General features: G+C 41.1%; 2 protein-coding genes across 3 annotated transcripts; both read right to left on the bottom strand.

Annotated features, from left to right (window-relative positions):
- Positions 1–23,098: 23,098 nt before the first annotated feature.
- LOC117517449 (long-chain specific acyl-CoA dehydrogenase, mitochondrial-like) lies at positions 23,099–56,924 on the bottom strand. 2 transcript variants are annotated; one of them, XM_034178470.1, is made up of 11 exons: positions 56,775–56,924; positions 48,445–48,624; positions 48,217–48,354; positions 44,681–44,845; positions 44,531–44,597; positions 44,276–44,440; positions 40,501–40,602; positions 26,867–26,980; positions 26,086–26,213; positions 23,485–23,571; positions 23,099–23,385 (listed from the first exon to the last, which is right to left on the bottom strand). In XM_034178470.1, exons 1-11 carry the CDS (start codon positions 56,858–56,860, stop codon positions 23,292–23,294), a joined length of 1,326 nt encoding a protein of 441 aa, XP_034034361.1. In that variant the 5' UTR covers positions 56,861–56,924; the 3' UTR covers positions 23,099–23,291. The 2 variants fall into 2 exon arrangements, with proteins under 2 accessions (XP_034034361.1, XP_034034371.1); XM_034178480.1 differs by lacking the exon at positions 56,775–56,924 and adding an exon at positions 56,041–56,497.
- Positions 56,925–60,972: 4,048 nt separating this feature from the next.
- mylz3 (myosin, light polypeptide 3, skeletal muscle) lies at positions 60,973–66,569 on the bottom strand. Its single transcript, XM_034178459.1, has 6 exons — positions 66,433–66,569; positions 65,939–65,966; positions 63,033–63,176; positions 62,782–62,952; positions 62,580–62,657; positions 60,973–61,155 (listed from the first exon to the last, which is right to left on the bottom strand). Exons 1-6 carry the CDS (start codon positions 66,433–66,435, stop codon positions 61,127–61,129), a joined length of 453 nt encoding a protein of 150 aa, XP_034034350.1. The 5' UTR covers positions 66,436–66,569; the 3' UTR covers positions 60,973–61,126.
- Positions 66,570–72,089: the final 5,520 nt, after the last annotated feature.

Here is a 72,089-nt window from a genome sequence, read left to right as displayed (position 1 = left end):
CTGTGCCAAGGAGGGAATCTCTTTAGGGTCAGTGACCCTATGGCCTTGTTTAGAGAAGTGTTTCATAAATGTTAAAAAATTCATATATTTGCAGTTTAGTTGAATAATAAATTGAATTTTGTCTCTTATTTGTTTTTGTCTATAAGCACATGCAATATCAATATCAGTGCTTAGATGACAGTAGCTTCTGGGAAAGGTGCAAGTTGCAATAAACTGTGATGCCAAGCGCTAAGGATACATGCTATCCAGACACAGCAGATGAAACTTTTTTTTTTTACTACTGAGCAAACATCATTGTTAGACTTTTTTAGGTTCAATGATTCCACGGCGTGTAGATGTTATGGCGTCACTGACCCCATGACCTTGGCGGAGGTTTGCACTCTCTGAGTGCTTCTAGTTTAAAGTGCATTCCAAGACTTAACATGACATATAAATATACATGAATATATAAACACATACATTTGATCAAAAATAGAATAATTACCAATAAATGTGTTTAAAAGGGATGTATTTAAAAAAAAATGAAATGCATTTTTCTTAATAACTTAATAACAAAAGTCATCAGGAGATAATATCTTGAAGATCAATGATATCTTTGAATATCTTGCTGACCTTGAAATTGACTCCAACGTCACCGTAATCAACTGGTGTCAAGGATCATCCACGTACACGTTTATGCTAAATATGAATTAAATTAGTCCATTGGACCTTGAGATATCATGCTACTAAGCGAAAGGGGATGGATATGCTGATCGCTATCTATCTATCTATCTATCTATCTATATATATATATATATATATATATACGAGGGCTGTCAATAAAGTAACGGTCCTTTTTATTTTTTTCAAAAACTATATGGATTTCATTCATATGTTTTTACGTCAGACATGCTTGAACCCTCGTGAGCATGCGTGAGTTTTTCCACGCCTGTCGGTGACGTCATTCGCCTGTGAGCACTCCTTGTGGGAGGAGTCGTCCAGCCCCTCGTCGGAATTCCTTTGTCTGAGAAGTTGCTGAGAGACTGGCGCGTTGTTTGATCAAAATTTTTTCTAAACCTGTGAGACACATCGAAGTGGACACGGTTCGAAAAATTAAGCTGGTTTTCAGTGAAAATTTTAACAGCTGATGAGAGATTTTGAGGTGATTCTGTCGCTTTAAGGACTTTTCACGGTGCGAAACGTCGCGCAGCGCTCTCAGCCGCCGTCATCAGCCTGTTCAAGCTGAAAACCTCCACATTTCAGGCTCTATTGATCCAGGACGTTGTGAGAGAACAGAGAAGTTTCAGAAGAAGTCGGTTTCAGCATATTATCCGGATATTCCACTGTTAAAGGAGATTTTTTTAATGAAAGACGTGCGGACGGATCCGCGCGTCGGGACGCAGCCGACGCGGTGCGGCGGCACAGGAAAAACACCTCTGTGTTGATAACCATTTGTAAAATCCAGGCGGCTTTTGATGGCTTTCAGTGGAGTGAGTATATGAGAAATTGTTTAACAGGCAGGACATGTTCCAACTTGTCCTTAAGGCTTTCAACAGAGGTGTTTTTCCTGTGGCGGAGCGTCGCGGCGGCTGCGTCCCGACGCGCGGACCCGTCCGCACGTCTTTCATTAAAAAAATCTCCTTTAACAGTGGAATATCCGGATAAAATGCTGAAACCGACTTCTTCTGAAACTTCTCTGTTCTCTCACGACGTCCTGGATCAATAGAGCCTGAAATGTGGAGGTTTTCAGCTTGAAAAGGCTGATGACGCCGCCTGAGAGCGCTGTGCGACGTCTCGCACCGTGAAAAGTCCTTAAAGCGACAGAATCACCTCAAAATCTCTCACCAGCCGTTAAAATTTTCACTGAAAACCAGCTTAATTTTTCGAACCGTGTCCACTTCGATGTGTCTCACAGGTTTAGAAAAATTTTGATCAAACAAAGCGCCAGTCTCTCAGCAACTTCTCAGACAAAGGAATTCCGACGAGGGGCTGGACGACTCCTCCCACAAGGAGTGCTCACAGGCGAATGACGTCACCGACAGGCGTGGAAAAACTCACGCATGCTCACGAGGGTTCAAGCATGTCTGACGTAAAAACATATGAATGAAATCCATATAGTTTTTGAAAAAATAAAAAGGACCGTAACTTTATTGACAGCCCTCGTATATATATATATATATATATATATATATATATAGTAAGTCGCTTCGGCTGCTCCCTTGTTTGCACTCGGGGTCGCCACAGCAAATCCAAGGTGGATCTGCATGTTGAATTGGCACAGGTTTTACGCCGGATGCCCTTCCTGACGCAACTCCACATTACATGGAGAAATGTGGCAGGGGTGGGATTTGAACCTGGAACCTTCTGCACTGAAACCCATATATATATATATATAGTTGTGGATCTGCATAAAACGTTTGAATTTATTACCTTAAGCGTTTGATTGGTGTAGTAACAAAGAACGGAAAGGGAACGTTAGACTTTGGTTCTCTAAAGGTTAGGCTATAACCAAACCAAAAGCTACCACTTAAAAACGTTCCCTTTGGTTACAGTAAAAACCAAACAAAGGCTAACGTTCCTTGAACTTTTAGGGAACCACCCATATGAAACGTTAGCCAGTAGTTACACTGCTACCACCCCACAACGTTATGCTTAGTTGTTTTTCAGTTGTTTTGAAAACCAGTGCTGACAGTTTTTGTTTCCTTGATTTTTACACTAGGCTAGCCTAGCGTGACATTTTTCATTAATTTCTTATTATTCATTAATTGCTCATTATTATTGCACCAAAGTGCAAAGAGTAAAATACAAAATGTATGATATTTGTTTTAAATTCAGTGAAATGGAGACAAGCTACACGAACATGGGTCTACAAAGAATGCAATGCCATACAAAGTTAATTATGTTGTTTCATTCCAAATAGGCCCATTTATTGTGTGTGTGTGTGTGTGTGTGTGTGTGTGTGTGTGTGTGTGTGTGTGTGTGTGTGTGTGTGTGTGTGTGTGTGTGTGTGTGTGTGTGTGTGTGTGTGTGTGTGTGTGTGTGTGTGTGTGTGTGTGTGGTAGGCAGGAGTGCCTGATAATGCAAGTTTGGCTGCTAAGATTCTACATATTAAATGGCTGATTAGCTGGCCGCTGCATTTTATCTTCTGCAAACATGTTTAAAGACAACGTTATTGGTGCTGGATTTGGTGGACCCCTTGCAACAGTATTTTCCCCTGATGATTTGGTATGCATTCTCCTTTTTCTCTTGGCTATGAAAAACTGTGAACATACCACTGTATTAGTGCAGCCTTCATTCATTGTTTCTCCATTCATTGTTTTTATATCACATTAATTTAACCAAAGCTGAAATAGAAAGAGTAAAGTACGCTACAGTAAAATAAGTATACATGTTGAAAGTTGTATGAAGTCAAGTAGACTGCAATAAAAAGTAAAATGTGGATGTCTCAATAAGTAGCCTATTCCAAACTGAGTTTTAAATTCACACAAAAATAACTAGACCATGAGCCATTATGCCTACTTGCCATTCAGAGGTAAATGGCTGGGCTATTAAGGCCAGTTATGTATGCATTCTGGCTTTTGGGAACTGGTTTGACCAGTTTTTGTTTTTGTAACAGACAAAGCAGCTACAGCAACACTTTGCAAGTCCAATAGATTGCCTTGCCGGCTGATTGGCCACCAGGTTGCCTGACGTGATGGGGTGTGTGGCTGTGAAGACATGGATAATTGGGCTGATCGCAATGAACAGAATCAATTGCCTTCGGACGCAGAGAGCACCTTTTGGATTCTGCTTGACGACAAGACCTGGAATTCACTCTTGAAAAGGTAACATTCATTTTTGTTGACTACTTAAAGGTGCACTGTGTAGGATGGTGGCCAGAGTAGGTATACTATGGCAACTATGCACATTGAAACTGTGCTGCCTATTGCCAAATTTGATCTTTTCATGAACATTTACTAAATAATAAAGTAATATTTACTAGTATTTACTAGTATGCCTGTGTTGTGAACTCACAACACAGGCTGTGATGATTGAGGAGCCACAGACACAAACAAATGTTTCCTTGATGGTCCTGCATGATTTTTAGGTTTTTAACTTGACTTTTTACCCTTTTTTTTTATACCTTGACTTGATTGTGAATGTTTTTGATGCTGTGTACTGTAGAGAATTGAATAACAACTGCATTATATAAACACCTGACACTGTCTTTGGAAATTCAATTTGTAAGATATATAGGGCTCTTTTTCTATGCTAATTTTGCCTTTTTTATTAACAGATGAGTTTCACTGTGGTTGAGTTTATGGATAGCGCAATGGCAGTGGTGCCATCCACATGGCTGGAGACGACTGCTCAAGTAAGGGGTTTATAGTTTGTTTGTTTTTTCTCTTTTCATTTTAGTGTTTTTTCACCACACTGATTTCACATATGATTTTCTTTTTTCTTTTCTTTTTTTTTTTGACCAAACAGGGGGGCTTACAGTGCTCGTGGACAAACGTGAACGTCCGTAAGCGGGTGATGAACCTTGCTGCACCCAACATCAGCTGGGCGAAACATCCTATTAGGAAAGTATGGCACACAACAGGTGAGCTATGCACTATATTGAAAAGATTCAAAAGTTTTTCTATGCATGCAAATACAGCTTTGTTATTCTACTTGCTCAAAAATTATCTCCTTACACAGATAACTACGAGCTGGCAGACAAGAAATGTCTGCAATACATGGAGAATTCATGCCCAGAGACTGATGATGGCACAGCCAATAACGGAAAAAGAGTGCGCAGGCGTCCCCGGACATATTCCTCCAGTGAGGGTAAGGCCTCTTCAGTACAGACTGAATTATGTACACAATTCAATATTTGTTTCCCTGTTGGTACAAATTATGATCTTTCTTTGCAGATGAGTCGCCTCCACAGCCAAGGAAGCAGGCCAGGACTGTGGGTCCATGTGAAAGCCCAGTGGGTAAGTTTGTCAAATCATCTTACGTAGCTTGGTGCCAACATCTTTGCAGAATAACCCAATGCATGTTATCTGACTAATCTAATTGGTTCTTCATTTTCTTTTCAGATCTACACATGCCTCCACCACCATCATCTAAGCTTTTTTCCAGTTGTGTGATGTATTAGCATGGGTTTCTGTTTTGAAATTACATTCATAAGAATCCCACCATAAAATAAATGACATTTGTGTCATCTTTCTATTCAGATGTGCCAAGGCCTCACAGCCGTGTAGCCGCCAGTCCCTCAACCCATGCACCCAGCCGTCGCACGTTGGAAGACTCATATATTGAGGAACAAACATCATCCCAGGCAGCTGAGGGTATATTTGCTTTGAATTTTATATTTACTATCTCAATCAATCAATCAATCAATTTTATTTATATAGCGCCAAATCACAACAAACAGTTGCCCCAAGGATTACAAGTTCCTAACCAAGAAAGCAAACACTAACAATTTTCTTTTCAAAAACTTCAGGAATGACCCATGGCGAAGAGGAGGGGGCTTCAGGCATGGCTGTCCTAGTAAAGCGTAAGTACTTCATACACACTTGATGCTCACACAGGAAAAGTGTATTGGGTATAAAACTACAATGAATTTCATCTCAATTCTACCTTTAGTCATGGAGGAAACGAAGAGGCTCCTATTGAGAACAACAGATGATTCAAAAAGAAGTAAGTACTATACGAGGTCTGTCAATAAAGTATAGGTCCTTTTTATTTTTTTCAAAAACTATATGGATTTCATTCATATGTTTTTACGTCAGACATGCTTGAACCCTCGTGCGCATGCGTGAGTTTGACGTCATTCGCCTGTGAGCACTCCTTGTGGGAGGAGTCGTCCAGCCCCTCGTCGGAATTCCTTTGTCTGAGAAGTTGCTGAGAGACTGGCACTTTGTTTGATCAAAATTTTTTCTAAACCTGTGAGACACATCGAAGTGGACACGGTTCGAAAAATTAAGGTGGTTTTCAGTGAAAATTTTAACGTTTGATGAGAGATTTTGAGGTGATACTGTCGCTTTAAGGAAGTCGGTTTCAGCATTTTATCCGGATATTCCACTGTTAAAGGAGATTTTTTTTTTAATGAAAGACGTGCGGGCGGATTGCAGCATCGGCTCGCAGCCGCCGCGATGCTCCGCCACAGGAAAAACACCTCCATTGGAAGCCTTAAGGACAAGTTGGAACATGTCCAGCTGTTAAACAATTTCTCATATACTCACTCCACTGAAAGCCATCAAAAGCCGCCTGGATTTTACAAATGGTTATCAACACGGAGGTGTTTTTCCTGTGCCGCCGCACCGCGCCGGCTGCGTCCCGACGCGCGGACCCGTCCGCACGTCTTTCATTAAAAAAATCTCCTTTAACAGTGGAATATCCGGATAAAATGCTGAAACCGACTTCTTCTGAAACTTCTCTGTTCTCTCACGACGTCCTGGATCAATAGAGCCTGAAATGTGGAGGTTTTCAGCTTGAAACAGGCTGACAATGGCGCCTGAGAGCGCTGCGCGACGTCTCGCACCGTGGGAAGTCCTTAAAGCGACAGTATCACCTCAAAATCTCTCATCAGCCGTTAAAATTTTCACTGAAAACCAGCTTAATTTTTCGAACCGTGTCCACTTCGATGTGTCTCACAGGTTTAGAAAAAATTTTGATCAAACAAAGCGCCAGTCTCTCAGCAACTTCTCAGACAAAGGAATTCCGACGAGGGGCTGAATGACTCCTCCCACAAGGAGTGCTCACAGGCGAATGACGTCACCGACAGGCGTGGAAAAACTCACGCATGCGCACGAGGGTTCAAGCATGTCTGACGTAAAAACATATGAATGAAATCCATATAGTTTTTGAAAAAAATAAAAAGGACCGTTACTTTATTGACAGCCCTCGTATACACACATTTTCACATATCACAAGTATATTAAGTTCAAAAACTAATATGAATTCTATCACAAATTCACCTAGCAATGGAAGAGCACATGGGGCGTATGACAAGGAGGATGGAGGCTATTGAAAGGAGGATGGAGGCTATTGAAAGGAGGATGGAGGCTATGGAGAGGAGGATGGAGGGTATGGAGAAGAAGTCCGAGACATTGGAGGCTGCTGTGGTCTCAAACCCGCCTCAGCCTCCTCTGCAGGAAGAGGTGCTGTTGGGTCAATGCAGCACAGTGGAGGAGCTGGAGGAGCTAGACAGGAGTCTGGCTCAACCAGACAGAAGGAACCAAATGGTAATTAATTAGTCATAATTATATATGAAAATGTATGTATTGCATGTATTTGATTTGACTAATGAAAGTAGACCACATAAGCTCTCCACATTCGTTTTCATTTCATTTCATCGTTTCTTTTGTTTTTTGTAGAAACGTTTCCTTGAAAGCCTGGGAGGGGTGAATCCGGGGGCCGCCGTTCGCCGTATTCTACGCCAGGTGGCAACGAACCACGTCCTGGGGCAGTACAGCCTGAGGGGGAGGAGAGCAAAAAAGGCGTTCCAGAACCTGGCCCTTTGCAAAGTTATAACGGGTAAGTTTAACGGGTATATTTTCCAAATCAGTGTTATGCCAAGTTTGATTGAGATTTAAATGTGTAACTTTTTTTTAACTTCCATTTGTAGAGGCCTGCATGCAAAACTTCCCTGTCATGAAGGTAGTGGATATTGAGGAGTGCATTGGGCATGCATTGAAGTTTGCACCACACAGACGGTAAATTAAACTTTAGTCTGCCTTTTATCAATTGCTGAATAGTCACAATAATTAAATGAAACGTTGGCAATAAGTTGGTTTAAACTGTTTGTTTCTTATTCTTTTTAGGTCAGCTGGTCCTCAAGACTGAAAACGCACACCAAAATTTGCACCCGCACCTGTTTTTGCCATTTTTATTCTTATTTTTTGTATTTTATTTATATTGTATTTTTTTTTTTTTGCCTTGATTGCATTTTATTACAAAATAGTATTGTTCTTACCCATGTTGTATTCCTGATATTTTTCTATTAAACATTCTCGTCCTGCAACATTTGCCTGGTCATTCATCACTGCTTATGCTCTGAAGTAAATAGTTGTCATGCATGCAAAACTTTTACAATGAATTACAAACTACAGAAATATGACAACATTATGGGAAAGAACATTGGGAACCAAATATTTAACCAACAAGGTTACTAGAATGTAGTAGGGGAACCTTGTGGGAACCAACACATAATAAACAAGGTTGGGGGAACATCAGGAGCACGTCTAGAGAACCAAATATGTAACCAACAAGGTTATGGGAACCATATGGGAACATTGAGGGAACAAACATGACATGAACAAGAATAAAGGGACGGTGTGAGAACGGTGAGGGAACCAAATGGGAACCACATGCGTAACGTTATGAGAGCCAAAATTAAACTTTCCTGCCAACCAAGTGAGAACCAAAACAGAACCAAAAATGACTTTCAGGGAACGTAGCACAAACCGAACCGGAACCAAGTGTTGTGTGGGCCGCTGAAGAGGAGGTACTGCTGGCCCACCACCACCAGATGGTGCCCTGCTTGGAGTGCGGGCTTCAAGCACGAGAGGGCGCCGAAACCAGTGGAGTGACAGCTGTCACATCATCACCACCAGCTGTCACTCATCTACATCAACCTCTATAAAAGCCGGACTGCAACTCCACCTCCCCGCCGAGAAATCAGCTACCATTCAGGTAATTTTCTCTGCTGAACTAAAACATTGAGTAATACTCTGAACTTCTTTGCAGCCGTTTTCCTGTGGTGTTTTCCTTATCTGTGGGATTGGGGTTTGGTGTGATCAGCGACGGCTTCGCTTCACACCCCAACCAGATAAGTGATTAGACAGGAGCTGCACGAGTGTGTGATTGGAGGTGGAGGTGCTCCCTCCCAAAAGAACACAGACTGTGGGATTACTGAGTGTGCGAACTCACACTCATCAATACTGTTTCTGTTCTCTGCCAGCAGTACCGGGTCTGACTGCTGAAGACAGTGTCCACCTGGGGCGCAGGGCTTGGCGGCTCCGGTGTTCTTCAGATCCGTTGGTGGTGGAAGCTGTGTGGGATCTGGCTCTTCTCTCGCCAGACGTCTTCTATCTTCGAGCCTGCCACACGTCACCTTGTGTATAATTGACATTTCACAATATTGTTATTGTCTGTACTTCGTTGTGAGATTCACAACATTAAATTGTTACTTTTTGGCTTATCCATTGTCCGTTCATTAACGCCCCCTGTTGTGGGTCCGTGTCACGACACCTTCCCAACATCAAGGGCTCGTGTTCCAGGAACGTTCTGGGAACCAAAAATTGTTAGTACGCACCGGTCAGTCTGCAGCTTTACTATTAAAAAAAAAAAAGAACAGGGCTAAAAATTCAGCGTTGTTACTCATCACAACCAAATAAACTTAATCATGCCAACACCATTATTCTCACTTTGATATATTTTTTTAAATGATCGTGTTGTCAAGCTTCCCCCTCTTTTTTTATTATTAGTAACTTCGCTCAAAAGCGAAATTATTGGGGTATTATCTCGATAACTGCACCGCAAAAAAGAGTCAAAATTCGACTATTTGAACATTGGCGTAGGGTCACGTGACCTAAACCTCCGATAAATGAGGGCAGTCAAAATTGTAATTTTATGGGATTAATTAAACTTCAGTGTTTGCACAGTGAAACTTCATTCCACTTCGACTGCGATGGACGATATTTTCATTGCCACTCCCAGACACTTAAAATGATGCAATCACTGATTAACAAACCAGAGCAGTTGGAGTCCACAGCACCTGAGCCATCAACGTGAGTTTAAAGGACAAAATTTCAGAAAATCTGAAGTCTCTCTCATTAAAAAAGAAAATTCAGAGTTTCCAAACTTTTTCATGACCCCTCAAACATACACAAGAATAACCATCGATTTCTATATTGAATCACAGACGGAGGACCAGAGTGCCGCCATCTTGGTTAGCGTCTATAAATAGAAATCGATGAGCATGATCAATGTTCTCATGAAAGTTTCACCATAAATTTGTATTTTCAGTGCTATTACTGTGCTGTTACATTTATTCAAACTCAGTCCCACATTTGTACAGCCAATATTTTTCAAAACAAACACAAGAGTATCAGATTATTGTTAATTTATACCCGGTTCTTACTTACAAAGAACAAAGACAATATATTCCTCAGTTTGAATTTATTGAAAGTCACGCTGAAAAACAGGCCTGGGTTCTGAAGAACTTCTCTCTTGCAGGAGATCCAGCCATTCAGAACGACAATGGACTAAAACAGTTTTTATTAACACAAGATGGTTGTGACAAAAGTGGACCTCCATCCATCCATCATCCATCCATTTTCTTCCGCTTTATCCGGAGTCGGGTCGCGGGGGCAGCAGCTCAAGCAAAGCTGCCCAGACCTCCCGATCCACACACACCTCCCCCAGCTCCTCCGGGGAAACCCCAAGGTGTTCCCAAGCCAGCCGAGAGGTGTAGTCCCTCCAGCATGTCCTGGGTCTTCCCCGGGGCCTCCTCCCAATGGGACATGCCCGGAACACCTCTCCAGCGAGGCGTCCAGGGGGCATCCGGAAAAGATGCCCGAGCCACCCCAACTGACTCCTTTCGACGTGGAAGAGCAGCGGCTCGACTCCGAGCTCCTCCCGTTGACCAAAAGTGAACCTTCTTTCACAAAATCCTTCCCTTATTGGTGCCTGTGGGCATTCAGGGAAGTCCTCCCCCCCGCCCATAACCCACACGATAACGGGATATTTGATTTGTATTGTAACTTGAGTCTCTGTGTTCTGAGTGGTAAACCCGGTTCAATCCAGTTCAACATGCACATTCCAAAAAATAACAGACTAAAAGTATATGTAACTAATCCTTAAGTAAAATAATTACTTAATACCAAAACAAAGAAAACAAAATAACAGAACAATAGTTAAACACACAAATATATGTGCTGTAACATTGTTTATATAGTAGACTTGAATTAATTTATTAGTCCCAGCCTAGATGTTGTGAAGAGTTCACCTGGAGTCACGAATTTTGTTTATATTTTCCTGACCACTGAAGTCATTATTTTTATCAAGATAGAAAATAAGCATCTGCTGTGATGCGGTCGCTGTATCGGACCGTCGTGGTGAAGAGAGAGCTGAGTAGGGGGGCAAAGCTCTCGATTTACCGATCGATCTACGTTCCGATCCTCACCTATGGTCATGAGATTTGGCTCATGACCGAAAGAACGAGATCACGAGTACAAGCGGCCGAGATGAGTTTCCTCCGCAGGGTGGCTGGGCACTCCCTTAGAGATAGGGTGAGGAGCTCGGTCACTCGGGAGGAGCTTGGAGTCAAGCCGCTGCTCCTCCACGTCGAAAGGAGTCAGTTGAGGTGGCTCGGGCATCTTTTCCGGATGCCCCCTGGATGCCTCGCTGGAGAGGTGTTCCGGGCACGTCCCACTGGGAGGAGGCCCCGGGGAAGACCCAGGACACGCTGGAGGGACTACATCTCTCAGCTGACTTGGGAACGCCTTGGGGTTCCCCCGGAGGAGCTGGAGGAGGTGTGTGTGGATCGGGAGGTCTTGGCGGCTTTGCTTGAGCTGCTGCCCCCGCGACCCGACTCCAGATAAAGCGGAAGAAAATGGATGGATGGATGGATAGAAAATAAAGCATCAGTTTGTCAAACAGAAACATATTATGTAACACATTATGTATGCCATGACACGAGATACTAGTCTGATCCTTAATTAATTTTATTATGAAGTTAAGTCCTCTGCGGGAACCATCAGCTTATCATGGTGGAGAGGTATGTGTGCTGCCATGAACCTGAAAGCTGTGTTGTCTGGAGCCTTTGGGCTCCTGGTAGGGTCTCTCATAGCAAATTGGTCTCAGGCAAGAGGCCAGACTAAGAATGGGTCACAAGAAACCATGATAGAATGAGGCAGAGGAAACGTGACCCAGCCCGGAGGAAGTCTGGGGCCCCCATCTGAAGCCAGGCCTGGATGAAGGGCCCATCAGCGAGTGCCTGGTGGCTGGGCTTGCCACAGAGCCCGGTCAGGAACAGCCGAAAAGGCAATGTGGACCTTCCATCTTCACACTGTGGGCTCACCACCTGTAGGAAGAACTGCTGGTGTCAGGTGCCCTATTCCATGGGTGGCCGTGAAAGTTGAGGGCCTTGGCGGACCAGACCTGGGCGGAAGGGGCTCACTCTCTGCGGGAAAATCACCTCACTGTGGGGGAAGGAGCCGGAGTTTGTGCGGGAGGCGGAGCGATACCAGTTGGAGCTGGTGGGCCTCGCCTTCATGCACAGCCTCTGCTCTGGAAGCACTCTCCTTGATAGGGGTTGGACCTTATTCTTCTCTGGAGTTGCCCAGGGTGTGATGCATCTGGTTGATGTGGGGATACTCACAAGTCCCCGGCTGAGTGCCGCTACATTGGAGTTTACCCTGGTAGATGAGAGGGCCACCTCCCTGCTAATAAAATTTTATGGTCAACAGTATCAAAAGCAGCACTGAGGTCTAACAGAACAAGCACAGAGATGAGTCCACTGTCTGAGGCCATAAGAAGATCATTTGTAACCTTCACTAATGCTGTTTCTGTACTATGATGAATTCTAAAACTTGACTGAAACTCTTCAAATAGACCATTCCTCTGCAGATGATCAGTTAGCTGTTTTACAACTACCCTTTCAAGAATTTTTGAGAGAAAAGGAAGGTTGGAGATTGGCCTATAATTAGCTAAGATAGCTGGGTCAAGTGATGGCTTTTTAAGTAATGGTTTAATTACTGCCACCTTAAAAGCCTGTGGTACATAGCCAACTAATAAAGATAGATTGATCATATTTAAGATCGAAGCATTAAATAATGGTAGGGCTTCCTTGAGCAGCCTCGTAGGAATGGGGTCTAATAGACATGTTGATGGTTTGGATGAAGTAACTAATGAAAATAACTCAGACAGAACAATCGGAGAGAAAGAGTCTAACCAAATACCGGCATCACTGAAAGCAGCCAAAGATAACAATACGTCTTTGGGATGGTTATGAGTAATTTTTTCTCTAATAGTTAAAATTTTATTAGCAAAGAAAGTCATGAAGTCATTACTAGTTAAAGTTAAAGGAATACTCAGCTCAACAGAGCTCTGACTCTTTGTCAGCCCGGCTACAGTGCTGAAAAGAAACCTGGGGTTGTTCTTATTTTCTTCAATTAGTGATGAGTAGTAAGATGTCCTAGCTTTACAGAGGGCTTTTTTATCGAGCAACAGACTCTTTTTCCAGGCTAAGTGAAGATCTTCTAAATTAGTGAGACGCCATTTCCTCTCCAACTTATGGGTTATCTGCTTTAAGCTGCAAGTTTGTGAGTTATACCACGGAGTCAGGCACTTCTGATTTAAAGCTCTCTTTTTCAGAGGAGCTACAGCATCCAAAGTTGTCTTCAATGAGGATGTAAAACTATTGACGAGATACTCTATCTCACTTACAGAGTTCAGGTAGCTACTCTGCACTGTGTTGGTATATGGCATTAGAGAACATAAAGAAGGAATCATATCCTTAAACCTAGTTACAGCGCTTTCTGAAAGACTTCTAGTGTAATGAAACTTATTCCCCACTGCTGGGTAGTCCATCAGAGTAAATGTAAATGTTATTAAGAAATGATCAGACAGAAGGGAGTTTTCAGGGAATACTGTTAAGTCTTCAATTTCCATACCATAAGTCAGAACAAGATCTAAGATATGATTAAAGTGGTGGGTGGACTCATTTACATTTTGAGCAAAGCCAATTGAGTCTAATAATAGATTAAATGCAGTGCTGAGGCTGTCATTCTCAGCATCTGTGTGGATGTTAAAATCGCCCTCTATAATTATCTTATCTGAGCTAAGCACTAAGTCAGACAAAAGGTCTGAAAATTCACAGAGAAACTCACAGTAATGACCAGGTGGATGATAGATAATAACAAATAAAACTGTTTTTTTGGACTTCCAATTTGGATGGACAAGCCTAAGAGTCAAGCTTTCAAATGAATTAAAGCTCTGTCTGGGTTTTTGATTAATTAATAAGCTGGAATGGAAGATTGCTGCTAATCCTCCGCCTCGGCCCGTGCTACGAGCATTCTGGCAGTTAATGTGACTCAGGGGAGTTGACTCATTTAAACTAACATATTCATCCTGCTGTAACCAGGTTTCTGTAAGGCAGAATAAATCAATATGTTGATCAATTATTATATCATTTACTAACAGGGACTTAGAAGAGAGAGACCTAATGTTTAATAGACCACATTTAACTGTTTTAGTCTGTGGTGCAGTTGAAGGTGCTATATTATTTTTTCTTTTTGAATTTTTATGCTTAAATAGATTTTTGCTGGTTATTGGTGGTCTGGGAGCAGGCACCGTCTCTACGGGGATGGGGTAATGAGGGGATGGCAGGGGGAGAGAAGCTGCAGAGAGGTGTGTGGTCCCAACCCTGGATAGTCACGGTTTGGAGGATTTAAGAAAATTGGCCAGATTTCTAGAAATGAGAGCTGCTCCATCCAAAGTGGGATGGATGCCGTCTCTCCTAACAAGACCAGATTTTCCCCAGAAGCTTTGCCAATTATCTATGAAGCCCACCTCATTTTTTGGACACCACTCAGACAGCCAGCAATTCAAGGAGAACATGCGGCTAAACATGTCACTCCCGGTCCGATTGGGGAGGGGCCCAGAGAAAACTACAGAGTCCGACATTGTTTTTGCAAAGTTACACACCGATTCAATGTTAATTTTAGTGACCTCCGATTGGCGTAATCGGGTGTCATTACTGCCGACGTAAATTACAATCTTACCAAATTTACGCTTAGCCTTAGCCAGCAGTTTCAAATTTCCTTCAATGTCACCTGCTCTGGCCCCCGGAAGACTATGGTTGCTGGTGTCGCTAACTTCACATTTCTCAAAACAGAGTCGCCAATAACCAGAGTTTGATCCTCGGCGGGTGTGTCGCCGAGTGGGGAAAAACGGTTAGAAATGTGAACGGGTTGGCGGTGTACACGGGGCTTCTGTTTAGAACTACGCTTCCTCCTCACAGTCACCCAGTCGGCCTGCTTTCCCGGCTGCTCGGGATCTGCCAGAGGGAAACTAACGGCGGCTAAGCTACCTTGGTCCGCACCGACTACAGGGGCCTGGCTAGCTGTAGAATTTTCCACGGTGCGGAGCCGAGTCTCCAATTCGCCCAGCCTGGCCTCCAAAGTTACGAATAAGCTACACTTATTACAAGTACCATTACTGCTAAAGGAGGCCGAGGAATAACTAAACATTTCACACCCAGAGCAGAAAAGTGCGGGAGAGACAGGAGAAGCCGCCATGCTAAACCGGCTAAGAGCTAGTAGCTGCGCTAAGCTAGCAGATTCCTAAAAACACACAAAGTGAATAATGTGTAAATAATTTAGAGGTGATTCAGCAGAGGGAGTGCTTTAGTTAAGGCACGTGAAGATTACACTGTGAAACAAATCGTTATCTAGGTAACTAGATCAATCTAACTGCGCAGATTAAACAGCTAACAGATACAGCAAAACACAGCTGTGCTCCGGAACAGGAAGTGATACAATACCGCAGTGAGAGCCAACCACCAGTAGAGGCAAGCAAAGGATGACACTCTGTTGGCCTCAAATGAGGATGTAATCCGGTGCTGGAAGGAACACTTTGAGGAACCCCTCATCAGACCAGAGCGCCCTCTGGTAGAAGTCACTGAGGCAGTCAAACAACTCTGCAGTGGCAAAACCCCAGGGGTTGACGAGATCTGTCCAGAAATGCGGAAGGCTCTGGGTATGCAGGGACTGTCTTGGATGAGATGTTTCTTCAACATTGCGTTGAGGTCTGGGACAGTGCCTAAGGAGTGGCAATGAGATGGGATGAGGATCAGCACCTCTAAATCTGAGGCCATGGTTCTCAGCAGGAAACCAAAGTATTGCCTATTCCAGGTAGGGAATGTGGTCTTGCCCCGAGTGAAGGCATTCAAGTACCTCGGGGTCTTGTTCATGAGTGAGGAGACAATGGAGTGTGAGATTGGCCGGAGAATTGGTGCAGCAGGGGTAGTATTGCATTCGCTCTACCGTACTGTTGTGATGAAAAGGGAGCTGAACCAAAAGGTGAAGCTCTCGATCTACTGACCTACTAATCTTCATTCCTACTCTCACCTCTGGTCATGAGGGTTGGGTCATGGCTGAAAGAACTAGATCATGGGTACAAGTGGCCAAAATGGGCTTCCTTAGGACAGTGGCTGGTGCCTCCCTGAGAGATAGGGTGAGAAGCTCGGTCATCCGTGGGGAGCTCGGAGTAGAGCTGCTGTTCCTTTGCGCTGAAAGTAGCCAGCTGAGGTGGTTCGGGCATCTGGTAAGGATGCTTCCTGGGCACCTCCCTAGGTGTTCCAGGCACATTCATCTGGGAGGAGACCCCAGGGGAAGACCCAGGACTACGCAGAGAGATTATATCTCCACACTGGCCTGGGAACGCCTTGGGATCCCCCAGTCAGAGGTGGTCAATGTGGTCCAGGAAAGGGAAGTCTGGGGTACCCTGCTAAAGCTGTTACCACCGTTACCTGATCCATGTTAAGGGGTTGAACATGAGTGTGATGAAGTTAAGTTAAATATGGGAAATATTCAGGGGTGAACGTAAGAGCTTTGTGTGCTCGCATCATATTAAAGATATTAATATTAAAAGACTGCTCTTAACCTACCTGCGGCATCGCTTTTATGCAGCGCTTCTCTGCAGAAATTTCAAATAAAATAAACTAAACAGCCACGCTGGCCAGTTTTGTCGGTACTTAAGTTTTCCCCTTAAGTGAGTGGTAACTCAGATTGTGTGTGCGCCACTCCAGCTGGAGCCAATCCGTATATATGTGTGTGTACGTCAGCGTGTGCACATTTGCCGTCCAGAGCCCATTGGGACCCCTTTTCACCCTTCAGTCCCTTCCTCATTGGGGCACAGATTCATCTGTCATCTTTTTTTTTTACTTTTAAACTTGTTTCATGTCACAGTTAAACAGGGCACTTGATGTTGCAGTGCCGTATGCCTGCATATCGGCTGTAGAGGACCCTTCATCTCTTACCGGTATGGCATACCCCGGCATGGCGTACCCCTAAATGTGTGGTCTGATCAATTTCATTTCTCCTAACCCTCATTTTTCAGTACCTTCGTTCGGTGGAGTCACACAAGATATTCAGCTCAAATGCATATTTTGTACCACTTTATTTGATAACATAATTTTTCTGATGCAGTAGGCCTATATACATAACAACACACTAAAGTCAAGCTGTGGTGTTGTGTGTGTGTGGGGGGGGGGACCCCTAGTAGCCCATGGACTACCAGGATACAGAGTTTGAGGAATTTAACACTGAAAAGAGTGGACACGCAGACACTTTCTGGCGTTAACACTGGTGATTTTGCTGTGTTCCTTGCTGAGACTTTACAAGGTTGAAGTTGGTCTCAGTGAGACATTCACGATCCGTACCTTATTGACATAAATACAATCAAACAAGAGTTTTTGCTAATATTTTCATCAAGTTTTATGACAACTGATTGATCTAGTTTTGATGCATATCCCGATTTGATCTTAAATCTTCAGTGTTCACTTTCATATTACAGTAAATCAAGATTTCAACTTATGTCTTTGGAACATCACAGGCCAGAAAGCCCTGAAGGACAGAAGAGCCCAGTGGCCCACATTGAGAACAGGACCAGCTGGAACGCCATATCGAGTTCCTGCAGTTCCTCAGGTGGTCTCACACAGGTCAGCACACGGAACGCAAGTAAGATAACATGCACTTGTTTACTGTGAGCTTCAGCTGCTTTGACCAATACAGAGGAGGAAGCGATCTGCAGAGACCGCTGGTCTGTGCTACCATGAACCCTGCGCAGGACCCACCAAAAGACCCAGAAGGTATTTACTGCTCCGCTTTTTGTTTCAATGTATAGATGTAAGCTGGTTTTGTTTTGATTGTGACATTCTAGACAGTTTAAAATTTGTCGTTCCCTGTTGGTAGAAGAGGCCTGTCATTAGTCCTGCTCAGATCAGGAGACCAGAAGTCCACTGCATTTGACTGAAGTACTTTAAAAGTAATCTACATGTGCTTGTGGTGTCATTATCAGAGCTGAAGATGTGCAGTCTGACCAACCAGAGTCCTGGACCGAACCTGACCAGAAGACCTGGGCCCACATTAAGGTTAAAAACATCACTGTCAATAATGTGGAAAGCGTTTATTGTGATTTATGTCAAATCACCGCATGGCTTCACACTGCTTGTTGATTTGCAGCTCTATCCTCAAGATCCAGGACACCACATTAGTGTCAAGGTGCCGGACAGCAACCAACAGGCCAACATTTGTATCTTGAAGCCTCCAGAGAAAACTGGTGAGTCGTGGCAGCCACATGAATCAGGTTTCTATTTTGCAAAAGCTGCAGAATCTCAGATTTCGGGATTAATTTTGTAATTTATAAATGATATAAGTGTCTCCAGTTGTCAGCAACATTTTGTTACTTTTTGCTTTTAAATCCAAAAAAGAAACTGAGAGCCATTTAAATATTCCACACTGTTAATGTGCTCGTATGATCAGCACCATGGACAGCTCCCCTGAAGATTCATCTTTCTACAATCTGCTTTTAAAAGTACATGAAATAAATAATCGTTGAAAACGTTTAACTGTCAAAACAAACACACCCACATGACATTTGATATTTAAAATCCCATCAGGATCTGGGTGTTGATATTTTGAACAAAAAGTGGTATTTCTTTTAAAATCCCTGTGTTGTTTTTCCCACCAGGCTCCACAGTGACCACCCCCATCCACACCATGACTGGACTCAAGAGGTCCAGAAGGCACTGGAGGATCAAGATGCCTTATCCATGCCACATCCGCAGTCTGTGGAGTTGTGCAGATGCTGCTGATCTTGCACCAGATATGGATATGTTGATGGAGAAGGAGGTCATGGTGAGCAGGTCAACAGCTCAGATGAAAGTGGACTCTGTCCCTCCAGCAGCTCCAGCGACTGGTGCGAAGAAAAAGGAGAAGACAAAGCACATCTGTTCTTGTACTCCAATGAAAAATTGTCCCCAATATATATTATATGTCGACCATTAAAAGTTTGTCCAAACACTTGAGGGACAAGTTGAACGGTTTCTTGAGCTGAAATATAGACCTACAGGTGTCATGGTTTAAAACCACACTTTTAATTTCATCTGTAATTTGAGCTTGCATATAAATCACTATGTTTACAATGAGATCTTGTTACAGAAGACTGTATGCATAATTCTAAAGTTAAACAAAGTTTAGAAGATCATTTTTAAGCCATCTCACATTTTCAACTTGTAACCAGTTTAATCCACAACGCACTTGATATTAAGGGAAAGGCCTACACCCCTGGAAAAATTCTGTTAAATTTTTTACACGTTTAAGTTAAATGCATCAATCTGATACACTTTTGGGGTGCTTGAACATAAATAAAAATTAACATAATAGTAATAAAATAGAGGCTAAGATTACGCTCGCTGCCTGGTGTTTATCATCTGCTCCTCATAATTAGGGAATAACCCTGTTGCGTCTGATTTGTGGACGTTCATGCTGGTTACACAGTCGCAAATTGAGCTTCTTTTTTTTTAAAGTTTTACTGGCGAGGCAGATTTGAGGAAAAAATGTAATTGGATTAGAATTCAGTATACATGCCAACAATTAATATTCAATATCCAGCCATTACTTTCTATTTGTATTTGTCCAGAATTGTAATGAGACACGAGATAATCATCAGTTATTTACCAGATTACTGTTCCTGCAAGTCTGTTTCTCCACACCAGACGTGGATGCTAACTACTGACCTGGTAATGGCTGGATCCCTTTGGTATGAGGTTTCTTCGGAGGATCCTTGGGTACTAATAGAATAACTTTGTGAGCATAGCTGTAGAGAAATTATTTGCAAAACCAAATTTCTTTGCAATTTCTTTAGAAACTTTTTTGAAACCAAATTTATCTACTTCAGCCCGTAACCTGAAGTCTCTCCCTCCGTGGAGCATTTAACGTGAGAGTGACCTGCTCTTTACGGTAATGAGTGGGTCTTACCGTTCTGCTGGTGAGGAAGAGTGTGCGCATGACTGACTCACCACCAGTTCCTCTTGTTGTCACTGCAACCAGCTCTCCCTGTCTGGCCACGCTCCTCAACAGCTACTTCCCCCCGGTGGTCAGCCCACACTCAATATAGGCAGTTCAGGATTTTCAAAAGGTGTAAAAGGCATGCAAAACAATTCGTTAGGATGTGCATAAAACTCAGTCTCTTCCTCTCAAGTGTTGCAGCGTTCTGCCTTCTCTCCACAACAAACTCCCTTAGCAGGTGTTTCATCAGCACTGACCCCCACCTTCAACCTCCCTAAACCCCGCCTACTGCTACACTTCAAGAGCCCAAATGAATCCCCTAAAACACACTCGTAACAGACCACAATAATATGCTTTTATAACATCCACCTGCTGACTGTCTGAACAGCACATACGAAATGAAGCCAGAGAGAACCAGCATCAATTTGGTGACTGGTTTAATTCATCTGACGCTGATCAATTAAAAAAAAAAATCTTAATTGGACCAGATTCTGATGGTTTGAAATCCCTAATGCCAAATTATCTTAGTGAGGGTTTACGGCACTTCAAACTCTGAGGCCAAAAGAAAGATGCTACAGTACAACCTTCATCTATTGCATCAATGTTTATCCAGCTTTATCAGGGTTCTCAGCAGGATTTTTTTCTCAGCATAATGGGATGGAAAAATCACCTTAAAAACCCGGGGGTTCGGGGGATGCTTAGGCTTTGTACCCACCTCCCCCCTGAAACTTTTGCATTATGGGCTTATAAAGGGCCTTCTTTGTCAGTCTAAATATACCAAAACCTGAAGAAGAGAACATCTCTGTGCTTGAAAATGTAAGGCAAGTGTCTCCAAAAACCACCAATTTTAGGTTGAAGCTGCAGAGGAGACCTTCATCTGGTTAAATGTCCTTAGGGTCCAGCTCACCTGTCGTCTCTGCAAACTCACACCTGCTGCTCCATTTCTAAATAAAACAAAGGCTCTTTAAACAGCAGCTATTATATTATTTGGAAAATCTCCTTCCTTTTATGTTTTATCATTAAGAGAATGAATCATTAAACATGTCCATGAAATCAACATTCAGTCAAAAAGCCATTTGCAGAGGTAGAAGGCCCACCCTTATTTTGCATAATTTAAAAACATTCACAATCACTGGAACCGTGAAATTTATATTTTAGTAATTACTCTGTCCTGATTACAACATTAAAAGCAATCACACAGTCAACAAGGACATAATTAAATGCTGAAATGACTAAATTAAAAAAGAGCTTCATCATGAGGTTTATGTCACACTGAGAAATCCTAATTAATAAACAACACTGCAGTCATCTCCTGTTGTGTTTATTATATATATATATATATATATATATATATATATATATTTACAGTGTCTTTATTCCTGGTTGAAATGCAGATATGAATGAAGGACTCTATCAGACTTAAAAATGTACACATTACTTTTCATGCTATTTTGTCTAAAAATAAATACCCAAGGTTCATTATCATGTTAATCAAGAAAATATCCTCATGTGAAACAACAACAGATAAATTGTGGTTTTAATTTACAGACAAATATCAACTTATTTAATGTAAGAAACATTTTTACTTCAAAATGTACAGTAATCAGAAATGTACACTAATCAGAAATTAATCTTGACGTTAAACAACAACAACAACAACAAGAATTTCATTAATAAACTGTTGTGTATAAATTAGCAGTTGTGATGTTCCTGACACGTCTACACTGTTCTGTGTTTTGGCCGGATGACCCATTTCTTTTGGCTTTAAAGTAAGGCTGTAACAAAGATTTAAAAAAAACCTGGCTTTACTCCACAAAATTTGGCTCTCATAATGCAGGCAACAATGTTTTATAGGGTTATAAATTTCAAACTCTTCCGGGGGAGGCTGCCCCCGATCTCCCCTATCATGCAGCGCTCGGTGCTCGGCTCGCTGCAGGAGAACTTTTTCCCCACCTCAGTCCGCAGCTCGCTGTAGGAGAACTTTAGCGGGCAGGAGAATTTAAGCGGCTGCATAAGAACTTTTCCCCAATAACTTTCCCATAGCTGCGTATCGATCGCTGGGGACAGTTCCAGCGAAATTGGGGGAAGTTCTCCTCTATTCCACAACAGACAACCTTCGTGCGCTGTCTCACAAAAAAGGAACGTTATGAGGAACGAAAAAAAAGAAAACCCTATGGTGTGAAGCGGCGGACGATTCTCTTCTCTTTCCCGAGAACACAAGAGAATCCGGTAGCGACTTTAATCAGCAGAAAAGTGAGTCACAAGTGACATCTTTAATAGCTTTGACTGAGGTTGATGAAAAAATGAACATTTCTCTACGCTGATTGTGGACCTGCTGTTTCTGATTTAGAAGCAGCAGGTCCACAATCAGTGTAAAGAAATGATCATTTTCCCGCTACACGCCCTCGTAAACAGTGTAACGGCCCAACTGCAGCAAAAAAATTTTCAGGCAGCAGGTGTAATAGATCGTTACGCTGTTATAATGCTGGTGAGAACCCTGTTTATGGTGCAGTGGAACCATAGGAGATCTTTTGAAGAAGTCTTCAGCTAGTTTGCCAGAAGGCACATGGGAGGCCTGAGTCTAGATGTGATCAGTTTTCTTGTATGAGATGTGTGTGCGACTGCAAGAACGTGTGACACACTGAGTCCAATTTTACACCTTTCTCCTGCCCTTATGGAACAAATATAATTGAGCAGAAGTAGAAGTGTCTTATCACAAGACACACTCGAGCAGCACCAAACCACCAGTTTACAAAACATCAATATCGCCTAGTACATTTGACCCAAACTGTTACTTGGCAGTGAAATAATTCCACAGCTTCAGTCTGAGCTACTTGGACGGAACCTGATACTTCAATTTTCAATTTCAATTTATTAATTTATATAGCGCCAACTCACGACAAAGTCGTCCCAAGGCGCTTCACACAATACACAACAACACAAATTAATCTAAAATCAAAATTAAAAGCACGAAAAGCACAATAAAAAGACAAAACACAGTAGAATAAAAAGAAATTACAAAGCAAGCACAAACAGATTAAATTAATGATAAGACAGGTAAGACAGAACATTTCAAATCAAACCTGAAAAATCTGATTTCATACAACATGCTCATCAGCTAATTCAAAATTTTCTAAACAGTCTGTAATTCTCTCATTGCACTTTACCAGTTAATTCTATCTGTTAAGTTCCCTCGTGGACTTTCACAACCCTCCATGATCAATCACATGCACCTCAGATTGTTCCTCCTCTGCTTCATTTTCCTCACTTGTGGCTGACTATGCTGCGGGCAATCAGCTCTTTCATGATCTCGTTGGTGCCACCGTAGATGGGCTGAACACGGGAGTCCACGAACGCCCTGCAGAGAAAAGAAGGTGAACTTAAAACCTCGCTGATAAAGTCCAGAATAAATGTCAGCAATCAGCCAACAATTGCTATGTGACTCAGTGACACTCACTTAGCGATGGGATATTCCCACATGTAGCCCCAACCTCCATGGAGCTGTAGGCACTGAGTGGCAACCTTGTTCTGGAGTTCAGAGGCCCTGAGGAGGAGAACGTCAGTACATGAGAAATACGAATGAGGACATTGTGTGATCACCAGCATCATCTGTTGGCCAGACTTCCATCCACCTCCTCAAACGTGTGTAAATGTGGCTTTCAACATACCTTGTACGTGTTTTCCAGGAAAAACTGGTACCAATTCGTCATTCTACAGTGTTGTAGCAACATTGCTGGAAGGCTCCAAAATTCCACTGTGGCAAAGTCACTTACTAACATCACGACTATAAAGCGATTCTGTAACAACGTTATGGCAATGTTGAATTACACTGTGTAACAAATTTTTATTTTGTTCCTGGGTACACAGTGTGTTTTCCTAAGCTGTTATGCCTTAAATAAATAGAAAATAGCTGTTATTCCACAGAAACGTTGCTTCTGTGATCAGGACAATGATATTTTGAAATGTCTGTTTTCAAGAATATTCTCGATTCACCTTCACTACTACTGAGTAGTCTTCTAGAATATTCTTTAACTGCTAGAACTGTCCAGAATTTTCTAGAAATTTCAAGAAACTTTTAGAACTTTCTAGAACGTAAAAAAAAAATAAAATCAAAGTGTGTAATGTAGTCATTTTTCCATAGACTTTAGACATAAGCAGTTGAAATATAACACTTAGAAGCCAGCAACAAAAATTGCTTTACATAGTGTTATTTAGTAAGAATGTTTCGTGCAACATTTACAGAACTCTACAAATTTACTTGGGACAACATTGTCACAATTTCAGTGCAACTTTGTGACAATGTGGCAGCGTAAGTGTGGTAGCTGGAGTCACGGATGAGCGCAAACTATTTCACATATTATCATTAACTTATTTGTATCCAGAAAAAAAAAAAAAAACAACAAAATTAAGTCTGCCGTAGACTGACAGTATACTGGATTTTCTGGAGTAAAAGTCATGTTGTTTTTGTGTTTGTTGGTTTTTTCTTTTTTTACTAGTTTTGGAGGCCTCGTGACTTATACTTCAGCTTGTTATTAATAATAGTAATTATCGTCACTATTTATACTGGACGTTCCAAGGAATCAAAGCACTAAACAAAAAAAACTCCAGTAATAAAAGAACAAATTCCAATAATAAGTACAGTACAATAATGCACAATTATCCCAAATTAAAAAGCTGATAACAGAAAAAGGTGTAACTTTTATATGCCCCCCCCAAGACGCATTTTTTTTTTAACAGGTGTGATGTTAGTTGCCGTATTTTTCAGAGTGTAAGTCGTGGGTTTTTTTGTTGCTAGTTTGGGAGGCCCGCGACTTACACTCAAATACATCTTTGGAAAAAATAATGTGTTTGTTACTTATAATAATAATGATAAGAACTATTTATACAAGACTTCTACAGGAATCAAAGCACAAACCAAATAAACTCCCATAATAAATGAATAAATGCCAATAAAAAGAAGTACACTACAGCAATGCAGAAATTCCAAATGAATGAGCCGATACTGAAAAATGGTAATTCTGATAATACTGAAAAAAAACTGCTACTCTGGAAAATACGATATTCATTAAAAAGCCTACAGAAGAATGCAAAGTGTAATTGTTCGTCCCCACGTTGCATACTTTTATTTTGCTTGGGTTAATCCATCTCATGCAATGTGCTTGGAAAATGATGTCAAAACGCAACTCGAAATGAGGCAGTGCGGCGTCCAACTGATCCCTGTGACCTAATAGCCAGTCAGTCAAAAAAAGCAGTATGGCGGTGACATTCAAAAGTACCCCAAATACACATGGACAGCATGGGGAAGGGGAGGGGGTAGTGACTGTTTATGACAGTTTTGTGACATATGTAGTCCTGAGCTGTAGGGGGAGATCTGTAAAGAAGAATGTGACCCCCCCCCCCAAAAAAAAAAAAAACAGCAAAAAAGTTGCATTGTGCTTCTTTAAAGGATTAGGGGGTTTGAAGACAAATGTCAGCAACCCAAGCAGTCACTGTCTAAATCTGAATCAACTGCAGAACAATATTTCGATTTATACAGATTTGTTATATTACACTGGTCAACACGATTTTTCTTGCATGGAGTTTTTCAAAGCATTTTGAGTAATTTGGGAGCGATGAAGCTGAATCTGGTGTTAGATTTTGCCAATCACATCATGTGTTTGGATATATTAAAATCTATTTCTCGTATCAAGCACTGAAACAAAAGCTGCAGTCTCGCACACCTCTTCGGCGCCATAAACGATATTACGGCTCTTGTTCACATTTCTTAACCCAGTTTAAAAACTATGCTTTGATGCTGCTTTTGTGAAGGATTAGCGACGTCAAACTCGTGAGTGTATGAGCAACTTTTGCGTAATCCATCAATATGCACCATGCACAATGCAAAAAAACGTGATGTGATAGAGGAAATCTGAGCTCAGATTCAGAATCAGAACCCCACAATTACCCTAGATCAGTTATTAAAGTCCATGCAAGAAATTATTATTATTATTATTATTTTTTGACCAGTGTTATCAGGTAGCAGGTAAAAGCAGAAATGGGTATCAGCCGTGTGTCTCACCAGAACTTGGCCATGGAGGCAGTGGAGCTGTCAAGTCGTTTCTCAGAGTGGAGCTGAAGACAGTTATCTACGAAGCTTCTGCCCACACAGATCTCAGTCTTTAGCTCAGCTAGCTTGTGCTGCACAGTCTGGGGGAGCCAACATTAATAGACAGTTTATGGTACTTATTTGGATAAAACAATAAATTCAGAATCCAAATTTGAACTCCTGCTTCTTCTCTGACATGCCCACAGGAGACAGATCAATTGTTTGAGCTGAAATATACTCTTATTATGATTATTTATTGCTATTTCAGTTTTAATTAATCTCCATTACAATATATCACAAATTGTAGACACGCATGTACCGTTTCTTGGTTCGATTATTGTTCTTTCCGTCCCCTGTCCTTGTTATGTTGGTTTCCCTTGCAGTGAACTCTAGCCCCGTGCTCCCCCTCCCCCCACCTTCAGAGCACGCTATTAGTTTCTCTGTGTTATTTTGTTTCCCGGGGTGCACGGTGCACGCTTTCTGGCTGTTGTGTTTCCCACTGTGCGCTGTGCAGTATTCTTCTGTAGGGTTAACTTCATTTTAGCGCCCTTGTTATTTATGTTCTTTCACAGTCTTTTCACTTTTTTATTCCTATACATCTACAGCTTTTCCCTCTGTGCCTTTTTCTGTTCTTCCTCACATCCCCTCAGTGATCATAATTATTTGCTGTAATTCATTGTCATAATTTTATTGTGCACCGCCAATTCTGGATTTTAAAGAAGAAAAATAATTAGGAAGATGTCATCGTACAAACCTGTAGGTCAGCAATGGTCTTGCCAAAAGCCTTCCTCTGCAAAACGTAGTTCCTGGTTTCCTCAAACATGAACTCAGAGCTCGCTATGGCTACGTCACCAATCACCAGACGCTCCTATTAAATCAATAAAAACATGAGAGCAGGAGTCTGTCGTCAAGTCAGATAAACTATTTGATTTGTACTGCATCACAAAAAATGACCCAGATATTTTCCTTTCCAACATCATCAGTAACTCTTTAGAGTCAGGCTACATTAGCTGACAGCACTTAACACAGTCATAACTATCAAATAACTCACTACTAACTAACACTGGGATTAAAGGGATAACTCCAACATTTCTTAACCTGACAAATTGCTTTTTGTTTGTTTTGCACTGCAAAACAATTCTTTTTTTTTTTTCTTTTAAAATCAAATTTTACAATTTTGTAGGTCAGGTTCTAAAGCCAAATGTATATTTTTCGGTCAGGGACATGAGAAATGTACTGGCTAGGTTGTGTGTTGCTTTTGTCATTATGACTGAAGCATCTGTGTGGACAGACAAACAAAAACAAACTTCCAAAAGGGATCCTAGATGTTTTTACATTAATACACATGATATTCTGCTCACAGATGTGGTTGCAGTTTGCATGACATCCTGGGTGAACACCCCCTTCAGTATCACCTCTCCCCCTGTTACCCCCAAAGACACAAAACCCGACATTCTGCAGGAACTAACTTTTTAATGGAATGTTTGACATCCAATGTCTGAATATTTGGATTTATTTGCCATTTCAGTTGGGCTGAAAATTATCCTATGCATAAGCAACACTATTATCGCTACTCATTTCTTATGTAATATCTCGGGGTGGGAATCTCGAGGCACATGATGTGATAGAGAAAATCTGGGCTCAGATCCAGAATCAGCACCCCAAAATTACCCCAAATCAGTTATCAAAGTCTGTGCAAGAAATTAATTTTTTTTGTCTGTGTGATACTCCACTGTTAAACAAGGAAGAGGAAAATTCCCAAACAGCTGACTGTGCTCTGGAAAGAGACTGAAATAAAACAGTGAGTCCTCTGATTTCAAAACAGGTGGTGGGTCCATAGCTGGGAAGGTACACAAAAAGAGCTCCATGCCCATCCAGAGGGAAAAACCACCTGTGAAGCGTGCCACCACTCTGTGCCTTCAGCCGGCAGTAGAGGCGATGCGAGCTCAGCCCCACTTCTCAATTTATTTAGTTTATGTCGCACCAAATCGCAACAAAGCTGCCTCAACCTACCACTGTTCCTAAGGTGATATGGTACTATGAGGTCCCTAAGATAAGATGGGACCTGATTATTCAAAACCTTATAAGTAAGAAGAAGAATTTTAAATTCTATTCTAGAATTAACAGGAAGCCAATGAAGAGAGGCCAATATGGGTGAGATATGCTCTCTCCTTCTAGTCCCCGTTAGTACTCTAGCTGCAGCATTTTGAATTAACTGAAGGCTTTTCAGGGAACTTTTAGGACAACCTGATAATAATGAATTACAATAGTCCAGCCTAGAAGAAATAAATGCATGAATTAGTTTTTCAGCATCACTCTGAGACAAGACCTTTCTAATTTTAGAGATATTGCGTAAATGCAAAAAAGCAGTCCTACATATTTGTTTAATATGCGCTTTGAATGACATATCCTCATCAAAAATGACTCCAAGATTTCTCACAGTATTACTAGAGGTCAGGGTAATGCCATCCAGAGTAAGGATCTGGTTAGACACCATGTTTCTAAGATTTGTGGGGCCAAGTACAATAACTTCAGTTTTATCTGAGTTTAAAAGCAGGAAATTAGAGGTCATCCATGTCTTTATGTCTGTAAGACAATCCTGCAGTTTAGCTAATTGGTGTGTGTCCTCTGGCTTCATGGATAGATAAAGCTAGGTATCATCTGCGTAACAATGAAAATTTAAGCAATGCCGTCTAATAATACTGCCTAAGGGAAGCATGTATAAAGTGAATAAAATTGGTCCTAGCACAGAACCTTGCGGAACTCCATAATTAACCTTAGTCTGTGAAGAAGATTCCCCATTTACATGAACAAATTGTAATGTATTAGATAAATATGATTCAAACCACCGCAGCGCAGTGCCTTTAATACCTATGGCATGCTCTAATCTCTGTAATAAAATTTTATGGTCAACAGTATCAAAAGCAGCACTGAGGTCTAACAGAACAAGCACAGAGATGAGTCCACTGTCTGAGGCCATAAGAAGATCATTTGTAACCTTCACTAATGCTGTTTCTGTACTATGATGAATTCTAAAACCTGACTGAAACTCTTCAAATAGACCATTCCTCTGCAGATGATCAGTTAGCTGTTTTACAACTACCCTTTCAAGAATTTTTGAGAGAAAAGGAAGCTTGGAGATTGGCCTATAATTAGCTAAGATAGCTGGGTCAAGTGATGGCTTTTTAAGTAGTGGTTTAATTACTGCCACCTTAAAAGCCTGTGGTACATAGCTAACTAATAAAGATAGATTGATCATATTTAAGATCGAAGCATTAAATAATGGTAGGGCTTCCTTGAGCAGCCTGGTAGGAATGGGGTCTAATAGACATGTTGATGGTTTGGATGAAGTAACTAATGAAAATAACTCAGACAGAACAATCGGAGAGAAAGAGTCTAACCAAATACCGGCATCACTGAAAGCAGCCAAAGATAACGATACGTCTTTGGGATGGTTATGAGTAATTTTTTCTCTAATAGTTAAAATTTTATTAGCAAAGAAAGTCATGAAGTCATTACTAGTTAAAGTTAAAGGAATACTCGGCTCAACAGAGCTCTGACTCTTTGTCAGCCTGGCTACAGTGCTGAAAAGAAACCTGGGGTTGTTCTTATTTTCTTCAATTAGTGATGAGTAGTAAGATGTCCTAGCTTTACGGAGGGCTTTTTTATAGAGCAACAGACTCTTTTTCCAGGCTAAGTGAAGATCTTCTAAATTAGTGAGACGCCATTTCCTCTCCAACTTACGGGTTATCTGCTTTAAGCTGCGAGTTTGTGAGTTATACCACGGAGTCAGGCACTTCTGATTTAACGCTCTCTTTTTCAGAGGAGCTACAGCATCCAAAGTTGTCTTCAATGAGGATGTAAAACTACTGACGAGATACTCTATCTCACTTACAGAGTTTAGGTAGCTACTCTGCACTGTGTTGGTATATGGCATTAGAGAACATAAAGAAGGAATCATATCCTTAAACCTAGTTACAGCGCTTTCTGAAAGACTTCTAGTGTAATGAAACTTATTCCCCACTGCTGGGTAGTCCATCAGAGTAAATGTAAATGTTATTAAGAAATGATCAGACAGAAGGGAGTTTTCAGGGAATACTGTTAAGTCTTCAATTTCCATACCATAAGTCAGAACAACATCTAAGATATGATTAAAGTGCTGGGTGGACTCATTTACATTTTGAGCAAAGCCAATTGAGTCTAATAATAGATTAAATGCAGTGTTGAGGCTGTCATTCTCAGCATCTGTGTGGATGTTAAAATCGCCCACTATAATTATCTTATCTGAGCTAAGCACTAAGTCAGACAAAAGCTCTGAAAATTCACAGAGAATCTCACAGTAACGACCAGGTGGACGATAGATAATAACAAATAAAACTGTTTTTTGGGACTTCCAATTCGGATGGACAAGACTAAGAGTCAAGCTTTCAAATGAATTAAAGCTCTGTCTGGGTTTTTGATTAATTAATAAGCTGGAATGGAAGACTGCTGCTAATCCTCCGCCTCGGCCCGTGCTACGAGCATTCTGGCAGTTAGTGTGACTCAGGGGAGTTGACTCATTTAAACTAACATATTCATCCTGCTGTAACCAGGTTTCTGTAAGGCAGAATAAATCAATATGTTGATCAATTATTATATCATTTACTAACAGGGACTTAGAAGAGAGAGACCTAATGTTTAATAGACCACATTTAACTGTTTTAGTCTGTGGTGCAGTTGAAGGTGCTATATTATTTTTTCTTTTTGAATTTTTATGCTTAAATAGATTTTTGCTGGTTATTGGTGGTCTGGGAGCAGGCACCGTCTCTATGGGGATGGGGTAATGAGGGGATGGCAGGGGGAGAGAAGCTGCAGAGAGGTGTGTGGTCCCAACCCTGGATAGTCACGGTTTGGAGGATTTAAGAAAATTGGCCAGATTTCTAGAAATGAGAGCTGCTCCATCCAAAGTGGGATGGATGCCGTCTCTCCTAACAAGACCAGGTTTTCCCCAGAAGCTTTGCCAATTATCTATGAAGCCCACCTCATTTTTTGGACACCACTCAGATAGCCAGCAATTCAAGGAGAACATGTGGCTAAACATGTCACTCCCGGTCCGATTGGGGACCGGGAGTGACATGTTTACAGGAGATTTTGCTGGTGTCCTCACCCAAAGTTATGGTGTAGCATCAAATCTGTCCCAAGATGCCTTTCTTCAGGAAGCAGATGTCAAATAAGGTGAACCACCAGAATAAGATCACGAAAGAAAGAAAGAAAGGAAAAAAAGCAACTTTTTTCTAAAGAAATACCATAACGAATTTTTTACTGGAAGACCATACTTTTGAATGAAGATTGACTGATTTATTTATTTATTTATTTTTTTATTTGGATTTCTTATTTGGATTTATTTGAAAGTACAAGGACAGCTTGTCTAACAGGAACAATCTTCTCCTGTTTTAATATTTAGGTTTTAAAACCTACTCTTGTATATTATATAGTACCATATTTATTGTATATGTTTTTTATTACCCTTAATATTTAAATATCAGTTATATATATGATGTCTTATCTTTCTTATGTCTTATTATTTATTATATATATCTTTTTTCTTGAGCCGCTTGGGTGGGTAGGGAGAGTTCCCATGGGATAAAAAAGCTTTTCAACCTACTGTCCCTGGTTCTCAAGACCAGGCACCTAAGTGGTTCTACACTACTCTTTCCTACTCTTGTATTTTACTCTTCCTTTTTAGAATTGGAATATAATATTTAAGATATACCTATTGAATTTTCATCAAGAAGAAAATTAATGGAGAGTTTATTTTATAAATGTAATAGTAAATGTACTATAAATGTAAAAATGTACGAGTTTAAGTTACATGTAAACATTGGTGGGCACACTTCCAATAATCTGATAACAGATAATTATCAAAGATAATGTTTTCATTATCGGATTATCTTTTTAGATAACTTTAAAAACCATTATCGGACTAATTATCTTCCGATAAATTGTCGTCCGATAACTTTTAGACCAGTGATTTTCAACCTTTGTTGAGCCGCGGCACCCTTTTTATATTTACAAAATCCTGCGGCATATCACTGTCATGTGTCACGTGTCACGCACCACTAACTCGACTGTCTCTACACGGTGCGTTAGCACATTAGCAACACGTGCGGTACAGATATGACGTAACATAGTATACTATAGTATATAACTAGAGAGCGCAGTCCCATTGCTGCACACTAAACAAAAACGTCCCTTCATGAACAGCGACATGACGTCTCCTAACCGGGCAAAATATTGACAAAGTACCCGGATGTTAATGCATTTTCAATGAAGATCCGCGACTGGACACACTCAGAAAAATGCTCGCAAAATATGTGTTAAAATGCCATTTTGTCCTGGATATTGAGCCAGCAAAATTAAATTACATTAAATTATGTCAGGAAAGTATTAAATTTACTCTGACACACACGCATTCTCAAATATTAGTGTTGAAAGTTACACGGATCTGCCTGATAAGCTCCGCTGCTCGGCTGAGCTGCTGCTGTGTTCAACGCAGCGCGGCTCCTAAAACCATTACAATACTTTTATATATATTATATTTTTACACAATTATCCTTTATTGACCGAGTTTCATTCATGAAGTCAGCGGTGTGTGTGTGTGCACATCTCTGTGTGTGTGGCAGCACAGCGCGGGTCATTAATTTCATTATTTTAAGGTGCAAAAAAAAAAAAAACTCCCCAGACTTGTCGAACAATTTTTAGTCACTAACGACAAGAATTTTAACTAGACATTGGTCTAGCAGTGGAAAATATCAACTAGACATAAGTGAAATTAATGATCCGTGTCATCGGGTGACACAGGTACGGCAGGAAACATACAGCTGTTTATCATCCAAATATCACGGTCAAAGTGACAACAATAACCACAACTACTTACTTATGGAAGGAAATATTGTCTCTCTTGTTCCTCCGTTTGTGACTTTGCCAACATGCGCAGCTTTCCGGCATATTCCACCTGTTTCTTGACGAGACTAAGTGAACTTCTATGCACACAAATCACTAACTTGCCCGGAATTAAAATGGCGATCACGCCTCCTTGTCAGCACACGGCTCAGCGCTACTGCGCGATTTGCTGCCATCTACTGGAATAAAAGAGCATTACAACATCTGCCACACTATTACAGCACATACACCCGATAATGGTGATATTTGATAACTGCCCACGGCACCCCGGTTGAGAATCACTGTTTTAGACCGATAATGTAGTAAACCAAGCTGAACAGCAGCAAACATTTTTAAAATTTAAAATAAGTTGAGACATACCTGTTAAAAGCTTTCTAAGAGATGTATAGTTCTACCCTCCGCAAACAGAAGAGAGCTGCTTTCAGAAGAAACCACTTTATCCTCTGCAGGCAAAAGAGAACTGGTCACAAAAATAAATAAATAATTTCTTTTAACCCCATACTGATACACTGGTAATATTCACCCGTCATCCAGAGGCATACGTTTTTAACTTATGGTTCAAATTTTAACCAAACTAATTTTGGACGTTATTTAAAATTACTGTCATGTCTGAAGTTTTATAAGGTGAAAATATGAGATATATGTTTTAGTTTTAAAGTAATGTGCTAATTTTTAAGGTTTTGTGAGCACATGCTGTGCCCAGCAGTGCATTATGGGTAGGATAGTGTAATTTCAGTACGTTCACGACAGGACAAATGCATTTCAGACACTCTGTTCAGGCTCCATGGACAGCAGCATTAAACTGTAGTGCCTAAAACTCTTGTGAATATATTCTCTGGGTTTATAGATGTTATTGTATTTGCATTTGTTAAATTCCACGCATCTTAAATGTAGCAGACATGGATTATCTGGAATTTTGTTTTGGCAAGTTTTCAAGGTCTCTACTGCCACCTGCTGGCCAGTAGTGTTCATGGCAGTATTCGCCCTAAGTACTAAGCGACTGGGCACCAGTAGATGGCAGTGTTCTATGTATTTTGACCCCGGTTATATCAGATGGTTGTCAAATCAACTTTTTGGCTTTGCAGATGGCTTTTTTTTTTTTTTACAAATTAAGTTTTAAAAACAAAACAACAACAAAAAAAAACATTACAAGACAGCTCTGCGGTTGTAGAGAAGCTTGAATCTTCGACTGGACTGGGTTGCTTGACGCAAGGATGTTTTTGTTTCAAATCGCAGGAGCTTCCTCAGCTAAAATTCTTGCTCTGGTAGTCTGACTTCTGTCTTGACTCTTGTAGAGAAGAATAAACAGAAGCCACAAAAGCTGGAGTTTTAAACCTAACCAGACCCCTCCTACCGAGAGGCAGACTGCTATAGGCTAGTGACTAAACAATAGCTCTAATTAGCAGCTATTGTGCTCTAGTTAGCACCCTCCTAATGACAGGGCAGCTGTCCCTCCAAGACAGAAGTCAGACTACCAGAGCAAGAATTTTAGCTGAGGAAGCTTCTGCGATTTGAAGCGAAATGTCCTCGCATCAAGCAACCCAGTCCAGTCGAAGATTCTAGCTTCTCTACTATGGAAACCACCTGGACAACTGAGAGCCTACACAGAAACAGCTCTGCGGTGTTTGCACATGCACAGTGCGAGCGGTTGGACGCTTGTAGCTCTTCAGCAGCCAGACCAGAATAATATCAAACAGGTTTGATTTTCATTTGACCATATGATCGGTGATCAGGAGGTGGTCGTGAGATGTTGAACGCAGCTTGTTACTCCATGTACACTACACGATGCAGGATGCGCGATTAACCTGAAACTCGGTCCAAAAAATTCTCGCACGAATGAAAAATCATCTGAAAAAGGGCCAAAACTCGCACAGTGTAAAGCCAACATTTATGTGTCAAGACAATATTGAGTGCATGTTTTACAACATCATAAAACATGCGCACATCATAAAACGTGCGCATGGCACTAATCAATCAATCAATCAATTTTTTTTTATATAGCGCCAAATCACAACAAACAGTTGCCCCAAGGCGCTTTATATTGTAAGGCAAGGCCATACAATAATTATGTAAAACCCCAACGGTCAAAACGACCCCCTGTGAGCAAGCACTTGGCGACAGTGGGAAGGAAAAACTCCCTTTTAACAGGAAGAAACCTCCAGCAGAACCAGGCTCAGGGAGGGGCAGTCTTCTGCTGGGACTGGTTGGGGCTGAGGGAGAGAACCAGGAAAAAGACATGCTGTGGAGGGGAGCAGAGATCGATCACTAATGATTAAATGCAGAGTGGTGCATACAGAGCAAAAAGAGAAAGAAACAGTGCATCACGGGAACCCCCCAGCAGTCTACGTCTATAGCAGCATAACTAAGGGATGGTTCAGGTTCACCCGATCCAGCCCTAACTATAAGCTTTAGCAAAAAGGAAAGTTTTAAGCCTAATCTTAAAAGTAGAGAGGGTGTCTGTCTCCCTGATCTGAATTGGGAGCTGGTTCCACAGGAGAGGAGCCTGAAAGCTGAAGGCTCTGCCTCCCACTCTACTCTTACAAACCCTAGGAACTACAAGTAAGCCTGCAGTCTGAGAGTGGTTGGGGTGATATGGTACTATGAGGTCCCTAAGATAAGATGGGACCTGATTATTCAAAACCTTATAAGTAAGAAGAAGAATTTTAAATTCTATTCTAGAATTAACAGGAAGCCAATGAAGAGAGGCCAATATGGGTGAGATATGCTCTCTCCTTCTAGTCCCTGTCAGTACTCTAGCTGCAGCATTTTGAATTACCGTATTTTCCGGACTATAAGTCGCACTTTTTTACATGTTTTGGCAGGGGGTGCGACCTATACTCCAGTGCGACTTATAAATGAAAAATATACCGGTAGATTCTCATTTAATTTACTGTAATAAAACAATTTTACGTGACAGAGTCGCTCTGTTTTAAAATGGCCACCGGAAACGGAAATGCAATGCATCATGGGCACTGTAGTATAGCAGCCATCCTATAGGTCACGCCGGTCACGATAACCAATCATGGTTCGGCTCGCAATGTGGTCCGCAAAATACAAACATATCCGTAGGTAAAATGCAGCTCACGAGAGGGCGCTCAAGGCTTGTGTGACTGTTCCTGCGACTTCTGACTACCATAGAAAAATAAAAATTTCAACATTACTGATAAATTAACAAGACAACGGAGAAGGCCAGAAAAAAATGCCACCAAAAAGAAAAGCATACTCTGCAGATTACAAGTTGCGAGTGGTGAAATATGCATCCGAAAACGGTAATCGAGCAGCAGAGAGAGAGTTTGGAGTGAGTGAGAAACTTGTGAGGGACTGGAGGAAAGCGGAGGTTACGCTAGCCACCATGAAAAAAACAAAAAAAGCTAATCGCGGGCTAAAAGCTAGATGGCCACAGCTAGAGGAACGAGTCCACACATGGGTGCTCGAACAACGTGCGGCCGGGAGAGGGTTGTCAACAGTGCAGTTACGTCTCCATGCCAGGGTCATTGCTCAGGAGATGAATATTAATGACTTTGTGGGAGGACCTTCTTGGTGTTACCGTTTTATGCAACGCAACCACCTCTCTATCAGAGCAAGGACAACGGTTTGCCAAAAACTGCCAGCAGACTTCCAAGCCAAGGTTGACAGTTTCCGCGAGTTCATTGAAAAACATGTAACTGAGCACAATGTGACACCGGATCACATTATAAACATGGATGAGGTCCCCCTCACTTTTGACATTCCCATGGGCCGAAGTGTTGCAGAGAAAGGGCAAAAGAGTGTGAATATAGTCACAACAGGTCATGAGAAATCACACTTCACAGTGGTGCTGGCATGTTGTGGAGATGGATCAAAATTACCACCAATGGTCATTTTTAAAAGAAAAACCATGCCAAAAATCCAATCCCTTACAGTTGCCATTGCCATGAATGAGAAAGGGTGGATGGATGAAGAAATGATGAATCTATGGCTTACAAAGTGCTACACTAAGCGTCCGGATGGTTTCTTTAGAGCACGCAAAGCCCTGCTTGTGATGGACAGCATGCGAGCGCACATAACGCCTCAGATCAAAGCTAAATTAAAAGTTTTCAACTCCATACCTGCCATCATCCCTGGAGGCTTAACCAAAATACTTCAGCCACTTGACATCTCCGTAAACCGGAGCTTTAAGGCAGTTTTACGTAACCTGTGGGAGCAGTGGATGACGGATGGGAAGCACAGTTTCACAGCAACCGGGAGAATGCGCTCCGCAAATTTCCAGGAAGTCATCGGATGGATCGACAAAGCATGGGCTTCAGTGACGACCAAAACCATCGTGTCGGGATTCAGAAAGGCTGGACTAACTGGAACTGAGGAATCTGAGGAAAGTGACACAGAAGAGGACGCAGTGCTTTGTCTTCCTCTGGAGTTGGCGCAGTTGTTTCAAAGCGACACAGAGGATGAAGAATTCAATGGTTTCAATGATTCGCAGTGAAACTGAGGGTTAAGTGAACTTGTTTGCGTGTTATTTATGTTACGGTATTGTGATGTTCCTGTTACTCTCTTGGCATGTTGCACGTTTTCACGTTTCACATTTTCGGCACCCTGAGTGACATGATTGTTGTGAGTAATGACATCTGTTGCAGAACCACATTCATGTAGTATTCTGTCAAATAAATCTTCTCAACTCAAGGTGGCGCAGTTTCTTCCCCTTGCTGTCACAATATTATCATCTGAACTTTTCATGTTAACATACCTGTATGTCCATGGGACTTATAGTCCAGTACAACTTATTTATGGTTTATTTTTCTTTATAATGGATAAAGTGGCTGGTGCGACTTATACTCCGGTGCAACTTATTTATGGTTTATTTTTCTTTATAATGGATAAAGTGGCTGGTGCGACTTATACTCCAGTGCGACTTATAGTCCGGAAAATACGGTAACTGAAGGCTTTTTAGGGAACTTTTAGGACAACCTGATAATAATGAATTACAGTAGTCCAGCCTAGAGGAAATAAATGCATGAATTAGTTTTTCAGCATCACTCTGAGACAAGACCTTTCTGATTTTAGAGATATTGCGTAAATGCAAAAAAGCAGTCCTACATATTTGTTTAATATGCGCTTTGAATGACATATCCTGATCAAAAATGACTCCAAGATTTCTCACAGTATTACTAGAGGCCAGGGCAATGCCATCCAGAGTAAGGATCTGGTTAGACACCATGTTTCTAAGATTTGTGGGGCCAAGTACAATAACTTCAGTTTTATCTGAGTTTAAAAGCAGGAAATTAGAGGTCATCCATGTCTTTATGTCTGTAAGACAATCCTGCAGTTTAGCTAATTGGTGTGTGTCCTCTGGCTTCATGGATAGATAAAGCTGGGTATCATCTGCGTAACAATGAAAATTTAAGCAATACCGTCTAATAATACTACCTAAGGGAAGCATGTATAAAGTGAATAAAATTGGTCCTAGCACAGAACCTTGTGGAACTCCATAATTAACCCTTCTGTGCTGTAGCCATGTAGCTTCCAGCAGGGGCAGCATGTTCATACATAGAAGTGCTGGCTCATTGTTTGGGTCTTTTGTCGCTTTTGATGCTTCCAAAAGCGATCGTGGTGTTAAAACTCAAATTCAGCTGGTTAGTAGTTGCAAATGTACCAGAGACAATACTGGAATTTATCGGTTATCTGTAACTTCTGATACATTTTTGGGTGGTTTATTTATATCAAAGATAACTTTTAAGTTATCTGATTACCTATTATCAAAGTTAATTTTTTGGTTATCTGTGCCCACCACTGCATGTAAATTATGTTGTAACTTACATATGATCATCTGTTCAGTGGCTTAAAGAAGCAGTTTGCACTTGTAACAAAACCATTAATTAGCTGTTCAGCTTCCGATGGCTAAAGCAGTGTTTTGTTTTGGGGTTTTTTGGTATATAGGGTTTTCAAATGTTTTATTGTGTGGTACATTCACCTCACATATGATCGTCTCTTCAGTGAGTGAAAGAAGCAGTTTACTCGCATTTTGTGCCCTTATAGGGACATTAATTAGCTCACTAGCTGTTCTCCTTTACAACGTTAGTGTCTTGTATATGAATAATACTAAACAATTATTAACCGACTGCGAGGTCGAGACCGATGTTTTGTCAGTACGTGTGAAAAACACAGAGGTTGGATATCTCCATACAGACCGAACAAGTGAGGCTAATAATTCATATATATAGATGGATAGATGGATGGATAGATAGATAGATAGATAGATAGATAGATAGATAGATAGATAGATAGATAGATAGATAGATAGATAGATAGATAGATAGATAGATAGATAGATAGATAGATAGATAGATAGATAGATAGATAGATAGATAGATAGATAGATAGATAGATAGATAGATAGATAGATAGATAGATAGATGGATAGATGGATGGATAGATGGATAGATGGATGGATAGATGGATAGATGGATAGATGGATAGATGGATAGATGGATAGATGGATAGATGGATAGATGGATAGATAGATAGATAGATAGATAGATAGATAGATAGATAGATAGATAGATAGATAGATAGATAGATAGATAGATAGATAGATAGATAGGCTCCAGCCCCCTGCGACCCTTAATTGGACTAAGCAGTTAAAGCTGATGACGGCTCGTAGTCTGACCCGTTTGCTTAACCTCCATGAAGAACTTGCTAACAGATGGTCTGGTCGTTAGCTGGTAAGCTTTCAATCTGTGTGTTTTTTCAGATGCTGTTTAGATATTTATGGAGTATGTTTATGTCCGACTTGGTTTTATGAATCATGTTTTTTGCTTCCTGGTTTGTAACAAAATTATGTGTTGTGGACTGATTGTCATGGAGCGCGTAGCATCGCAGCCATATAATAAAGTGATTTAATCCATTTTGCTTCTTCTTGCATGAAGTGATAATTGTTACTTATACTCCAGTGCGACTCAAATCACGGGTTTTGTTTGAGCTGTTTACAATTTGTTCAAAATAAGGTCCTACTTGGGTAACCTTTAAACTAGTATAAAACACACACACTTGAAACAGCTTAAAACCAGTTTGTGAGCAACAGTTATAGATTCTCACTTACTGAATGTTGGAACAAGTTAAAAAATTATTTGGTTTTATTTTTAAGTGACTTTAATGATTATTTAAAAACACAGCTGCTCATTAACATCCTGTCCATCTATTAAACCAACCCGTGACTACTGTTGTCTCTGAATGACTGGATTCCTGGAGATGGAGGGGTTGGCAGTTTCGTTCATGTGACCAGTCAGCAAACACATCCTTTCCCTGGAACAATGTCCAATAACAGTGTGATCCACATCTAGAAACCCAGTTTAAATTCTGATCAACCTATAATCTCATTTACAGTATGATGCCCTGAAAACCACCTTCTTGTGAATCATATCTCCAGGACCTGAAATTAGATTTTTTCCCCCCCCACAATCATGACTTCACCTGTGGCAGTTCTTGCATCAGGTAGTAGAATCCCTTGTTGGGTTCCCCCAGCAGGGCGTCAGCTGGGAGCCGTACATCTTCAAAAAACAACTCAGCTGTATCCTGCAGGGGCGGATTAAGAGAATCAACGAGAGATCACATGCAAACAGAAATATACCCCCACACAATGCTACTCCCAACAGTCCATGCAATACTCCCATGGTAGGGCTGAAACAATTAGTCGAGTAACTTGAATAATTCGATTACAAAAAATGTTCGAGGTAAATTCTGTGTCTCGAAGCTTCATTTAACATATGCCAAGCCTGTGTGTGGCGCTGTAACATCCCCAGAAAAACAGAAGAAGACTAAGGCATGCCCAGAAGCCGCTTAAATGCTAATAAAATTAGTGCCTAAAGCCACCGCTTTCCAACATGACACACAGAGTAAAATTAAGCCTTTTAAGAGAAAGAGGGTCCACGTTGATCATCTGAAATAGACTGACTGCGCATCTAAAGCAAAGCGGTGTGTTTGTATCTTTTTAAAAAACACATGGTCCGCTCGATGTGGGGAGTGACTACTGACTGGGCGCATCACAGCTCCGTGCCAGGCTACACTGACAGTTTCAGAAAGATCCTGTCAGCAAAAGTCCAATCTTTCTTTTGTGTTTTGCTCAGACTCGCACTGAGTGTTTCACTTTTTAATTTTCGCTTTTTTGGGCAACACACAATGCTTCACAAACATGGTAACTTAAATAAAATAATCATAAAAAACTGATGGCCAGGCTTGCATGTTCAACCTCCAGCTGAAATGCATCTGCTGAACTGCAGAGAAAGAGGGATAAAAAAAAAAAACAACACACACACACACAAAAAAAAAACAAAAAAAAAACACAGCGACCTAGTCCACCAACCTTAAAAAAAAGGTTACATTTTACAAGTTGGGAAAAAAAACAAAACAGAAATCACATCCCATCGCCATTTCAGCAAAATGTCAACATTTTGGCGCAGCTATTTTGCTATTTGTGTCCAAATAAAGGGTTTTGCATGGGAGCACTCAGGTTGTGCGGATTTTTGCTTTGATATTTGTCTTTGATCCAGTACGCCTTTTTTACACATCTTGGATGTGCGTGTCTCTTCTGATTTACTAAGATTTTGGTGCAGAGACATTGCACCATTGTTTAGGGAGAGCCCTGGACTATAACCCCTGGCAAAAATTATGGAATCACCGGCCTCGGAGGATGTTCATTCAGTTGTTTAATTTTGTAGAAAAAAAGCAGATCACAGACATGACACAAAACTAAAGTCATTTCAAATAGCAACTTTCTGGCTTTAAGAAACACTATAAGAAATCAGGAAAAAAATTGTGGCAGTCAGTAACGGTTACGTTTTTAGACCAAGCAGAGGGAAAAAAATATGGAATCACTCAATTCTGAGGAAAAAATTATGGAATCATGAAAAACAAAAGAACGCTCCAACATATCACTAGTATTTTGTTGCACCACCTCTGGCTTTTATAACAGCTTGCAGTCTCTGAGGCATGGACTTAATAAGTGATAAACAGTACTCTTCATCAATCTGGCTCCAACTTTCTCTGATTGCTGTTGCCAGATCAGCTTTGCAGGTTGGAGCCTTGTCATGGACCATTTTTTTCAACTTCCACCAAAGATTTTCAATTGGATTAAGATCCGGACTATTTGCAGGCCATGACATTGACCCTATGTGTCTTTTTGCAAGGAATGTTTTCACAGTTTTTGCTCTATGGCAAGATGTATTATCATCTTGAGAAATGATTTCGTCATCCCCAAACATCCTTTCAACTGATGGGATAAGAAAAGTGTCAAAAATATCAACGTAAACTTGTGCATTTATTGATGATGTAATGACAGCCATCTCCCCAGTGCCTTTACCTGACATGCAGCCCCATATCATCAATGACTGTGGAAACTTACATGTTCTCTTCAGGCAGTCATCTTTATAAATCTCAATGGAACGCCACCAAACAAAAGTTCCAGCATCATCACCTTGCCCAATGCAGATTCGAGATTCATCGCTGAATATGACTTTCATCCAGTCATCCACAGTCCACGATTGCTTTTCCTTAGCCCATTGTAACCTTGTTTTTTTCTGTTTAGGTGTTAATGATGGCTTTCGTTTAGCTTTTCTGTATGTAAATCCCATTTCCTTTAGGCAGTTTCTTACAGTTCGGTCACAGACGTTGACTCCAGTTTCCTCCCATTCGTTCCTCATTTGTTTTGTTGTGCATTTTCGATTTTTGAGACATATTGCTTTAAGTTTTCTGTCTTGATGCTTTGACGTCTTCCTTGGTCTACCAGTATATTTGCCTTTAACAACCTTCCCATGTTGTTTGTATTTGGTCCAGAGTTTAGAGACAGCTGACTGTGAGCAACCAACATCTTTTGCAACATTGCGTGATGATTTACCCTCTTTTAAGAGTTTGATAATCCTCTCCTTTGTTTCAATTGACATCTCTCGTGTTGGAGCCATGATTCATGTCAGTCCACTTGGTGCAACAGCTGTCCAAGGTGTGATCACTCCTTTTTAGATGCAGACTAATGAGCAGATCTGATTTGATGCAGGTGTTAGTTTTGGGGATGAAAATTTACAGGGTGATTCCATAATTTATTCCTCAGAATTGAGTGAGTCCATATTTTTTTCCCTCTGGTTGGTCTAAAAAAGTAACCATTACTGACTGCCACAATTTTTTTTTCCTGATTTCTTATAGTGTTTCTTAAAGCCAGAAAGTTGCCATTTGAAATTACTTTAGTTTTGTGTCATGTCTGTGATCTGCTTTTTTTCTACAAAATTAAACAACTGAATGAACATCCTCTGAGGCCGGTGATTCCATAATTATTGCCAGGGGTTGTATTGATGTTGTTTAAAAATGCAAAAGTACTTTGTATCCGATTAGGTGATTAATCGCCAGAATAATCGATAGAATACTCGATTACTAAAATAATCGATAGCTGCAGCCCTATCCCGCGGTTATGATCACACTTCTTAACAAAGCAAAATTGTATCTTAAGATCTCCAGACTGTATTCTGTTGAAGAGTGCCACATGCTTTTCATGGGTTTTATGCTCTGGATTTAATTTGCCGAGAATTAGCAGGCTTCTGCTCAGAGAACTGTAGGTCTCAATCACTGCACGTTGCACCCACATCCCCACTATCACACATATATATAACACAATTAAGATATCTATGCTTTTGCCAGATTGTGCATGGAGCTGTACGCCTCTCCACACTCCACCGCTGTGCTCATGATTGCTTCTGGCTCTCAATTTTCACCCCACGCCAATGAAATCACTCACTGCTCTATCCAAAACAGAAAACAATCTGCATTTCATTTTAGCTACTCTAACCCGACAACCAAATCCACATACAAGCAGAAATTTGTTTCAAGACGCATTAAATAAATTATAATAATAAATAAAATAATTTGTAAAATTTGTCTTCTATGCATCATGCAGCACTTGCTCTGCTCACATAACCTGAATTTTGCTCAATATTACCCCCGTATCTGCACAAATTACATCCAACTATTCATGTTTTTTGAATCAAAATGTGTCCCGATAATATAATTTTTTTTTTTTTTTGGTAAATGTTTAAAGCTTTCCTGACTGCTCACACTGTTCTACAACACACCTTTCCCCACATATTACACCCATTTTCAGGCCTGGAATGGGTATCTTTTTGGGACAAAGATGTACACCATCTGGTACCAAATATCAGCAATGGGAGGCTGCCTTAAGAGTGAACAACAGTCTCAGGGATTGTACCTGTGCCTTCAGGCCAATCTTCTCCAGCTTGCGTCCCTTGTGGAAGCCCTTCATGCCGGCCTCCACCAAAAACAGACTGATGCCATGTGCTGCAGATTTGGCGTCACGGTCTGTGACAGCCACAACCACCACAACATCACACAGCCAACCATTTGTTATGAAAACCTGAAGAGGAGCAAGACAGAACAACTCAAAAAGCTTATGCTTCCACAGCTCAGAAATCTTTTTTTTTTTTTTTTAAACACCCTGCAGTACCTTGTTGCCATTGAGGATCCAGTCACTGCTGTCCTTTTTGGCATACGTCCTCACACCCTGAAGATCACTGAGCACAGAAGGCAATCAAAGAAACGCTCATTTAACAATATGTTTCCTGATTTTTGAACTTTTGGGATAAAACCTCCCAACCTGCCTGCTCCTGGCTCTGTCATGGCGATGGCTGAGATGCATTTCCCAGCAATCATCTTGGGGATGAAGCGGTCGATCTGTTCATTGGTGCCATAGTTGACGATGTAAGGCATGATGATATCAGAGTGCACCATGATTCCTGGACCTGTGCAGTTGCAATACGCCCTGGAAGACAAACACAGAACCTGTGTGTACCTTTAAATAAACTTTCCTGTGATTTGTTGATGGATAAGTAGCTGACAAACAACCTCATGAGGTGCATGTACTCAACAAAAATATAAACGCAACACTTTTGGTTTTGCTCCCATTTTGTATGAGATGAACTCAAATATCTAAAACTTTTTCCACATACACAATATAACCATTTCCCTCAAATATTGTTCACAAACCAGTCGAAATCTGTGATAGTGAGCACTTCTCCTTTGCTGAGATAATTCATCCCACCTCACAGGTGTGCCATACCAAGATGCTGATTAGACACCATGATTAGTGCACAGGTGTGCCTTAGACTGTCCACAATAAAAGGCCACTCGGAAAGGTGCAGTTTTGTTTTATTGGGGGGGGATACCAGTCAGTATCTGGTGTGACCACCATTTGCCTCATGCAGTGCAACACATCTCCTTCGCATAGAGTTGATCAGGTTGTCAATTGTGGCCTGTGGAATGTTGGTCCACTCCTCTTCAATGGCTGTGCAAAGTTGCTGGATATTGGCAGGAACTGGTACACGCTGTCGTATACGCCGGTCCAGAGCATCCCAAACATGCTCAATGGGTGACATGTCCGGTGAGTATGCTGGCCATGCAAGAACTGGGACATTTTCAGCTTCCAAGAATTGTGTACAGATCCTTGCAACATGGGGCCGTGCATTATCCTGCTGCAACATGAGGTGATGTTCTTGGATGTATGGCACAACAATGGGCCTCAGGATCTCGTCACGGTATCTCTGTGCATTCAAAATGCCATCAATAAAATGCACCTGTGTTCTTCGTCCATAACAGATGCCTGCCCATACCATAACCCCACCGCCACCATGGGCCACTCGATCCACAACATTGACATCAGAAAACCGCTCACCCACGCTGTCTGCCATCTGCCCTGAACAGTGTGAACCGGGATTCATCCGTGAAGAGGACACCTCTCCAACGTGCCAAACGCCAGCGAATGTGAGCATTTGCCCACTCAAGTCGGTTATGACGACGAACTGGAGTCAGGTCTAGACCCCGATGAGGACGACGAGCATGCAGATGAGCTTCCCTGAGATGGTTTCTGACAGTTTGTGCAGAAATTCTTTGGTTATGCAAACCGATTGTTTCAGCAGCTGTCCGAGTGGCTGGTCTCAGATGATCTTGGAGGTGAACATGCTGGATGTGGAGGTCCTGGGCTGGTGTGGTTACACATGGTCTGCGGTTGTGAGGCTGGTTGGATGTACTGCCAAATTCTCTGAAACGCCATTGGAGACGGCTTATGGTAGACAAATGAACATTCAATACACGAGCAACAGCTCTGGTTGACATTCCTGCTGTCAGCATGCCAATTGCACGCTCCCTCAAATCTTGCGACATCTGTGGCATTGTGCTGTGTGATAAAACTGCACCTTTCAGAGTGGCCTTTTATTGTGGGCAGTCTAAGGCACACCTGTGCACTAATCATGGTGTCTAATCAGCATCTTGGTATGGCACACCTGTGAGGTGGGATGGATTATCTCAGCAAAGGAGAAGTGCTCACTATCACAGATTTAGACTGGTTTGTGAACAATATTTGAGGGAAATGGTGATATTATGTATGTGGAAAAAGTTTTAGATCTTTGAGTTCATCTCATACAAAATGGGAGCAAAACCAAAAGTGTTGCGTTTATATTTTTGTTGAGTATATATTGTTTCTCAACACTCAATAAAATATGTATCGCTGGACATCTGATACTCGATATGTATCACGATATCGATACATTGATGTGCTTAATATTGCTTATATAAATTTTATTTAAATTCATGCATAAATTATAATGTGAGGTGTTAACGTGGAACCCAGCTTTTCAATACCTTAGTTATCCTGCTTAATGTGTGTTGTATTCGTATTTTCCTTTATACATTTTCGCCTTTTCTTTGCCTTTATCCCGAACTGACATCACAACCTACATGTGTGTTTGATGAATAGCAGCCACAACAAACTTAGTCATTTTCACATTTATGGGTTCCCTCACCTGAACTGACCTGATTTTAAAGCTCAAATCCCAAACAGACCCAGTTATCCCCAAGCTTTGACACTGCTTAAAAAAAAATCATAATAATAATTTGCTTCACATCCCAATTTATTTATACAGGGGGCGCATTCCAATCCTTTTTCCGTCTGGTTTTCCCAACACAATCTCTGAGCATAAATGTTTCTAAAACTCACGGCGGGTGTGCTTCTTCTGTTCGCTGCATTGCACCGCATTGTGAGACACAGCAAGATTCACCACCGATATATCATAAATAATACTGAATGTGAAAGTCTTATACCAGTGCTTTGATAATACTATGACCTGGTATAGACCCCAGCATTTGATGATTAGGTTATTTCCCACAACAACCTCAGGTATGCCCAGCAGGTGGCAGACCGGTATATTAAATAAGCAAAACAAACTTTCTTTCTTTGCTGATGTTCACTAGTTTTTTTCTCATTATATGCCCTTTTGATTTGGAGATTTAGAACATGATGGCATTTATCATTTTAGTTATTGTGTTAAACAAGCGGGGATAGACTCATCTACTGATCTTGCAATTCACTCAGTTTATTTTACAGGGTAAGTGTCTCGACTTTTCTGATATTTGTTGATTTAATATTCCCTGTTAACCTGATAAACCCACAGTAGCCCATCCCAATGTAAAGACATTCATGCAAAAAAAAAAAAAAAATCTGTTATTCTGTATGATTTTTGTCCACATAAACATTTCCACAGATACCAAATAATTTCAATATAACACTCAGTTTTCCGTGAGTTGCATAGACTTTCATAAGAAGGTGCTGTATTTTTTGAGGTAAGATTTTTCTTAACAAGCATGTAGTAATAACCCACAGCACCCTGGGCAAATCCTGATCAGTTTATCATTGAGAGGTGGTACTTTTAAGCAGTAGGCTTTTACAAAGTACAGTTCAGTGAGTGTGAACTTTGATGTTTTAACCCTAAAATCAATAGGTTTCTTGGGGTCACAATGCAAAATGCATCTACCAAATTGGTGGCAATTGGGCAGTGAAGGAAAATAAAAAAGTTAGCACACTCACTTTTTTTTTTTTTTTTACAAAGTATGTGCCAATGACCTTGACCTTTTGACCCTAAAAATCAACCAGCTTCTTAGAGTCACTAAAAAATAATAAAAATAAAAAAGGCTCCACCAGAAGCACATCTTAACTGTTTGGTTTTGGTGTTGCCACGATTAAAAACACTGTATCACTGCCTAAATACTTATGGGCCTGACCATACACCTCCAGCTTTATCTTTACTCGCTTCAACTTAGTTTGACTTTTGTCACATTACAACCTCAGAGAAGATGACTCACTGCTCCTCCCACACGACAGCAGCAGAAAACAGGTCACCTCCAATGCCACCGTGTTCCTCTGGTGTCATTATTCCCAGCAGGCCTTGTTGCCCGGCCTTCTCCCAGAACTCTCTGCTGACCTGACCCGACTTCTCCCACCTGGAGTGGAGGGGAACGCATTCAAGCAAGGTTAACAAAGACCAACTCTTGTGCCTTTTATGAGAGTATAAAAGCAACACTGCTACCTACTCGCTGTGGTATGGAACTGCCTCTTCTTGGAAGAAGCGCCGGACATTTTGTCTGAAAAGATCATGGTCCTCAGTGAAAATGCGACGGGTACCGATATCCATCAGGGTCTTGGCGGTGGAGGGCTCGGGACGAACTGAGCGGACAGGCTGACCATGACGATTAGCTTCTGCATGCTTTAACCTACAGTAATTAATAGATGTCAAAAAAAAACAAAAACACTTTAAGGCAACAAGACCTGGCAATCATTGGGCATAAAGTATATTTTCAACAAGTGGGATAGCAAAAAATTTCATCAAGACAGCGTGAAATGGTCCAGCCTCCATGTAAAACATATTTGGTTTAGTTAGGACAATCAAAACCCAAACAAACTATTGATAATTTTGTGGAAAGAAAATACAAACTGGTTGCTGGGTGAAATGTTTCTATAATGATCCCAGCAGAAAGTATGCAGTACTGACTACCTGGATGTAGTTGCTATGCTGAGATGGCCTTCATACATTTTTAGTTAGGTTCTATTTTCAGATAAGTAGACTACACAAGGCATTTTCTGTTAAATGTAGACAGCAGGCTGAATCTTATGTATTTGACCTGCTGAGTTCAAAAATTGCTGTTGGCATGCTGTATCTTTACTCTTTCACCTTCTAATTTGCATAAAACAAAATGGCCACCCATTTTGTCAAATTTCCCCACAAGTTTTCTTGTATTTGCCTTAGAAACAGAAATAAAAGATCTATTCTTATGTATTTTGACCTGCATAATTCAAATATTGTTGTTAGAATACTGTATCTCTACTCCTTCACTGCCTAATTTGCATAAAACAAAATGGCGGTTTTCACATTTTCCCAAAATTTAATTATTTTTGAACAAGAAAGGCAATGAAAACTCTTATCTTTGTGTTATTTGAACTGCTGAATTCATAGTTTCTTATTTGCGAGCTGTATCTTCTCTCTTTCATCCCTAATATCAAATCAAATCAATTTTATTTATATAGAGCCAAAATACTACAAACAGTTGCCCCAAGGCACTTTATATTGTAAGGCAAAAGCCATACAATAATTACAGAAAAACCCCAGCGGTCAAAACGACCCCCTATGAGCAAGCACTTGGCGACAGTGGGAAGGAAAAACTCTCTTTTAACAGGAAGAAACCTACAGCAGAACCAGGCTCAGGGAGGGGCAGTCTTCTGCTGGGACTGGTTGGGGCTGAGGTGAGAGAATCAGGAAAAAGACATGCTGTGGAAGAGAGCAGAGATCAATCACCAATGATTAAAAGCAGAGTGGTGCATACAGAGCAAAAAGAGGTAAATAAAAAGAAACACTGGGTGCATCATGGGAAACCCCCTAGCAGTCTAAGTCTATAGCAGCATAAATAAGGGATGGTTCAGGGTCACCCGATCCAGCCCTAACTATAAGCTTTTTCAAAAAGGAAAGTTTTAAGCTTAATCTTCCCATTCCCATGCCTCCCATTCTACTCTTACAAACCCTAGGAACTACAAGTAAGCCTGCAGTCTGAGAGCGAAGCGCTCTATTGGGGTGATATGGTACTAAGAGGTCCCTAAGATAAGATGGGACCTGATTATTCAAAACCTTATAAGTAAGAAGAAGAATTTTAAATTCTATTCTGGAATTAACAGGGAGCCAATGAAGACAGGCCAATATGGGTGAAATATGCTCTCTCCTTCTAGTCCCTGTCAGTACTCTAGCTGCAGCATTTTAAATTAACTGAAGGTTTTTCAGGGAACTTTTAGGACAACCTGATAATAATGAATTACAGTAGTCCAGCCTAGAAGAAATAAATGTATGAATTAGCTTTTCAGCATCACTCTGAGACAAGATATTGCACAAATGCAAAAAAGCAGTCCTACATATTTGCTTAATATAAGCATTGAAGGACATATCCTGATCAAAAATGACTCCAAAATTTCTCACAGTATTACTAGAGGTCAGGGTAATGCCATCCAGAGTAAGGATCTGGTTAGACACCATGTTTCTAAGGTTTGTGGGGCCAAGTACAATAACTTCAGTTTTATCTGAGTTTAAAAGCAGGAAATTAGAGGTCATCCATGTCTTTATGTCTGAAAGACATTCCTGCAGTTTAACTAATTGGTGTGTGTCCTCTGGCTTCATGGAAAGATAAAGCTGGGTATCATCTGCGTAACAATAAAAATTTAAGCAATGCTTTCTAATAACACTGCCTAAGGGAAGCATGTATAAAGTGAATAAAATTGGTCCTAGCACAGAACCTTGTGGAACTCCATAATTAACCTTAGTCTGTGAAGAAGATTCCCCATTTACATGAACAAATTGTAATCTATTAGATAAATATGATTCAAACCACTGCAGCGCAGTGCCTTTAATACCTATGGCATGCTCTAGTCTCTGTAATAAAATTTTATGGTCAACAGTATCAAAAGCTGCACTGAGGTCTAACAGGACAAGCACAGAGATGAGTCCACTGTCTGAGGCCATAAGTAGATCATTTGTAACCTTCACTAATGCTGTTTCTGTACTATGAATGTACATGTAATATGCATGAAACAACATGGCCACCTGCTGTTTTCATACTTTGTAGAAGCTTGTATAGCTTCAACACCAGAGAGCTACTTCTTTCGACACCAGAGGGCAGGCCTCACTGGCTAGTGGCCAGGCACATGGTGCCATAGTGACTCAACAGCAGCAGCAGCAGTCACAGCATAGACGTGGTCAATCAAACTGCATTGTTCCATGATATATTTGTGGAGTTCATCCTTTCACAATCATGTGTGAAAGGATGAACTCCTTTCAGGGAACAATGCAGTTTGATTGAGACTCTGAGGTACTTTGTTCATCTATATCTGTGCATGTTCTAGTGTGCTGGTTTGTGTGTACAAGTTCCATTCTTGTGGTACTGGTTTTGTAGTATAATATATTATACTTAGTAGCATTAGATTAGATTTAGTGACCCTAGCACTGACAGTGGTAGGGTCACTCGGTTCAAGAAGGGAGTAAAGCAAGAGCTTTTGCCACAAACAACGGATGCTGCACAACTTCACATCAAAAGGAGCCACCATCAGGCAGCTACTTGGCTGCCAGCACACAAAGCATATCCTCAAGTTCCCCCAGCATTAGGCATGGGCTGAGAGCGGAGAAACGGAGAGTTAATGCTAACTCTGCTCACATTACCAGAGTCCTGCTTGCAACTGGTGAGCTGCAGTTGTACATCTGGCTGATCCTCTCATCACTGCAAATGCAGGAAATCTGGCATGCCTTGCTGCGGGTCAAGCAAATGCATCTCTAACTGCTGCAACGTGGATGCATCATAGACTGAGTAGGGATAAACCTTTGTGTTTATTACTATGTTTCTATCAATGCAGAAATTTATATATGTATATATTGTTAAGTACAAGACTTTAAAGTCATCTGGTAGCTTTCCAACAACAATATTTAAATTCAGCAGGTCAAATTACATAGAAATATAAGTTGTATATTCTCATCCAAAGCAAATAGCAACACAATTCTGACAAATTTGATGAAGCGGGCAGCCATTTTCTTTTATGCAAATTAGGGGTGAAGGAGTAAAGATACAGCTTGCCAACAACAATATTTGAATTCAGCAGGTCAAAATACATAGAAAGGGATGTTTAGTTTGCTTTCATAGTACTTATATAAACAAAATTGTGGAAATTTTGATGTAATTGGTGGCCATTTTGCCTTATGCAAATTAGGGGATAAGGGGTAAGGGGAATTTTTGAACTCAACAGGTCAAAATGCATAGGAATCAGTCTGTTGTCTGCTTTTAACAGAAACTGCCTTGGGCACTTTATAAAATAACAAATAACACTAACAATCCAGCTTCAGCATGTACTGTGGCCTACACAAAAATAGTAAGGTTCCATTTTCAGAAAAGAAGCTTGTACAACCGCAATTCCAATGAAGCTGGGACATTGTGTAAAATGTAAATAAAAACAGAATGCAATGATTTGCAAATCCTCTTTAACCTATATTCAATTGAATACACCACAAATACAAGATATTTAATGTTCAAACGGATAAACTTTATTGTTTTTGTGCAAATATTTGCTCATTTTGAAATGGATACATGCAACACGTTTATGTATATGTCACCCTAACCACAACCTCTGCTTAATTTTATATGCATTTACATTTGAAACCAGAATACCGCAATTGTCAGGTGGAGGCTTCTGATTGGTGGACTACTGCCATAAGAACCTTACTTGTTCTGTGAGAATTGTTTGACTCCCTGACAAAGGCTGTGACACTGAAACAAGTTTTTCTTTTAAAAGTTCATGATGACTTGCCCATAATAATAAAGGCTTTTAACTTTTTTGTTAGGAGAGTGCCTTATTTTGCCATAATTTGATTCAAGTATTAAGGAATTATAACATTTGTGATTAGAATGTGGTAAATACAGGGCAGGGCTGGTAAAAAACAAAACAAAACAAAAAACAAACAAAAAAATCTGACTTTTTCTAAAAAGTCAGGTTTTTTTTTATTTTTATCGATTTAAATAGACTTTTTTCATTTTTATTTACTTCACTCTTCTAAATGAGACTATACTAATAATATCATTAGTTATAATATTTGTCAACATGTTAAGTCGCCCACTTTGAAATTAAAGTAGGTTGAGAGCTTGAATTTTAAAATTTGTGATGTGGAGCTATTTTAAACCAATTCCTGGAGAATTCAAATGCCCTGGTGCAATACATCATGTAAGGTGGATGAGTAAGGTGATCTATACCATTAAAGTATGCCTTTTCTGTGATGTAAACATCTTTACTGTTACCGTTTACAGCAGGGGTGCCCAATGAAAGACTCGTTTAATGAGTCTTTCATTGGATTCAGGTGTGTTGGAGCAGGGAGACAACTAAGAGTGTCAGCAAGGTATATAATTTTGCAAATAACTGATGTGAACGCTATTGGCCTGTATGACCCTGGATTCCTGGCTTCCTTACCTGGTTTTAAAATAGGAACCACAACTGCCAGCCTCCAAGAAGCTGGTAACTCTCCCATTTCCCACACATTATTAAGCAGAGCTAAGATCTCATACAAAAATACCTCATCAAAGTGCTTAAAAATCTCATACCCTAACCCATCCTTTCCTGGTGCGGTTTTGCCTTCTCTATTAATAGCATTCTGCAATTCCTTCAACGAAAATAATAAATTAACAGGGTCAAAATTATCAACATTAACCTCAAGTTTAAAATTTTGATCAGTCAACGTCTTATTCCTTTGCCTGCTCCCATCCACTCAAATATTATCACCGCAATGAACTTCCTGGAACTTCTCGGCCATCATATTTGCTTTCTGGCTGTCACATAAGGCTTCCACCCCCTTATGCGTTAACACAGGAATTAATCTTCGCCTACAAATCCCTGCCATATGAGAATAAACATGCAAATTTACGAGAAATAACATGCAAATTTGTGAGATTAAGAACATGCAAATCAGCAAGAAAAAAGTAGCAAATTTGCCACAATTAAACATGCAAATTTTCAAGATTATAAACATGCAAATATGAGAGAAAAAAAGCAGCAAATTTGCAAGAAAAATGGAGCAAATTTGCAAGATTAAACACGCACATTTTCGAGATTATAAACACGCAAATCTGTGAGGAAAAAAGTAGCACATTTAACGCTAGCTACATTAACATAATAATTTGATAAACAGCCAAATCAACATAGCTAACATCCAGGCTAGCTGTTACCTGCATTTGCATTAACCGCAAGCACAAGCATTATAGCATTATTTCTCTTATCTCTCAGACATTAAATATTGAAACCGCTGTCCCTGTATAATTCTTTCTGACATCACTAAGGCGCCAATAGGCTGCATTTGCATGTGCATTGATGTACCTGTAGTTTTACGTGTTCTACTTTCACGATGTCTTTTTCTCGCAAATATACATATTTATAATCTCGCAAATTTGCGTGTTAATTCTCGTAAATTTGTATGTTTATTCTCGTATATTTGTGACTTTAAAACTCGAAAATGTAATCTCCATTTTTTTCCCCATGTTTGAATGGCCCCAATACACGGTCATAGGTCATCGTGTTTGAAGTGACCAAACATTCAAAATGCAACAAGATTGCCAGAAATGACAAGCTTTAAGGTGCGTTTACACATAACGACGACAAGTCACGAATGCCACAAAGTATACATTCTTGGTTGCTGATCATGAATGTGATGATTCGGGGCAGAGGCGTCAGGTGTCCTCAGGAACTGCTGCAACCTGTTACCACATGTTATGATTAATGGCACATGTTGCTGGAGAATTATCAGGAACCATTACACGGGGTCAAGAATAAGTTTCCGCATTGTTGCACACTGTTACGCGCATAGTTACGTTCTGTCACACAGAGGTGGGCGATACCGGGAATTTTGGTATTGAGCCGATACCAAGTAAATACAGGCCCAGTATCGCCGATATTCATACTTTTTCATATTTAAGCTTCATAGATCCAAAGGATCCAAAAGACCTAGGATAGAATTTCGCCAAACATTGTACGTGACAACAAAATACTTTATTATCACAATCAACATTTTTGTTTAAAAAAATAATCACTCAACACAACTTAAAATCTCCTGAGGTAGAGGGCTGACAAACCACAATACAAGGGTGTGCTGCTCCGTGTTGTGTGACACAGCACAGTGCTACTCTTACAGATAGAGAGTAGACTTTGATGAATCTGCGTGTGCAGCAGTCAGTGCGTGCAGGTGAGAAAAAAAGCCTGTACACGAGGATCATTCAATATCAATACCAGCGTTGGTATCGATATTAGGATCGATCCGCCCACCTCTACTGTCATGTTGTGAATGAGGCAAATTGTCTCCACACACACACACATATATTCATCCAGCTGCTGAACAATTCACATCGCTCCTGTTTGCTCCACAGAAGAAGAACTTTGAGACTGCATGTTTCATTGTGCTCTGTGCCATGGAGTGGCGCAAAGAGGAGGAGGAGACAGACAGCCAGATGTGTGGCTCCACGCGGCTCTCGTCTCGGTCGTTTTCCCAAACATCAGGCACATGCATCAGGTGAAACACCTGCAGGAGCGCGCTGAGGAGCATTGGAACGAAACTTTTAGCCGACTTGGCATCACTGTCCTTCTTCAGCATACTGTAGCAATGAAACTGAATGCGGTGCAGCAGGGTTTAACTGTGCACACGTCAGAGAAGAACGCTGTCACGCTCTATTAATGATCACCACAAATCAAGACGGATCAACACGCTCAGTTGCGACCTCCACGACATGAGGCGAAATAGACCTTATCGGAGTTCCGCGCGTGCAGGGGTTGATGGCATGCCAGTGTTACAAACAAACCCCAGTGCTTCACTCGCTTCGGCAAAACAGTTCAATATCGCTCATGAGCGCATGCTCTTCAAGGACGTTTTGCATCTAAATCACACCAATTTGACAACAAAACGATATTCAGAAGCTTTTCTGGTAGGAAATAAAAATGTGGGCAAGCGAAAAACTTCTTCAGACAGGTAAAACTGGTCACCAGCCTGCACGAAAACAGGCTGTGGTAGAGGGATCAACAAGCACTAAAACAGGTAGAAAAATCATTAAGAAATAAGCTTTATTATCACATACCTGCTTTAGCTCATAGCAAAGTTGAAGTGTTGGGTTTGGGTGCAGTTTCGTGCGTTTCCCATCAGTAAAGTGAACACTGTAGACACGAGAATTATCCAGTTCTTAACACTGCCGGACCCCAGCTGCTGCTTTCTGTTCACTAACTTTGTCCATTCTGCTCTCCTGGCTGGCTCAGTTGGGAATGGGAATAGCTGAAATGGCCTTGGACAATCACAATCCCCAGATGCAAGCCTACAGGTGTGTACCACACTCTGCTCTCATCGCTCAACAGATTATGTGCCATTCCCACAGTCTTTCACTGCACATATCCTGCCCATCTTGCCTCTACTACCAGTTGAACATCTGCTGCTGGTCTGGGAGCTGTGGATCACTGAAGTCCAAGTGTTGAGAGAGAAATAAGCACGAATCGCTGATGTAAACAAAGCCTGATGCAACAGTAAGCAGCGCCTGACGTGCGCGTACGTGGGTTTGTTTGTAACGATAGCGGCGACCGGAAGTGGATTCCTGACATGCGCACTCGTAACTCCGATATGGCGTGAGGGTGGTACGTGACATTCGTGTAAGATTTTTTGACAGCCTGAAACATGCTCCACGAAAATCACGAATATCACACACTATTAAGAAACCAATTCAGATGTGTTAAGTCACGTTGAGAATGTCAGGAATGTGCCACGAATGACAAAAATATGACGTTCATAACGCGTCTATGCGTGAACGCAGCATTACAGTTTTACCTGATGGCCACAGCGGAGAAAATGTGAGCACGACCGCAAACATTTTTCAGCCCAAAACTCGCTGAGACAAACTTTTTAACAAACATTCTCAAGAAAAAAAACACAAAAAAGGACAGCCACCTCTTCTACTTCTGTCAAGTTAAACGGCCGTTGGCATCGCACGAATTGGAGCATTACCGCCTCCCGCTGGACTGGAGTATGCAGCGGTTACAAAATAAATATTTACAGATTTCATCAAATAAACAAACGTTCCAAATTGTGTTAAAAAGGTATGTGCATAAAAAAGGCACAGTAATAATGACTTTCCTTCTGTAATATTAAATATTCATAACTGCAAGAATATAATACCACTGTATTATTACAAAATCTAATAATAAAAATAATAATTTATCTATTTTGAACAGCCCATCTAGGAAGGATTTGGCTGAAATTAATAATTAAATTAAAGTAGCTATGTTTTTATTTATATATTTATGCATTGGTATTCATGAATACCAATGCATTTTTTTAAATCAGACAACCATATCATCAAATGGGATGGTAAATGGACTGCATTTACATAGTGCTTTTCTATCTGCATCAGACGTTAAAAGTGCTTTACAATAATGCCTCACATTCACCCCAATGTCAGGCTGCTGCCATGCAACATGCGGGACCTTGATTTTCCGGTCAGGCTGGGATTTGAACCGAAGATCCTTTGGTCTCCTCTGGTCTCAAGCCCAACGCTTTAACCACTAGACCATCACCCCACCCCCCGGTGATGGTCCCCTGGTTTCATTACGTTAAATCCTGTTTTGATCCCCAAGGGTTTTTGAAAGAGCAGCACAGTGGATTGATTAGCACTGTTGCCTTACAGCAAGAAGGTCATGGGCTCGATTCCAACCTCGATTTAGAAAGTTGACATATCTGATGTTAAAATTTACATGCAGCTGAGTCAATAAAATAAGTGTCACATGATGCTGCAAATTCCACATTCATAACTGGATTTTTTCCCCCCAGTCACCTGTGACTCATAAACAAACTTTCATATTTTTGTGTGGGCTGATAACCTGTTTATATCTACCACAAAAAAACAGAATATAATAAAATAGAATAGAATACATGTTGCCATCATTGCATTTCTGCAATGAAATTCTGGGGGCACTTTCCAAACTGCTATACGCAAAAAACAACACAATAGCAGCTTTAAAAATAAACAACAAACAGCTTCACAGGATGGCAAGACCTTCTTAAAATACCAAAAAAGCTGCATAATAAATTATTAAGATGCTTAAGGCATGGTGAGGTAGGTTTGTTTTGATTCTATTATTTATTGCACATGTTAATATCCGTTACTGAATGTCTGTGTTTGTGTTTGTGGGAGGTGGACGGGGTGGGGTGATGGAGGCTGCAGCTCACAGAGTCTAAGTCAGGGAGCTCAGCTCCTACAATCCTCTGAACTGTCTTCACCACCCGGGACAGATCTTTTCTGTTCTCTGCCATGCAGCTGTTGCACCACACTGTGCATTCGTGGCAGAGATTGCTCTCGATGGTGCTTCTATAGAAGTTCCTGAGCAGCTGTGGAGCCAGACCAGCCTGCTTCAGCTTCCTCAAGGAAAAACATTCTCTACTGGGCTTTTTTCACCAGGTTGTGGGTGTGTAATGTCCACGTCAGATCCTTGGTGATGTGGGTGCCAAGGAACCTGACTGAGTTCATCCTCTCCACCTCTTCTCTGCTGATGTGTAGTAGGGGCTGTGAGACTCTCCTGGTCCTCCTGAAGTCTATGATGACCTCCTTGGTTTTGATGGTATTGAGGACCACCAAGTCGTGTGTACACCACTCTGTCAGGTGTTTCACCTCCTCCCTGTACCAGGTTTCGTTGTTGTCCCTGATAAGACCTACCACCGTAGTGTTGTTGGCACACTTTATCAGGGTGTTGGAGGAGTCAGGTTCCCCATCCTGACATTCTGAGGTCTGTTGGTCAGGAAATCCATAATCCGTGAACAGAGTGAGGTGGGTAGTCCAAGGTTGGTGGGTTTATAGAACAGTTTATTAGGGATTACAGTATTAAATGCACTGCTAAAATCTGAAAAGAGCATCTTGCCATATGTGTTTGGCTGCTCCAGGTGAGCCAGGTCTGTGTGGAGTGCCATGGAGACAGCATCCTCTGTAGATCTGTTCATTCGGTATGCAAACTGATGGTTGTCCAGGTCTGCAGGGATGGTGTTTTTGATGTGTGCTAACACCATCCTCTCAAAGCACTTCAGAATGGCCGGGGTGATGGAAACTGGGTGACAGTCATTGAGGGTTGTGACAGCAGGCTTTTTGGACACAGGAACAATAGTAGACCAATTGATCAGGTGGGTACAGCAGCTTGTTATAGGGAGTGGTTAAAGATGTCTGTGTACACCCCAGCCAGCTGGTCAGTGCAGTTCAGTAGGCCGCCTGTCACACCATCTGGTCCAGCTGCTTTGGTGGTGTTGATCCATTTCAAGGTGGATCTCACCTAGTGCTGCTGGAGAATAAGTGTCAGCTCCTCTTCAGGCTGGATTCTTTCAGCAGGCTGGGCTCTTCCCTCCTGCAGAATATCTTATCATCAAACATAAATCAATAAAATACTCTAGCAGGTGATTTCACTGATGAACTCATCCTATCTGCTCAAAGTGATGTTAACCAGTGAAATCACCTGCTGGAGTCAGTGGTTGCAAAGAAAACTTGCACCCTCTTGGCCCTTTCTGGAATACTTTGGACACCACTGTGTCTATCTACCATAATGTTGGTAAATAGATCGCTGAACTGAAAACATTGAACTTTTATTGGATTTATGTGCAATTCACCCCCCCCCCCCCAATTAAAAGAAAGCTGTTGGTGTTGAGTATTTGAAAACAGGAGGACTTTTAGTGTTACTTTTCATTACTTAATAAACATGATCAACCAAGTTGTTGAGAAATATCATCAGTTTTTTTTTTAAAAAGAGAAATAATGGACAATATGTTTGCCTGTGACCTGGGTACAAGCGCCACAACATAAATAAACATGTTCTGGAAGCTTTTTCGTTATTTTATATATATATATATATATATATATATATATGAAACAAAATTTGCCAAGGATAACACAAGAAAAGAAAGCATAAAACCCATTTCCATTGTGGTCCTCAGTAATAACCATGGTAATAACATGGGTGGAAAATGTTTGTACTGTAACACGACTTCATTTACATAAACAAAAAATTTCTTCCCTGTTAAAATTTAAATTCTAATTATATAATTATATATAATTCTAATTAAATAAGTCTTTAATGACAATGAAATGGAGTTGTTACTTTCTGAACAACAGTGACATCATCCTCAAACATAAAACATAAAAATGTAACCAATCATCTGTTTTGTTTTTTAAAGTAGCTCCACCCCCTCTACCCCTCCTATCAATTCAAATTGGCATTCCATTAATTTACATTTTAGCTTTATGTCCTAACATTCTTTCAAATAATTAACTTGACTTTTTTTAAAAAGTACATTTAAATTGTAACCAAAAAAGTAACAAAATGCAGCCTTATTTCTGGTCGCTGCCATGAATGAGGAACATGATACATGATTTTATCGTTAAAGTGAAGATGGCAAATTTTCAACTCTGAACCATTTTCAAAATTTTAGAAACTGCTGTTTAAAATATTTTTGAAACTGTTCAAAAGTGCACAGTGTAGTGTCCAAAGCAGGTACTGCAGCTATATTGGGAAACAACTGACTGATGTTTTGAAACAGGTGTTGAAGATGTGCCTAATGGATGAAGCTTGTTGATGAAAGTATCATGTTTCATTCATTCTGAAGCTTGTTTCATTGCTTTGCAGGTGCAAATATATTAAGACAATGAAAGCTCAAGAATCAATCCAGATGGGATGTACTTTGGAAAAGTTTATTCTGAAATGAACAGAATGAAAATAAATACAACTTTCCAGGGACTTGGGGGTCGATTGGCGGCCAATCCACAACCATTCTCCAGCACCTTTGGCATTGCTGGGTCAGTGATGGCGTGACTTAATGAGGTGGCAGTGGGAGAGAGGGATCAACCCTCACTTGATGAGTGGTAACCCCTCCTCCCCCATTCCTCACCCCATGCGGTGAGTGGAGATGCGCCCCAGGAGGGGAATAGAGGCCATGTGATGGAGTCTACAATGGAGAGGTGATGGTGAAGTCGAGAGCGACGAAATGGAAAGGAAAACAAAATAAAAGACAAAATGGGTTTCCTTCAACATCCCTTGTGCATAGTCCTTGTCTTTCCTCAGTTGGTCTTTGAAACAGTGTCGATGTCCTGACGCCGTTGGGCTGTGTCGGCAAGCTATAGCTTCCTCAGCACTCCTGCTGCCGGCCTCTTACACAGACATGATGTGTTTGACGAAAGCTGCACGACAAAGAATCCCAAAAGGCAAAAATTAGCAGGAGAAGCCCCACATGGCAAATCCAAATCAGATACCCGAGCAGCCAAAAACTGGCTCATCACACAGAGTGCAAATCTAAGCCAAGTCCCAAAGCTGTTCTTTGTCTGTCACTGGGCCTTTATGACATCATAACGCGATTTCTATCATGTCCATGTTCTGCGGATTTCTGATAAAAATCAGAAGTTGAATCATAATTTTGTAAACTGTTACACGTCAGTTTTTTTTTCATATAAGTTGCTTCAGAATTGAAGTTGCAGGACCTCCCAACCTGGTACAACCCCAATTCCAATGAAGTCGGGACGTTGTGTAAAATGAAAATAAAAACAGAATACAATAATTTGCAAATCGTCTTCAACCTATATTCAATTGCATACACCACAAAGACAACATGTTTAATGTTCAAACTGATAGACTTTGTTGTTTTTGTGCAAATATTTGCTCATTTTGAAATGGATGCCTGCAACATGTTTCAAAAAAGTTCGGACAGTGGAACGTAGACATCCCCATTTTGTGATTATTAGGCTCCATTTCGCCCCATTTTGATCTATTTCATCCATTTCGTATTTTAGTGTAGCTGGTTTGGATAATTTTTTTTTTTTGCTGGTTTGGTGTTTTGTTTGTGTTGTTTTCGTTTCTTTTTTACATAAATAAGATCCAACCTTACCCACCCTACTGTCTTCATACATTCTAAAACATAATAATAAAGCATACCAAACATGCATCGCCTTACTAGTTTAATAATGTTTAGTTATATATTAGCTGGTGAAATGGCACAGAGGCAAAGTGTCTTACAACCTGTAGCACAATGCTAATGGCTAATGTTAGCATGATCGAATAGCTACTTTGTGGAATTTTATTCCAAATATCTGTCATAATATGGCTTGCGCGATTACTTGGCCTAATGGATCATCTACGAAGCATGCACTCTAATTTTTGGTGGCAGCTTATGGACACAGAAAGCTGCTAGTTTGTAATGCAGTTTAAAACCACATCAATCAAATCTGTCTTATTTAAGACTGAATCCTTTGCTAGTTCCCTCACTCAGTTTTCTGAAATTAACACTTCAGTTCGCGAACAAAGTCTATAACTCAGTTAAATTCAGATTAAAAAAAACTGCTGGGCCTTGAGAATGACATTTTCTGCAATAAATAAATAATTTCAATGAAAGGTTTGGGTCATGTAATGACATGAACAAGGTGCCTCATATTTACAGTATGTTTTGTAAAATTTGTGGTCTACCTTTGCTGTATTTGTGAATTAGTGACAGTCTTTGCCTTGTAGCCGCTTTTGTTGTTACCATGTGTTAGCGACAGTGGAATTTACGGCCCTAACCCAGTTAGCCAATCAATTTTTAGAAGGGAGCAGCGCCCCCTGGTGGGTATCTTACCCTCATAGTGCACACTGCCGTTCTCGTCCTCCTGACCGGTCATGAGGGCATCAATCTCTTGCTCATTCATCTTCTCTCCTGCAGCCACATCAGAATCTCCGTTTATACACATGGTCTCGCACCATGCACGCTGAGCACTCTATATTTGTCTGCTTGTATTTTTGACTTTGGTGTGGGGTGGGGGTAGGTATCTGACACTTACCCAAGGTGGACAACACGATGCGCAGCTCAGCGCCCATGACTGTGCCGTTGCCCTCCTTGTCGAAGACGCGCAGACCCTCAACGTAGTCTTCATAAGTACCTTTGGGGAGGGCGTCGGCTTGCTTCAGCATTGGCAGGAAAGTGTCAAAGTTGATCCTCTTGTTGGCCATGTCTATCATCACACAGAGGTTAACATATTAGAGTGGCACAACATCAGAAAATCGCAACAGCATGCATACCGTGGGCTCTCACCATCAGCGGATGGGTTGCCCAGAATGGCAGTGACAGCCTTGTTGGTAGGGTTCTGGCCCAGAGCACGCATGATGTCAGCCACCTGGTTGTAGGCCACCTGGTTATCACCAACTCTGTCAAAGAGGCCGAAAGCCTCCTTGAAATCTGGTCAGAAGAGAAGCGAAAACCTGCGTTACTGCGGGATACCGTAGAATACAAAACCAAAACCTCCGTCAGTGAGAACAGGATTGTCATTGTCACTCAGTAACCTTTGCAGAGTAAAATGTACTCCAGAGGCATTGTTTACAATGCTACCAAGCATGGCTGGGACCCGTACCACCCTTTGGTCACATTAGCTGCAAGCCACACAGTCAAAGCAATCATCTGCAATCATCATTTTTAATCAGTGTGTGTTTTACAGTGACAAGAGACAAGTGGGCGCTATGCTACCGGCTAGGTGGGGCCTAAATAGACAAGAACTCAATTTTATGCACACACTGAGTGATTTGACACGGCGACTTACAATCTGAGTACAGGGTGACTTATGTTGGCTGGTTGTTGGTATAGTTGTAGTCATTTATGATAAAGTTCATATTTACATTGTAAAACATCAAGCCTCAATTACATTTCTTTGTTACAAGGGTTTGATAACGACATTATAGGAATCATTGCTGTTTTTATGGATATATCAGTACATATCATACAAATACATATTTTACACTTTTGCTAGTTTACACTCTGTCCATTTTGCCCATTAAAACAGTGTTTTGACTGGTGTCAAGACTTTCTGCTACATAAATTGTACAAAATCAAGACTTCAGCAGTGGTGGCAGTGCTCATGCTGGCAGGCGTAATTACTGCCCCCCCCCCCCACATTCTGATTTCTTTAAAAATTTCACAGTTGAAAAAAGAAAAATCCGGCTCCTCCCATCAACATATATTTATTTGTTTAAATGCATATAATCTTTTAAATTTGCATAAGAAATTAAGTCATAATTACAAGTAGTATAGCACATAATGCAGCTGTGTTCAATAATCATCATTTTCCTTTTGTGTACACAATCACAGCTCCCAGTTTTTGGTGACACCTCTGGAATGTCTTTGCTGGTATTTATATTTTTTGCTGCAGTTCCATCAGTTACGCAGTGAGTCAGGATCAAGGATGGTGAAACTCTTCAATGAGCTGCAGCAAACTGCAGCAACAGCTGAATCCAGGCTTGCCGGGATATTTCTGCAACTCCTACCAGGATCCCATTTAAAAGCAAGCCGTTTAACACATTAATTCAATTTTTGACCCGGAGTAACAGCTGCACTTACACCCCCCCTGTTCTTTGGTTCCTCCAGTTACATTTGGGGTTATGTGGAGAAAACTGATACGCCCGATAAAGTGGCCCGGACCATATAGAGGCATGACACCGTGGGTCGGCTCAAGTGAAACACATGAATGCTGACAGGGGTGTAACCAACACCCGGTGCTGCAAAGGCAGCCAGCTTACTGCCAGATCTGCAGAATCAATGTTTTAAAGTTTGCAGCAACAGCAACTTTATCTGGTTTAGGTTAAGAAATTGATCTTAAAAAAAAAAAAAGGGAGAGAGACAGAATGGGGCATGCAGTATTAAAAGTAGTAAATAGTTTTTTTAAATTGCGGAAACAATTTTACATTTAATATATATATATATATATATATATATATATATATATATATATATATATATATATACACACACACACAGTAAAATCACCAGTGTAAAACTAACACTGACAGTGCACATATGGTCCTACTCTGGTCAGAATGGAGCCATATGTTCACTGTCAGTGTTAATTTAACATTGTTGATTTTACTGTGTATATATATATACATACACGTTATTGTATTGAGAGAATGGCTCATATCTCTGTATGCAAAACAAGTCAAGTTACTAACATTTATAAAACTGGATTCTTTTTATTATTTCTATTCATTTATTGACAGCAATGGCCATTTCTGCAAATCAACTTCCCATATTATCAATACAATTAATGCAAAATATTTCAGAAACCTTTGAAACCTTTCATTCTTTCTATGAATTATTAAAGAATGGCTCTCAACAATTTTTTTTTTCATATCAACTTCTCTTTTGCTTTACAAACAAAACAAAATTTTCCTGAATTTATTTTCATTATTTCTATTGCTTTATCTAGAGAATGGCTCTTATCCATTTGTGGAAATCAACGTTTTATATGATTAAAAAAAATAAAAACAACCCCTCAATTTTACTAATATGGCAGAATTTCTTTTGCTTGAGTTAAAGTATAATCCATTAATCATGACTACAATATACAGTCCCAGTCAAAAGTCAGTTCAGTCGAATGGGAAAGTGCATCCAGACTTTTTATTGGACTGAGAACCAAATAAGTGGAAGCTGATTTTAGCTACAGTGCTGCTGAGAGCATGGAACTGATGGCCATAGAATCTTAAATTTACCTCAGTGTCAGCCAAACTAAAATCAAAGTGAAAAAAATATATTTATAGTCGTCAGTCGGGGTGTGAAAAAAGTAACATCCTGAAACGTGGGCATTTATGTGCCTTATGAACAGGTGATTTTTCAGTGTGGAAAAAAAAAAAAAAAAAAAAATCGGTGAATAATAAAAGGTTCTGTGAGAAAATGCAGCTTCGTCAATCCTGAACTCGGGATCAACACATTTGTAGAATAAATGCCACTGTGATGTGTAAAATGGCTTAGAATAGACATTTCTCAAATACCACTTTGACAATCAGACACAGGTGGGGAATGCTGCATGGCAGGAAAAGAAATTGTGGCCCCACATCCAGCATTTTAACAATAAATGTGGAAACAACAAGCCTCCATCTGAAAACCTTCCATTCTGATGTGAAAAGTGCAAACTGCATCAAGGTGTGGATGCATGTCAGGATTTTGTCACTTACCCTCAATCTGGTCTGCTGTGAACTCGGTCTGTCACACAGAAACACACAGACATGCACATACACACAACACAATGAACAAACACACACATACGGAGAAACAGCGATTAAAACCAATGATTTTTGCACAAATACACAATTGTAAGATATAGTCTTAAAAATGCTCAAACTAAAGTCAGTGGTTTTTGCAAACTGTGTTGGACAAGAAACTCTTCAACATGTTGAGGGTGTATTTTTTTTTTTTTTTAAGGTGTTGCTTCCGAGCCTTTGGACTGTTCAGGAGCGTTTTGTGACCTCAGCTTTAACGGTCAGAGTTGGTTTCTCTCCATTTAGAATTATCGAGATTCTGTGACAATTTACAACTTTTTCCTTATTGAGTGTATCCAAGCTCTCCTTAAAAAGCAAAAAGAAAATAGAAAAATAAAAAAAGAAAAAAGCAGAATAATTCCAGAGGTAATGCCCCAACCCGGAAGGTCCAATCGCCATTGGGTACACACCATTTTGGAAGAGTGGGCGCTGCAGGAGCGGAAAGAAAGGAGAAGAGAAGTTGAAGTCCCAAGACAGAGTGGTCCTGAGCCGCGGTCAGAGCCCCTCTTATTTATCCCGGGTCTGTGATGTCACATATGTTAATGTGGCGGATCAAGTGACATACTGGGACATCTTTAACTTTCTTAGGGCAAACGGAAAGGAGAGCTGTGCACACTCTGAGCAGTGGCAGTCGGTCTTTAGAAGGGGACAAGTCTATTTTAGGAGGCCAAGGAAATGTGTCAAGAGTCCTTAGCTCAACAAATGTTTCACCAAACAATATCTACGAATACAACAAGTGTCATCGTAGTCGTGACACCTGAAGTCATTTCTCTCGAGAGCTGACCTGTGTTGGTGAAAATGCCAAGAGCTCAGCAGGCATGCTCTCCTAGATCCTTTCCAAGATGGTATTTTTAAACCAGCAGCAGCTCCTCCTCTTATGGTCACAAGTCAAAAACCAGTATTTAAAAAACAAAAACAACAACAAAAAAAATTCAAATCCAAGCAGGACACAAACTTGAGATGTTTTAACCGTCGTAGACAACATGCTGTGAGAAGTTTGTAGAGTTGTCATTGGGAATTATGAACATATGTGATGTTTTGGCTTCTGCAAAAGTTACACAATTGAAAACAAAGATCATCAGACAACAGCTGACATTGGGTTGAGTTTACCTCCATACCAGCAGAGCCATGTTAGTCAACCAGACATAACCCCTGATAGAGGTTGTGGTGGTTGATAGGGACCACACCTGGGTCAAAACACTGAAAAACAAACCTGGCCCAGACATGACCACAGGTAAGATCATTTACTCATTCATTCAGTTTCTCAACTCACTAATTTCAGTTAAGGGTTATGGAGGGGTGGAGCCTATCCCAGCGGTCATTGGGCAAGAGACAGGCCACCAGCCTGTACGTTACCAACCATTAGTGATGCAATCACACTTATTTCTGTCTTCGTCCTCCAGACGTGCTGAGCTCCTTGTGGATTTTACCATCTGATCAGAAGCAAAGGTCAGATTTCTTCATTTTGTTAGCTGCTCACTGCAGTTTAACGCGAGCAGGAGTACAATAAGATGAGGACACTACCAGTGGCAGATTGACAACAGCTTAGTTTCTGTTCCTATTTTTTCAAAGGGGGATGTGCCCTCAAGTTTGCTGTTTTGTGCAACATTATGAGTCTGCAGTTTGAAGAAGGACCTGACTGCTTGTTGATGGTGCAACATTTGTGATTCCTCTTGTTAGTGGATTAAGAGGTTCATAGACGTCATCCTTCTTTCAGCCTTTATGTGGCACTGTAAAACCAGTGGTACCCCTCAGTCTCCATAGCAGTCAAATCCCTGGCTAGCAGAATTCCAGTAGCGTTAGCAAGACCTTTTGGCCTGAGCCATCCATTTTCAAACTTGACTGAGTTCTTGACCCGATAAAGTTGTCCTGTATGTTTGGTGACCCTAGTCCTCTCCATTCCAGAGCACACACTCATCACTCATCTTCAACCACTTTTCCAGGTTCGGGTTGTGGGGCAACAGCTCCAGCAGGGGACCCCAGACTTCCCTTTCCTGTGCCACATTGACCGCCTCTGACTGGGGGATCCCGAGGCGTTCCCAGGCCAGTGTGGAGATATAATTTTTCCATCTAGTCCTGGGTCTTCCCCAGGATCTGGTAAGGATGCCTCATCCTTACCAGATCCCCGAGCCACCTCAGCTGGCTCCTTTCAACACGAAGGAACAGCGGCTCTACTCTGAGCTCTCCACGGATATCAGGTTTGGTAGATAAGACAGACTGGGCACAAATGCAGGACACAGGAAGACAGCTCAGTGGAGTAAAAGCGTTTACTGGGTTAACAGGCTGGGGTCGGTACACAGAGAGACAGTCCAAGCAGAGCAACAGTATCAAACGCATCAGGCAAAAAGAGTGGTCGAGGTACACAAGCAGGTAGTCAAAAAACACAATGAGACAATCAGAGCAAGGCAAGAAAAATACAAGAACTGAGCTGGAAAGAGGCACTAGGCACATCGATCTGGCGAGGGACAAAGGCAAACTGTGAGGCTTATAAAGCACCCAGGTGATTAACTGCAAATCAAGAACAGGTGTGTGGAGAAGTTCCCAGAACTGGGGTGTGGCCAGACACAGAGAGACACCCACCACCAAGAGCCAAGAGAGAGAGACAACAGAAAGCAGGACAGAGAGACAGAGCAAGAGGCAGACAGAACACAAAAACAATCCAACAGACCAAAAACCTGACAACAGATGACCGAACTTCTCACTCTATCTCTAAGGGAGACACCAGCCACCCTCCTGAGGAAGCCCATTTCAGCCGCTTGTACTTGTGATCTAGTTCTTTTGGTCATGACACAACCCTCATGACCATAGGTGAGAGTAGGAACGAAGATTGACCAGTAGATCGAGAGCTTTGCCTTTTGGCTCAGCTCCCTTTTCGTCACACCATGACAGAATGAGGTAGAGGAAATGTGACCTGGCCCAGAGGAAGCCCGGGGCCCTCATCTGAAGCCAGGCCTGGATGTAGGGCCTGTCAGCGAACGCCTGGTGGCTGGGTTTGCCATGGAGCCCAATCGGGCACAGCCCAAAAAGGCAACATGGAACTTCCATCTCCACCCTGTGGGCTCACCACCCACAGGGGGAACCGCTGCTGTTGGGTGCGCTGTCCTATGGGTGGCCATAAATGTCGAGGGCCTCAACGGACCAGACCCGGACAGCAGGGGCTGGCTCTGGGGGTGTGGAACGTCACCTCACTGTGGGGGAAGGAGGCAGAGCTTGTGTGGGAGGTGGAGCAATACCAGTTAGAGCTGGTGGGCCTCGCCTCCACGCACAGCCTTGACTCTGGAACCACTCTCCTTGATAGGGCAATCATGCTAAAAAGAAAATCCAATATTTGGCCTGTGACCTTGACCTCAAGGTTATCAATTTTCAAACCTGATCAAGGTCTTGACCTGATACACATTTCCTGTAGGTTTGGTGACCCCAGGTCTCTCTATTCCAGAGCAATTACCCTAACAAGCTAGTTGCTGATGCAGTCAGACCACTGGGTTGATCACAATCCCACTTTGGTCTATTATAGGCTCAGAAAAAAAGTTTCTGTAACACACTGTAAAATAACAAGCAAAAGCTGATGAATTTGGTTTTGTGTTTTAATCAAAAAGAATATTGTCTCAAAGTCCTGAAAGCTTTACAGTTTTACTGCACTCTGCTGTGTAAAAAATAACAATTCCGCTGACACTGAAGTGAAAAAGATGAGGTCATAAAATGATGATAATCAGTGAAGTTGCCCAGAAGTATTGAGATTATCGCTAATGGAGACTAAATGATGTGATCACAGAGTCACAGCTCCGTCTGTGCTCTCCACCATGCTGATGAGCCTTTTTAAAATCATGTAAGAAATACAGAAATTTAAACATGCGACACGAAACTCTGTCTTAAGATCTGTTTAAAATGTTAATCCTCAAAATTTGTATGAAAAACATCAATTAATGATGAAATCAAATGAGATATTATTCTGATTCCTTTTAAAATTACATTTTTGAATGTTTATTTTCAATTTAGTTTTTAAAGGTTTTGTTTCAGTTTTATGTTTAATCAGTTTTGATGCATTTGGATTTTTTTTTAAACTGTATTTTTGTGAAGCAGTTTTGAGTGCTGGATTTGAAAGTTAACTAATTTTTTAATCATGCACTGGTGCTGTGCTTCACCACATACATGACATCATGGAACTGACTTGGTCCTGGATGGCAACCACCCAGGCACACAACTGTTCCATCTCCACATTTCTAAAATAACCAACCTATCTGCTGCAGCCAGATGAAGCGCGCGCATTCTTTTGACCATCTCCAGCCACCGGGGTCACGCACCGAGAAATGCGCCACATGGACAAAATGGTGATGCTGTGGCTTCCTCACAATACAAGTGATACTCCTCATTTGATACAGTCATTCCAGTGGTAGTCAAGGATCCTCTGAAGATACTAGTTAGCAAGGACATCCCGTCATCACCTTAGGTCACTGGTTAGTGCTCACATCTCACAACCACACAGAAAGACAGGAAGCACCAGGACCTCAGAGATGTGGATCTTCATTCTCCTGCAGATATAAGAATCGCCTGTCCAGTAACCTCATGACTTCATAAGCACTTCTCAGGTGTCTCTCCATCTCAAAGACAGAGAACTCAGAGACATTAATTTCCCTACCAAGATAAGTGAATGGCTCCATAAGTTCCACAACATACAGATAGACTTTCAATGGCTGACTCCAGGAAGCCATTAAACCCAGACACTCAGATTCCTCACTCGTCTTCTCAAGTGCTGCAATCAGAGCATCCATTGACTTCTCAAAGATCACAGCATCATCCACAAAGTCAAGGTGAGTAAATCTTTCCTTGCCAACAAAAGCACCTAAAATCGCTGGTTTCCACAACCCAACCCAACACCCAGTCCATGCAAATACTGTGTGGAAGCCAGAACACTTCAATTCTTCAGTTGACAGGTTTCTCAGCACTGAAGCACCTGTGAGCACGATCGTGAGCAGGGAAATGCACCACAACACAGGAAGTATGCCTCATTCAAGTCCCCGTAAGAAAGTTTGCTTGACAGAAAGTCATTCCAACACCATCCAAGGATCATCCAAAAGAACACCAACGACATCCAGTCATCACCTTATAATCAGATATTCCCAGCTAGCCAATGACTGAATTCTATGGAGTTACGGGTAAAAAAAAAAACAAAACAAAAAAAAAAACTAATAGCAAAAATGGCAAGAAAGATCAAAGATCAATTTCATTTTGTACAGGGGTCAAAAGTTTAAGTTACTCCAATTTAGCTAAAAAGTGGTGCAAATTATTGGTTGAGCTAATAGGATGAATAAATGGAATAGTTTTGGCTATGTTGAGTGTTTGGTCTGCAAAGGTTAAAAAATGTCGACATCCATTGAATTCTATGACATGTGACATGCTACCCCATAACAGCATGGCGCATGATGCAAACTATTCCTTTTGAAAACCCTATTAACTCGAACAATAATTTGCATTCAGTCGGCCTCGAAGAGATTCTGGCAAACCGTCCGACGCCTCAGGAGGCAGAAGCAGCTCTCCACCGGCACTGTTTACGGTGCGGGTGGGGAGCTGTTGACCCTGACTGGGGATGTTGTTGGGCAGTGGAAGGAGTACTTCAAGGATCTCCTCAATCCCATCGTCACGTCTTCCGAAGAGGAAACAGAGACTGGGGACCCAGAGGCGGACTCATCCATTATCCAGGCAGAAGTCACCGAGGTGGTTAGAAAGCTCCTCGGTGGCAAGGCTCCTGGAGTGGATGAAATCCGTCCTGAGTACCTTAAGTCTCTGGATACTGTGGGACTGTCTTGGCTGACACGCCTCTGCAACATCGCGTGGCGATCGGGGACAGTGCCTCTGGATTGGCAGACTGGGGTGGTGGTCCCTCTGTTCAAGAAGGGGGACCGGAGGGTGTCTTCCAACTATAGGGGGATCACACTCCTCAGCCTCCCCGGTAAGGTCTATTCCAGAGTACTGGAGAGGAGAATTCAACCGATGGTCGAACATCGGATTCAGGAGGAGCAGTGTGGTTTTCGTCCTGGTCACAGCACACTGGACCAGCTCTACATGCTCC

This window comes from Thalassophryne amazonica, chromosome 1 (genome assembly GCF_902500255.1).
Source record: "Thalassophryne amazonica chromosome 1, fThaAma1.1, whole genome shotgun sequence".
In the NCBI taxonomy this organism is placed as follows: domain Eukaryota; kingdom Metazoa; phylum Chordata; class Actinopteri; order Batrachoidiformes; family Batrachoididae; genus Thalassophryne; species Thalassophryne amazonica.
The sequence above is the reverse complement of the archived record's forward strand: the minus strand, read 5'-3'. Positions and strand labels throughout refer to the sequence as shown.

Bases quoted from the DNA above. Each gene is read 5' to 3' on its own strand.
- LOC117517449 (XM_034178470.1), bottom strand. From the start codon at position 56,860: ATGTTTGTTAAAAAGTTTGTCTCAGCGAGTTTTGGGCTGAAAAATGTT. The intron at 40,603-44,275 runs GTACAATCCCTG...CCGCCCCTGCAG, and splicing joins AGATTGGCCTGAAGGCACAG to GATACAGCTGAGTTGTTTTT. The intron at 23,386-23,484 runs GTGAGTGTCACT...TTTTCTCTGCAG, and splicing joins TGGGAATATCCCATCGCTAA to GGCGTTCGTGGACTCCCGTG.
- mylz3 (XM_034178459.1), bottom strand. The intron at 62,953-63,032 runs GTGAGAGCCCAC...GTGTGATGATAG, and splicing joins GGGCAACCCATCCGCTGATG to ACATGGCCAACAAGAGGATC. The intron at 62,658-62,781 runs GTAAGTGTCAGA...ATGTGGCTGCAG, and splicing joins CATCGTGTTGTCCACCTTGG to GAGAGAAGATGAATGAGCAA.